Consider the following 69,963-nt stretch of genomic DNA (forward strand, 5'->3'; position numbering starts at 1 on the left):
TGGTTGGTCCACCCGCTTCAGCTTCTTTCCACAGGATCTTGTGCTCGTGATACCGTCGTCCCTGGTTCGCCCACAGCCAGATACCGTGGCGAAGGTCGGTGAAAGTCTCAGAAATTGCCCATTTAAGGATGTCGACAATGGCGATCCCCATATCTCGATGGATCCGGCCAATTGGCCACTAACCCTTTACAACAATCAAGACAGTTATGCCTTTACTCGCTGGTAGCCACGCTGTCGTTCTGACATGTCCCATCAACTGCTGAATGACGCCAGCACATCTGCGTGCGAAGTAGTAGCCAGTCGGGGCAGTTCGGACCCCTTTTTCCAGCTAATTATCAAAATTGATAATCGGTATTTAATAGTAACTAGAGATTCTGGGTGTGGAAGTTGTACCAATAATCGCCCTCGCTACATAGAGCAACATCACAAGTAATACAGCCCCATCTAGAGTACTTATGGCGCCGCCGCTGCGTGAGGGTATTCCCAGAGATCTCAACAAGAGGCTGGCGCTCCTTCATTATCGATACCTTACTACACGCCACACAGGGCGAATTAACCCTCCTCCTACCTCGTAAGTGATGATGCCACTCAAGAACCTCATTACGTTGATCTGTAGCCCTATGGGGTTGAGACTTCTGACGAGCCTCTGCCTGTGGTCCAAAGTGCTAAATTAGCTGGGTAGACAGTAGTCGGCGCCATTCGTACTGGCTCGACTCACGTCTCCAAGCCGGCTCACCCCATAGCTGCAAAAAGGAGGTATTCACAACGATCACTTCGAGCAAGGAGTTCCAAGCAGTCGCTTGCCAGCCCCCTCTTCTGATTGGTCTCTCGTATGAATAATATGACCTCATCTGGTCGCTCGTATCGACGCCGTTCATTCGGTGGTTATACTTATCGATCGCCGTGGGTATCGCGAGATCCTTCCGGGCATCGGGGCCGAAGACTTCGCGGGCGGTGCGTTTCGCGGCCAAGTCGCCGGCAGGGCGCCGGCGGCTCCGGATGATCTCGGAGGTATCCCGGAAGACGGTAGTTAGGAAGAGGACCAGGGCATTATTCTTCCAAGTGAACTGGTTAATCCATCAGAATGAAACCATAAACAGATCAGTATGAATAGCAACGGCAAAAGCTGTTTATGGGAACATACCTGCCCGTCAACTGGAGGGATCGCATGTACAGTACCCCATGGGATACCCTTGCCCTCGTCCCCCTTTTCGGCTACGAGGATATCATCCATCCCGGCGTCCCTCCGGCAAGTGCCCGAGGCGCCGATATTCTGACGCCGGAGTGCCCGGAAGAGCTTCACCGAAGCGAATAGATTATCGAGGGGTACGTGGTAAACGGCCAATGGGAGCATCACAAGTAGAGTCGTTACTACGCGTTGCGTCGGCGTCAACATCGTCTCCCGGGCCGCCGCATCGCCGGGTTTCGGCCGGGCCTATGGCACAAGTCCGTACGGGCCGTCGCCGTGCACATGCCATAGCCACCGGAGGCAGTATCCCATTTGGGCTAGGATCCATATCTTGAAGCCTTTCGGGATCGGCTTCGTCGGTATCGATGTCGTCTCGAGAGATCGGTCCGTAAACCGGACCATAGCCTCGTCGATGGTCAAGTCGGAGCTGGGCCGGTAGAAGGCATCGCCGGTTTCTTTAATATGCGCCGACCACTCATTAACTTGCCGGTAGACCTTCGGCATACAGTCCTCGCGGCCTTGGCGCCGGCCGCGTCGCGGAGGAGGTTCGGAGTCGGCGTTTTGGCGGTGTCGAAGATATGTAGACGTCGGAGGAGTAGGAGGAAGCGGTCCCTAGATATATAACGAGTAAATATGTGAATGGGGTCGTACTTCTTCTGATATATAGACCAGTATTTCTCTAATTGTAGTTCGGGATGGATTCCCATATAAATCAAAATACCTAGGAAGGGGTAGATTTCGTTGGCAGAAGTCTCGCGCCACTTTATAGTTCTGAAGTGCTCTTGTGGTGGCACTAACTTCGCCGCCATCGGCGCCTCGTTCGTCCACTCGGCCTAATGCTCAACGAGATCTCGGGGGGCGTATCGGAAGACGACATCTAACGGCCGGGCTGGCAACAGCTGGATTTCGGCGTCCCGGTGCGGCACCTCGAAGGGTAGGAAGCCTCCGGGTACGCCGTATACAACCTCCGGAGGTCCTCGGGGCCGGACGGTGGCATTATCGCACCGCTCCGGCGTACAGTCGGCAGTACACGCGGCAGCGAGGTCTTCGGGCAGTAATGCGATGATACATGACTTCGCAGAGCCCGTAGAAACGTCAGAATCGTCAGAATCCATCATATCACTGATGACAATGATAAATGTGGTTATGTAACTACTGATGTGGTGAGGGGGAAAAACGGGTTCTTTTTATGGGTCATATGTACTGGCGTCATTCAGCAGTTGATGGACCGAAAGGGAGGAAGGTGTCGGAAATCGTATATGGACATGATGTAAGGGTCCACCAATCATGTGTATTGTTCTTCTTTTTGAGACTAGTGCTCCTCCCTTGCGCTTCTTATCTCGGCATGTTCCCTGTGACTAAGCGCCTCTAGCGCGGCCCTTAGGCGCATCTAGTGCGGTCTTCGGCCGAACATTTCTCCTAGCGCCCTCCCGGCCGGCTCTACGCGTGCATCGCTACCAGCGCCTTTAGGCCTATCACCCCTTTTGACAGAAGGATTGTTTGTTTACTTCGGATCGTAAAGAATAGTGATTATTTATTAATAGGCCATTCGTTATTTTGGTATTTTCCATCAAGACCTGGTGGTCCAGTGGCATTCGTTCGGTAGTGTCAGCGAGGCAACTGTTTCTCCCTATGCCCCACCTAGCAGGTCCAGCTCTGGTGTGGTTTTTCCAAACCCATCAATCAACCCAGCAATAGGCTCTCTCGCTTCGAACGAGTCCCTACAGCAGACATGCCACCCAAAAACAACCAGAACCTCATTGTGTACGTAGAACCTTCAAGATCCGAAAGAATCAGAGTTTACCATCACCCCGATTGCCGAGCTGTCTTCTCCGAGGTTAATATTACACGGCTTCGTCGGCAGAAGGCCATCACATCTCTCGTCCACCGACGTAATCTTTGGGTCCCCGACTTCTCGACCAAACGCCTGATTACCATGACACAATCCCTCCGGAAGGATATCGTATTCGACTCTTCCTACTCCGCCCGCAGAGCCTTCCCGGAGCTCTTTACGCATCAAGAGCCCGCGCCACCGGCGCTCGACGTCGCCCCCGCCACCAAATCCCTCCCAACCCAACCCGCGATGATATCCGCTGGTTGACCATAGACAGACCTCTATGAATTCCTAGAAAGGCGATCCTCACCTTCTAGCTATCTCTCTGTTCAGTGTTGTGCCTACACTGCACTAGCCTCTACTCGACTGGAATCTACTCGGACTAACGATATCCTCTAACTCCAAATTCCGTCCACCGCGCTATCGTCTGTCCGCGGCCCGAATTCTTCGCAGCAGTAAGCCGTCATCCTCTTACCGTACGCTCTCTGCTTTCTTAGCAAAGTTGCTTGAGCTGATATAAGCACACAGGAATCTTCTAGCAGCGTCATCTCCCTTCCTGATGATGAATCATGTATTGTCGACAGAGTTACTCAAAACTTTTACCGTCTCGACTATCGACAGCCTCAAGACCGCGACCCAGAGTCACTAAAGACTAGAACGATTATGCGAAATTCCCTAGCCTCCGTCTCTATGCTAGGGTATATACACTTGTTGAAAGATATGCGATCGGCGGCCTTAAGGATCTTGCTGTAACTAAGTTTAAGGCTGCTACCATATATGCCTGGAATACGGTTGACTTTCTCGATGCTGCTAGCGAGACCTACACCTCTACTGTCGACACTGATCGGGGCTGGCGGGACGTTTTCCTCGAGGCATTTGCCGAGCACGAGGACCTGCTAGACCGTGATGAAGCAAAGCCAGTCGTGAAGAGACTTGGCCCACTTGTCTATGATCTTGTTTATTTCCATTAGGAAGAGAAACTTTGGTATTAGTATAAGACGCTTGCCAGCTGATGTCTATGTTAGATCGCTTTCTAGGCCTTGATGGTCGAGTGCATAACGACAGTATTATTCACGGATAAGATTGATATTAGACAATAATATTGATATTCAGATGACTCTATTCTTTCCAAACTGTACGCACACGCACCCCTTCTCAGATTTCTCATGCAAACCCTTTGATGCCTTTATTCCAGCTTTCTCTCACGAATTGCAACGTCACACACTCGTCGTCCGAATGCTAAACCTCACTTCCCGGTCGGGTGGGACATGAGCATGTAATTCAATGTTGATCTTCCATATACCCACTGTCTGCGTCTGCTGTACATCAGCCGTTGTTTCATCCCCCACCGTCATGCTCCCATTGTTTCCTCCGCTCATGTTCTCATCAATGATCATAGGATCGCCCTCTTCAACCTCGTGATCCGTTGCCGCTAGCTCCCAAACCGTCGTCTCTTCCGGGTTTGTCCAATTCCAGACCATCTCTTCTCCCTGCATCATGAACTCGGACATCAAAGTAATCAATATTCTGTACCCTGTTATTTGACTTGAATTATCTCCTAATAGCGGTGTTGTTGCCTTCTCAACTGTAATAGCATCCGAAGCTGTTGAAGCAAAGATATGGGTCCTGCTTTCAGTGTGCCAGGCTCCTGCCAATTTATGTCTCCAACAGGTCGCATCCGCTCCCTCCCCCGCTCTCTCATCGCGGGTCCCCCAGCTTACGCAATCACTCCGTCCCACTCATCCCTCCACAGTCGCTCTGGTCGCCAAGGCTCCCGTCGCTGCAACCAAAGGGGAAGTGTCGCTAACGCTCCACGGCATCCTCATTAGAACTTACTAAAGACCGGCCACTCAGCAGTTATTCCAGAGCTTCCTGTGGGCCACCAGTCCCCACGATACCAGCCCAGGATGTTTTACTTACCCATAACACTAAGTAAGTAGATGAATGCGCTCCGTAAATTCTGCAGCAGGCTATAATTATTCCTACAGCTTATTTTTAATAGCTTAGGTTATATAATTTAGGACCTTAGGATACCTCTATTATATAAAATATCCCATTGACTGCCGCATGACGTCAGTACAAAACTGTTACGGTCAGCTATCCGACAGTAGGGTCTGCTAACAGAAGTTGGGGATTGACACTTTATAACAGTACACTGGGTCGTGGTCTAGTCGTAGGTCGTAGGCTGGTAGTAGATCGGTCTTCAGAGACTAAGGTGATCAGTCTTAGACTCAACAATGATTCGCAGTGAAGGTAAGCTGAGAGTATCCGTGAGGATGAATACTAAGTTGATTGCTGAAGAGCTATGGAAGTCTGACCATGAGCCAGGCTCAGGGTCATACTATATACAAGTCTTACATGAACAGTCCTGCTTGTTCATGAGCGCTGTATCCCTTGTCACTATGAGCGCTCATTCTAGAGTGGGATGAGCGCTCATTCTGGTATCCACTGAGCGCTGATTGTGGGTCCCTTATCTATGCCTATTCCTTATCATCACGTGACTTGTACCATAGTTCTTCCGTTCCGAGTGAGTCCCTGTCGTTCCCGTGATCCTGCAGTACAAATGTCTTGTCCTAGCTGCCCGACGCCCGAGTGGGTCGGTCAACTGTTATCCATGCATAACGGGTCGTAACAAAAACAACCCAACTTTTCTCTAAATTCGCCCTTTTCGAAATTTTTGACTGGTGGGAACAGACCGGAGACCCAGTTTTCTCCGCATATCAATGTTCCGACGTTATGCAGCAGTCGATGGGATAAACGGACAACAACAACTATCTAAGTAACTTTATCACTAATAGGGGTGTTTTTCACTCTTGCGCTGCTTAATGTCACGGTCAGCTATCCGACAGTAGGGTGTGCTAACAGAAGTTGGGGATTGACGCTATAGATCAGACATCGTATCGTGGTTCTGGATCGTAGGTCGCAGGCTGTAGTAGATCAAGTCTTCAGAGGCTAAGGTGATCAGTTGTTACGAGCAGGTCAGGGCAACCAACTGTGGCACAAAGCAAAAGCTTCGGTAATGACAAATCCGCTGTCATTATCCCCTGTTCTGCATTATATAGTTACAATCCTACAGTGACCAACTGTAGCGGTCGTACCATCAGTGTTAGGCTCAACAAGGTATTCGCAGTGAAGGTAAGCTGAAAGTATTCCGAAGAATGTTTACAAAGTTGATTGCTGAAGATCTATGGAAGTTTGACCTTGAGCCAGGCTCAGGTCATACTATATACAAGTCCTGAAGAGTACCTTCGTCCTGGGGCCGCTGTTCTCCGGTCGGTCCCCGGGGGTGGACCGCCGTAGCCAGGTCGGTCCATCGCCCGGGACCACTTATCGTTTGTCGGTCCTCTTATCATCATGTGATTTGCACCATAATTCTTCCGTTTTCGAGTGAGTCCCTGTCGTGCCCGTGATCCCGCAGTACAAATGTCCTGTTCTAACCGCCCGACGCCCAAGTGGGTCGGTCAGTTGTGTTAGTCCCTGTAGGTGTGTAGCTATATAGTTCAGAACAGGGGATAATGATGCCATTACCGAAGCTTTTGCTTTGTGCCACAGTTGGTTGCCCTAACCCGCTCGTGACACACACGTCAGCCAGCACGTGCTAATTGCCTGCAGCTGCATCACGTGGAAAGGCACGCGTGGGTGTGAAGGCATTTTTAAGTTCCTACTGAATATCGTTATCCACTACCGACATGCTCACGACGCAAGGCCGAGTGGGCTCTTCTCCTCTGGTCTCCGCCTGGTGGGTAGGCCAACGGCTCTCTAGATCTTCTACTAAGTCAACACTAGCACTCAGTCTCCCGTTCCGGCGACCATCCGAGCGTATCCATCATCCCCGAACCGACCGAATCGTGCCCTGGTCATACCCCTGGGTGACAAGCAGAAGAAGGCCATTCCATCCGAGTTAAGGAACAAATGCATCAGGCCTGGGACGGGCTTCGGCGGAACAATGACATACCAGCTCAACTCGGCATCTCCACTGCGTTGGGCAAAAGTGGAGTGGTGAAATAAGTCGGACGTCTTTGTCCGCTGCCCCAACTGTGAGGAGATCCATCTCCACCATTTCAATCGCCTATATGAGACCCCCCTACAACGACAGTCGCACTGTGTGACACCAGGCCGAGAAAACGACAGGTGCGACTACAGAATTATCTTTCCCTTCGATGAGGTCTCAGGTCATGCTGGCTACGAAATCGACAAACAGAGAGCCATATTCGTCTCTGGGACGGCCGATCCAACTGAATATTACAGAGCCAGGGAGGACGACCATGTAGGACCTACGGCTGGGACTTCCCTCCTACATACAATCCCGCCGGCACCCACTGTTAGTGCCGTGCTGGGTCTGCAACCTGAACACTAACACCACCAAATCAACCCCCTAACAACCGGAACCCTCGCCCGCGATGGCCTCACAGCCGGCCGCGGGCCCCTCGCAGGCCCCTAGGGGCCTCTCATCCTCTATGCATAGTCTCCCCCAGACCCCTCCCCCCCCTACCTCCCTACCTCCACGACCGAGGGGCCTCACGCCCCCCCCTATCCGGCCCTTGGGAAGGGGGCCACGATCGGCCACCGCCGCCCTCCAGCAGGCTCGAGAGGGTCAAGCCCTCCGAGATGAGGCCCTGAACCTCCTCGCCAGAGGCCTAGATGCCCTCATTGGGACGGCCCCAGCACGACTGAAGGCTACAGCCCAGGGCCTCATCGATACCTTTACCCGGTTTGCAACCGCAGAAATCTCTGGACCCACCCCTGGCCCCGGCAGTGGAAAAACGTATGCCCAGGCAGCTAGTAGCTCTACCGCTAGCGGCCCCGGCCCCAGCCCCAGCTCCAGCCCCAGGTTGAACCCAGCAGCAGGCCGGCGGGCCACCAGCCGCACACGCCAGCCTAAGCAGACCCAGGACCTCCGCCTACTAGTTCGGCTCCCTGCAGAACACATCCCTACCTCCAGAACCCTAGCCCCTCACTCAGTTAAGATGGTGGTAACAAAAGAGCTTAACTTACAGCCGCAAGACCTAGTTGAGGTCCGCCATACTGCTACAGGCTTCTCACTTCAGCCCCAGAACAAGGAGATCCAAGCTTTACTTCTCCAGAGAGCCCCTGAGATCAAAAGCTGCCTTACAGCTGAGAAGGTTGAGGTGCCCACTAAGTGGCATCAGTATATCGTCCCATTCTGCCCCCTCTACTTTACTAGCCTCGATGGTAGTAAGGTTGGCATAGAATCTGAAATAGAGGAAGAGGTCTTCCTAAAGACAAAGCAAAGACTTATCTCCTGGCGCCCAACCCGGGATAGCCCTGATCTAGCTACAGCTACGCAAAGCCTGGTTATCGCCCTCCCTCAATGGGTTAAGGAAGGCTTCCGCCTGTTTGGACAGTCAGGTCCTGCTCGTCTGCTCCCCCCAAGGAAGCATATCCCTAAACGACACTCTCCTGGCTGCCAAGGCTTTCACTCAAACCGCTACTGCACCCGGAAACCCCTCTGCGAGAACTGTAGCAAACCCTTAGATACTCATAAGGCTGGGATCTGCTTAGTTAGGCCTAAGTGTGCTAACTGTCATGGGCCCTTCCCAGCAAGCCATGCAGACTGCCCAGCTAGGCCCCTACTGGTTAACAGAAACCTTACTATTCCAAGCCGGAAAGAACTGCGAGGGATCCAGAAGGTTGGAGAGAAGGCGTCAAACGACCTTCTAGCAAACCAGGCTAGCTCCCTAGGAAGCAGCACACAGCAAGCTGAGGCTAGGCTAAGCGCTACTTCTAAGCGCCCTCGACCCCTCACACCTACGCAAGACTCAATTATTACTGCTAGTATAGCTGGGAGCAGCAGTATGGATGAGGATGAGGCTGAAGACTCTGAAACCCTCCCCCCCCTAACTAACCGCCCTATCCATCCACTCCCAAGCAGCAGCAGGAGCCAGAGGGTAGCCCAGAAGCCTGACTATAACGTTGTTAATGCCTACACCCACCTCGACCTCGACTCAGAGCTATAGGCTCAGGCCAGCTACCCCACAGGTACTACGAGTTGCCCAGTGTAATGTGGGGAAGAGGAGCCCGGCCCATACAGCTCTCTTAGAGCTCTGCTGGGCAGATCAGATCGACATAGTTTTGGTCCAGGAACCCTGGATAGGCTATAGAGATAAGATGCAGATTAATACACACCCAGGCTTTAACTCCTATGTACCAGTTGACTTCTGGAACAACAGAGACACAAGGCCTAGGGTTATGACCTACACACGCAAAGGTCTAAGGCTGCAAATACAGCAACAAAGACCTACCCAATCAAGAGATATCTTATGGGTGAAAGCTGGCGACCTCACTATTATGAACATATATAGGCCGCCAGATGAGCCTATAAACCAAGCAACCAGCCTCCTTCTAGATTATCAACCGCCAGAGAGAGCCCTTATCGCTGGGGACCTTAATGCCCGCCACTCCTCTTGGGAACCTGGGTCCCCTAGCCGGAATCGAGGAGACGATATTGCAGAATGGGCGGAAGGCTACAATCTTCTGTTTATTGGGGAGTTTGGGGCCCCTACCCATACCCACGGGCATACCCTCGACCTAACCCTCTCAAATATTCCCTTTACTGAGGCTTATATCAGCCCACACCTACACCCAGGGGCTGACCACGAAGCCATCACAACAACTATCCCTATGAGTAGGGCCCAGGAACAGGGACGCCAGGATAACCAGCTCTCAGTCCCGGAGTCAGCCCTACCACGGCTGATCGACCTAGTAAAGGCTGGGGCTACAGCCTTACCTACTCTAGGGGAACTGCCCAGCCCAGCAGAGCTGGACACCCTAGCTGCCCAACTGGTCAGCCTCTTCCATACAGCTATTCAAGCTGTAGGCAAGAGACGGACTAATCAGGGTAGGGGAGCCCCCTGGTGGACAGAAGAATGCTCAGTAGCCCACCAAGCTGCTATTAAGGCTAGGCGCCAACAGGCCCAAGAACCTGGGCTGGTCATACCTCCCCCTATCCTAGAGGAGCAAAAAGTCTTCCTAACAACTGTGAGAAGGGCGAAACGCACCTACTGGACTGCTAAGATCGAAGAGGCTAAGACAGACCAAGACCTATATAAAATTATAGGCTGGCGGAAGTCTAGCCTAGCAGTTAAAGCTCCGCCTCTAATAGTGGAAGGGCAGACGATCAGCAATACCCACGATAAAGCCCAAGCCTTGCGAAAGGCTCTACTAGAGCGATTTAGTGCTACAGACGACCTATCTGGGAACCCTTTTAGTACCCCAGTGGTTGTAAGTCGTATTATACCCTGGCAGAATACAGTTAGCATAGAGGAAGTACGCCAGGCCACTCTGACAAAAGCTACAACCCCTGGGACTGATAGGATTACTACAAAGTTGCTACAATGCACCTGGGGATTAGTAGCCAAGCCTATACAACAGCTCTTCCAGGCCTGCGTTCAAGTAGGCTATTTTCCTAGACCCTTCCGCAATGCGGAAATTGTCATGACCCAGAAGCCAGGGAAAACAGATTTCTCTAAGACTGGGTCTTGGCGCCCAATATCCCTGCTGTCCTGCTTAGGCAAAGGCTTAGAGCGGCTGATAGCAAAGAGGATGGCCTACCTTACTATCCTAGAAGGGGTTGCCAGCCCACAGCAGGTTGGAGCCCTACCAGGGAGGGCTGCAGTCGACCTGACAACCTGTCTAACCCATGAGATTGAGAGGGCTCTAGATACAGGGCTTACTGCGACGCTAGCAACAATGGACGTCAAGGGGGCGTTTGATTCCGTCTTACGAAACCGACTTATTGTCAGGCTACGACAGCAGGGCTGGCCTAGTAGCCTGATCAGACTGATCTACACCTTCACCTCTAGCCGAACAGCCTGCGTCAGGCTAGAGGATACTACTACAGAGGACTTCCCTCTATCCTGTGGACTACCGCAAGGCTCTCCACTATCCCCTATCCTCTTCCTGCTCTATATAGCTGATATCCTAGCTGATGATCGGAAGCTACGGTTTGGCTATGCAGATGATATAGGCTTAGTAGCTACTAGCCCCTCGCTAGAAGAGAACGCTACAGCCCTAGGCCAGGAGATCAGTAGTATCCTCAGCTGGGGAACAGAAAATAAAGTCGCCTTTGACCCAGCTAAGTGTGAGGCAATCCACTTCAGCAGAAAACATCAACAGACAACAGACCTACCAGATATCCAAGCCAGAGGCCTAACTATCAAGGCCTCAATAAAGCCTATAAGATGGTTAGGGGTCTGGTTTGATAGGAGACTCACCTTCCAACACCATGTAGGAATAAAAGTAGCAGCAGCAAAGAAGGTAGCCTATTTCCTACAGCACCTTACAAACACAAAAGGGGGGCTCCCAGCAGCTGCAGTTCGAAAAGCAGCTATTGCTTGCGCCCTCCCAATAGCCCTATATGGAGCTGAGACCTGGTATGCAGGCTTGACCAGACCAGCCCTGAACAGCAGCACCAGTATAGTCGGCACAGGACAGAAGGGTTTAGCCTGTAGAGTCGGAAGAGTTATTACAGCAGCAGCAAGGGCTATCCTACCTGTCTGGAGGACCACACCAACCAGTGCCCTCATCCGAGATGCTGGCCTACCAACAGCAGAGGTGGCCCTTGAGGCAGCGCGACTACGCTTCGCTACACGCCTACAGAAGGTTGACCAACAACATCCCTTGGTCCCAAGGCTTCTACAGCCAGGGCGGCAGCAGACCAGGCTCCAAAGAACAGCTGGCCTCTTACCTAGGTGCCCAAGGCCAGCACTCCTACAGCCGCAATACCCCCTAGGGTCTCACCACCCTATAGTCACACAGACGAAGGAAGCAGCAGCAAGGATCTTCCAGGCCTGGCTTAAGACTGTGCCAGATAAGCATACTATTATCTACTCAGACGGCTCTAAGGCCCCTGATGGCGCTACAGGGTTTGGCTTTGTTATATACCGTAAGAACAAACGTATAGCCCAGGGCTGCGGCCGCCTCAGCTTAGCAGAAGTGTTTGATGGGGAGGCTGAGGGGGCGAGGGCAGGGCTCCGACGGGCCCTCCTTACCTCCCAGGGCCAGCCTATACATATCTGTATCGATAATACCAGCGTTATCCAGGGGATCCGAGGCAGGGTCCCAGACTCCTCACAAGCGGCCTTCCTTGGGATCCAAGAGGCAGCTAGGACGTATGACATACGAACCCATTGGTCCCCAGGGCATGAAGGCATCAAAGGGAACGAGGAAGCAGACAGCCTAGCCAAGGAGGGCACAACCATGCCAGCCCCTAGGAGCCAACTAGCCACCCTGTCAGGGATCAAACGGCTAGCTAGAGAACGTATATGCCGCCAGTATAGAAAATGGTGGAAGCAAGATGCAACACCCCGCTATACCCAACTAGGGCTTAAGGCTTCCCTTGCCTGCCCCCCTGAACTAGCCCTGCCACGGGCTATACTCCATCATCTCCTAGCAGCCCGGTCAGGCCATGGAGACTTCGAACAATACCATCAACGCTTTAACCATACAGAAGCACTGCTTACCTGCTCCTGTGGGGAGGCAAAGGAGGCAGACCACCTAGTCTACTGCCGAAAGACCTTAGCGAGGAGGCTTCAGTGGCCCACCCTCCACCCCTCTAGTCCACAGGAGCCTATAGGACCAATAGGATCTCTGGATCGATACTACAAGGGGCTAATCACTGATCATGAAGGCTTCCAGGCCTTTCTCTGCGTGACAGATTTCTTCCGGAAGATTTGCCCGCGGTACTAGGGCCTAGGTCTGAACCTAGGCCTTAGTAACGAAACCCCCCCCCCTCGTAGAGGAACTGACGAGTATAACGGAACCAGGGAACCAGCGGGAACTAGGGACGGATAGAACACATAGTAGCCTATGGGCAAGATTTGGAGGACGTTAGGAAGAGGCGTGTACTGTAGAGTATATAGCTTGAGCCTGCGGCCCTCCACGCCATATACCCCTCGGGAGGTCGGCCGCAAGGGCGGCTGCGCCCTTGCCGCCACGGCGTTAAATACAACAACAACAACAACCTACGGCTGATGATTTTAGAGACAGAAAAAAGTGGACTGAAGCAACCGAGAAGGTCCATATCAGCGAGGCCGATTCAGGACTTCCTGGTGGCTACACTATCGAAAGGATTATCGACGTTGTGAGCGCCTTAGTTCAGGGAAGGGTAGGAGAAGTACGCAATTATTTAGAATCATCCAAGGACGCGGATATACTTCTCCATGGCGTCGAGGCACACTCTGTCCCTCAGCTTGATGGTTCCGACTCTTCTAGCGACGGCAGTACTGATGGCACCAAACCGCTGGATGATGAGATTGTCCAAGTAACTGGCAATACGGCGCTTCATTTCGCTGCATGTGAGGCGTCATACGAGATGGTTCGGCTTCTTTTGCAGAAGGGAGCGAACCCAGACGCGGTTAACATGGACGGACGAGATCCGCTGATGGAAGCTGCTCTCTGGGGACGGTTGACGAACGTCGAACTTCTCTTGGAATACGGTGCCAATAGAAAAATCGATTGCGCTTGTCACGGTCAACGCTTGCGGGCCGTGGACTTCGCTAGACCGCTACGGAACAACAGTAAGGAACGGTATTGCCGGACTAGAGGGGTCTACAAAGAAGACGCATACCAGAGAGACTTGGATCGGGAAAGGATTGTTCGTCTGCTGAGCGAAAGCCTCGGAGAGCGGCTACCAATCCTGTCCAGTTTTGCATTTACTCGGTCACCAGAGGACGAAAACTTACTTACATTAATCTCCAACTTTGATATCCCAAACAAGTGGAAGACTGTGGCGGTATTATATCGGGGCAGTCAACTTCCTACAGCGGCTGCCATGAGCGGTTGGGCCCACGTAGAGGACTCCGATGTCCAATTCGGAGGCAGGGAGTGGACAATGGAGGTCCGTCAGCTCTGCGACTTCATTGGATACCCACTTACGCCACATCAAAGAGATCAGGGGGAGCCCGGACGGTATCATGCTTGCCATGCAGAGAAACAGCTGGTCGCATTTTTCGTCAACAAGCATCTCTTCCTGTCCAAAGAAGTGGAGGAAGAGGTAGACATAGCAAGACTAAGACTGCATGAGCCGTCTGACGAGGAATACGAGCAGCAGGAGATTGAAAGGCGTCACAGGGAGAAGCTTTCAAGCCTCAGGGAAGTTGAGCCTCCAGTCACCATTAATAAGGGAAAGATTCTGGTGTGCCGACCTGTTTGTGAAGATTGCCGCAGTTTTCTGAAGCATGTTAAATCCACGCTTCATTTAGAGCTTACGCTATTCCACCGCTGCCTCGACAATGGATGTAAGGCATGTCGGTCATAGTCTACTTTCCAAACTGTGCAACTGAGCGATATCTCCCTAAGGAGTTGAAATGGTTATCTAAACAGACATTATCTACCACCAGGAGTAGTAATATGGTCCATATGTAGAATGACATTTACTAGGAAATGACCAGAGAATTTTAACTTACGCATCTTCGTGATATACTACATCGACCCAGCCGGGTGAAATTTGCATACCGGCTACCTGGCTGTTGTTCCTAATGACAGGTCGAACACATCTCTAGTAAAGCATGGTCAAACGCAAGTCGAACGATGGACGGAACATACACCGAATATGTCGGAATAACACGTCGGAGTCTAGCTGTGGCAAGTGGTGTGGCGGTCCGTGGCTGACGGCCATAACCTGGCCTCACTTCACCCGTTTGAGACTCTTCCCTTCTACACACATCAAGCCAACCAATCCATACAGTTATTCGTCAAAGTACGCGATATCGCTGTATTCACCCTGCGAAACCAACAGAATAACAGATAGGCCAGTAATGTCGCTCTTGTTTCTTAGTCTATCGCACTGCAATACATATGTGCGTGGTTCCCTCCCACGTAATAGACTATCGATCGGGTGGGTTTCCTGGCCCCAATAAGACGCCGTGTCCCCAAGCTGCCAATGGCTGCCGTGTCCATGTCCCGCGGGCTTCCTCGTCCTTCATGCCATGTACACTTCTCGTGTGTTCTCCCCTGTCCCGTTACCTCGTCAACTTCATGACTGTGAGGTTGTGCGTTCACCTTGCGTGCCCTGCATTCATGTAGCCTGGATCTAACGGACGAGACTCGATGGGTCCGTGTTGTGGCTACTGGCTGGGACTATTGCTGCGATGTTGGGGAGCTCAGGTAAACCTCCCTGAGGACAGTGGGAGACTTGGGCCACACGGGCTGGTCATTCGAGAGGATGCCTGGGGGGGGGGGGGGGGTATTGCCAGTCCGCGGTTTATGCTTTAAGTGGTCCCCACCGTAGATATGGTGAGGGATGACGTTTAGGTTCCTATCCTTTCTGGAGGTGAGTACAGCAACCCGTGGGGGAAGTGATTGTTAATGGCGCCGATCCGGGTGGGAGGGGGCCCATGAGATGCCGCCGCGTGGCTGTTAGGCATGGGCTTGATGGGCGTGGCAGAGTACTTTGACTAGCGCGGATAGTCCTCAAACATGCGGTCCGTCGTCAGGATCAAGGTGCGGTATAGATAATGGTATAGATACCGGGCGGGTATCACACATGACGTGTAGAAAGACGTTAATCAATATTTACCTTTGGGTTGGTGCGGGGGAGGCATCCACACCAGCCGTAGAGGGACAACTTCCGGATATCAACTGGATGGTGAAAGCTGGGCTTCTTGGAACTTGGAAGCGCAGGGCTCATGCAAGGGAAACCAGATGTAGATCTAGAGGTTGGCGGCCTTGGTGAAGTTGGGCTGTTTGTTGCTGCGGAAAACAGCGTTGTATAGGCGGGCGAGGTCGGCCAGGCCAGTGAACTGTTATAAATTTAGGAGCTGGCATTTGGCGGGTTGCTGAACACAAAGGTGTTACAAACTGCCCTGGAAGGAGAGACCTTCAGACGTTGCTCCTTCTCAGTAGCGGTGGTGTTGAGGAGATTAATGAAGGTTTCGAGGGTGCTGTGGCCGGGATCACTATGGGGAAGGATGCCAGGCTTGACCAGTATAGGGCGGACAGAACAGAGTCTTGTCTCTTCGAGCGGGGTTTGATCAGCTGAGAGCTTGTGATTTGCGGGAGTAGTTGTAGACATCTTCCCCGAGAGGCGGTTGAAGATTGCTGAGGAAGCTGTTCCTTTGGATGCTCCCCTAGCGGTCGGGGGCGGTCAGTCGTCGCCTGTAAAGGAGGGATCAGCTGGTTTGGCTGGGGAATGAAGATAGTTTTGCGGAATGGAAGGAAAGGTCGGCAGTCTTCTCCTGCTGGTGACGTAGGGCCTCTAGAGGGTATGAATAGGAATCAGACATTCATGAGGAAATCAACAGGATCGCATACCCAAATATAGAGGAAGGTGAGACATTCACACGACAACAGTCAAAGAAAAAATAAACCAGCATCTTATAATACATATGAGTCATAGAAAAGTCCCCTTAGACCAAAGAAATCGTACCCTAAGTCATAGGTAATATCAACCATAAACTGGTCCAACTCATGCAGCAACATGAACCAGAACGCCTGAAAACATAACCCATCCATATAATCATAATGGGAAAGACGCCTCATCTGAAGGAGAATATCCACAACCTCCTTCTTAGATCTCCACACAGCCCGCATAAATGGGCTAAACCCATCGTGGTCTCTAATATTAATATCAGCATCATTGGCGTTGGCGAGTAACAACACCACCCCACATGCCCTTTGATAGAAGCCCAGGATAGTGCGGTCCAGCCAGTAATATCGCTAGAGTTAATATCTGCCCTCCCTATATCAATGAGCATTTTGATAATAGCCTTATTACCAAATGAAGCTACCCACAATAGTGGTGTTTAGCCGGAGATATCTTTCGAGTTGATATCGACCTTGGCTGTGTTGAGGAGTATCTTGACCACGGCCTCATGACCATACTCAGCTGCCCAAGATAGTGATGTTCAGCCGGAGGTATCTTTTGAGTCGACTTCTGCTCTGTTGTTGAAAAGCATCTGGACGATCTCTTGGTGGCCTCCCTCTGAAGCGGCTTGGAGAGCGTTGCCATAGTGGCCACCCTGAGCGTTGATATCTGCTCCGTTGCTGAGGAGCATCTGGGCGGTCTCTTGGTGGCCTTCTGCTGAAGCGGCTTGGAGAGCGTTGCCGTACTTACCACCCTGAGCGTTGATATCTGCTCCGTTGTTCAGGAGCATCTGGACGATCTCTTGGTGGCCTTCTGCTGAAGCAGCTTGGAGAGCGTTGCCATACTCACCACCCTGAGCGTTAATATTTGCTCTGTTGTTCAGGAGCATCTGGGTGGTCTCTTGGTCGCCTCTTGCTGAAGCAGCTTGGAGAGCGTTGCCATAGAAGCCACCCTGAGCGTTAACATTTGCTCTGTTGTTCAGGAGCATCTGGACGATCTTTTGGTCGCCTCTTGCTGAAGCAGCTTGGAGAGCGTTGCCATACTCACCACCCTGAGCGTTGATATCTGCTCCGTTGTTCAGGAGCATCTGGACGATCTTTTGGTCGCCTCCCCATGAAGCAGCTTGGAGAGCGTTGCCATAGTGGCCACCCTGAGCGTTGACATCTGCTCCGTTCCTGAGGAGCATCCGGGTGGTCTCTTGGTCGCCTCTTGCTGAAGCGGCTTGGAGAGCGTTGCCATAGAAGCCACCCTGAGCGTTAACATTTGCTCTGTTGTTCAGGAGCATCTGGGTGGTCTCTTGGTCGCCTCTTGCTGAAGCAGCTTGGAGAGCGTTGCCATACTCACCACCCTGAGCGTTGATATCTGCTCCGTTGTTCAGGAGCATCTGGACGATCTTTTGGTCGCCTCCCCATGAAGCAGCTTGGAGAGCGTTGCCATACTTACCACCCTGAGCGTTGACATCTGCTCCGTTGCTGAGGAGCATCTGGACGATCTTTTGGTCGCCTCCCCATGAAGCAGCTTGGAGAGCGTTGCCATACTCACCACCCTGAGCGTTGATATCTGCTCCGTTGTTCAGGAGCATCTGGACGATCTTTTGGTCGCCTCCCCATGAAGCAGCTTGGAGAGCGTTGCCATACTCACCACCCTGAGCGTTAATATTTGCTCTGTTGTTCAGGAGCATCTGGGTGGTCTCTTGGTCGCCTCTTGCTGAAGCGGCTTGGAGAGCGTTGCCATAGAAGCCACCCTGAGCGTTAACATTTGCTCTGTTGTTCAGGAGCATCTGGGTGGTCTCTTGGTCGCCTCTTGCTGAAGCGGCTTGGAGAGCGTTGCCATAGAAGCCACCCTGAGCGTTAACATTTGCTCTGTTGTTCAGGAGCATCTGGGTGGTCTCTTGGTCGCCTCTTGCTGAAGCAGCTTGGAGAGCGTTGCCATACTCACCACCCTGAGCGTTGATATCTGCTCCGTTGTTCAGGAGCATCTGGACGATCTTTTGGTCGCCTCCCCATGAAGCAGCTTGGAGAGCGTTGCCATACTTACCACCCTGAGCGTTGACATCTGCTCCGTTGCTGAGGAGCATCTGGGCGGTCTCTTGGTGGCCTTCTGCTGAAGCAGCTTGGAGAGCGTTGCCATACTCACCACCCTGAGCGTTGACATCTGCTCCGTTGCTGAGGAGCATCTGGGCGGTCTCTTGGTGGCCTTCTGCTGAAGCGGCTTGGAGAGCGTTGCCATAGAGGCCAGCCTGAGCGTTGACATCTGCTCCGTTGCTGAGGAGCATCTGGGCGGTCTCTTGGTGGCCTTTTGCTGAAGCGGCTTGGAGAGCGTTGCCATACTCACCAGCCTGAGCGTTAATATCTGCTCCGTTGTTCAGGAGTATCTGGGCGGTCTCTTGGTCGCCTTCTGCTGAAGCGGCTTGGAGAGCGTTGCCATAGTGGCCACCCTGAGCGTTAATATCTGCTCCGTTGCTGAGGAGCATCTGGATGATCTCTTGGTGGCCTTCTGCTGAAGCGGCTTGGAGAGCGTTGCTATAGAGGCCACCCTGAGCGTTGACATCTGCTCCGTTGCTGAGGAGCATCTGGGCGGTCTCTTGGTGGCCTTCTGCTGAAGCGGCTTGGAGAGCGTTGCCATAGAGGCCAGCCTGAGCGTTGACATCTGCTCCGTTGTTCAGGAGTATCTGGGCGGTCTCTTGGTGGCCTTTTGCTGAAGCGGCTTGGAGAGCGTTGCCATACTCACCAGCCTGAGCGTTAATATCTGCTCCGTTGTTCAGGAGTATCTGGGCGGTCTCTTGGTGGCCTTCTGCTGAAGCAGCTTGGAGAGCGTTGCCATACTTACCACCCTGAGCGTTGATATCTGCTCCGTTGTTCAGGAGCATCTGGATGATCTCTTGGTGGCCTTCTGCTGAAGCGGCTTGGAGAGCGTTGCCATAGTGGCCACCCTGAGCGTTAATATCTGCTCCGTTGCTGAGGAGCATCTGGATGATCTCTTGGTGGCCTTCTGCTGAAGCAGCTTGGAGAGCGTTGCCATAGAAGCCACCCTGAGCGTTGACATCTGCTCCGTTGCTGAGGAGCATCTGGGCGGTCTCTTGGTGGCCTTCTGCTGAAGCGGCTTGGAGAGCGTTGCCGTACCAGCCACCCTGAGCGTTAACATCTGCTCCGCTCTTTAATAGGTCTTCTACTGCAGACATAATCCCTCCACACGCTATATAGTATAGTACTTCAGTCTTATCTCTCTGAGAACCTTCATGTCCTTTTTCCCATGGTTTGTCTGGCTTATAGAGCCGGTAGGACATTTGTGGAGAGTCCTCATCTAAACAAAACTCTCTAATAAGCTCATGGACCCTGCCCTTCTCGGCTTGAATAGCATGGCTCATCCAGTATCGTGCAGCATATTGTGCAAGTGGGTATAATATTCTGACCCATTCTGACGAAAAGCTGTGGTCCAGCTCCAAAAGGTATGCAAGGCAGACCTCTGTAATAGAGGCTCTAGCCTGTGCCGCCGTGAAGGTCCTGGAGATATCCTGCTGTAGTCGGTTGGATATGAGGTATTCCTTCACCGAGAAATGCGCGAGCTGAAGCTCCTTCACTCCATTATCTCCGCTTTCACCTTGAGTAACAACAGCTACTAGACTTGAGCAGTAGATGGAGATTTCGTCCGGTTGTGGCATTCTGTTTTTGGCGTCAAACCGGGGCGTTTTTTCGGTGTCTACAGCAATTACGTCGACAGCTTCTTCAACCCGTAGTGGCCGTTCGGAAAAGGCAAGAAACTGCAAAAGTCGCATCGCCTCCAGTATGTATTGATCTGGAATCCCATTTAGGACCCTCTCATACGTTTCGTCTAGCGTTCTTGGCAGCGAGTGCAGTGTTCGGCTAAGGCTTTGCTGACTGGGACATTTTTCGAGAGCTTCGAGTTGGCATGAAACCCAGCGAAACCTATCTAACTTAGCAATAGGAGTTAAGGGTGTTGGTCTTATCTCACATTCCGTTAGCTTTCTCCATCAGATGGCTTTCGATCTCGTATTGAACTTCTTCATTTGATCGCCATCTTTTAAACCCTTCATAGTTTCTCACTGTTCCGTGAACATACGCACGTATATCTTCCGTGACAAGGTCGCTCTGGAGAATGATTTGATCGTCCACAAATCTTTCTAATGCTGATTTAATATCGTGTTCAGGGCGACTTGTGATAAGAAGGTGGATGTTTAACTGTGGTGAGTGTAAAACGCGTTCAATCCAATGTAGTAATCCTTCGTTCCTTGGGCCTGTCCTCGTCTGGCATTCGTCGAGTGCATCCAGGACGATCCATACTTCGCCGATCTGTTGAACCATGGCCTCAAAGGTTGTGCTCAGTATGTCGATACTCGGCTGTCGTGATGGACTTTTGCAAGAGGAGTACAGTGAGTCCAGAGGCGCTTGAACATTCTGGCTGTTGCAGTACAGCTGAGCGATCAGTGACCGAATTGCCTTTTCAAGCGACTGCTTGCTAGTGTCGGTGAAGTCGAAATAGAAGTAGAGAAAGCTTTCAGCATAAGGCTCAGTGTTACGGAGGTCCTTGACGACGATGGAACTCATGATTGTCTTCCCACAGCCGGGGATACCGTAAAGCCACAGAGAGGACTTTTGCGTTGTTTTCCATTTTGAGTATTCTTGGCTATCAAGGAACCATTGACCTGTGCCTTCATGGCGTTGTTGCAAGGCCTTGTTGTCATTTGTTGATGGATCCGGCGGGGACAGCCAATTCATGATTTCCTGGAAATGTAGGTCCTGTTGCATTTCTTTTGTGGCTAATCGGATTTGGAAAACATCCTCACGTACTGTAAGGAATATAAGTAATGAAGCTTTCAATGTGATTATGAAATACTAACACTGCATGATTTCATCGGCTCTTAAGGATCCTTCTACATCATCGCCGTCGATCACTTCCAGTAGTTCCTTTGCGAAAGCGGCGGCTGTTGCTGCGGAATAGTTCTGCCAGCGATCGTTCTTGTGGGTGTCTGCATAGTCGCAGATTCCTCTGATCACAAGGCAGGGGAAATTATCCATCAGACCAGCTGCCTCCATCTCAAAGCAAATGCACTTGTCTCCAAGTCGTCGTACTATGTCGTCCCGAGAAACACCGTCCTTTACGACCGAGTTGCCGGAAGCAATGAGGCCATAGTGAACTACGGGATCGGTGGATCGTCGTTGTCGTCGGCCTATTTCCTTCCCAGGATCGCAATGCTCACAGGCTCTCGTCTGGCCGAGCTCTTGAAGGGTTGCATCTGATGGTGGGATTGTCCTCGTAATGTTGGATGTGGCCGGGGTTCTCACAGAGGCGAAGACCAGCCAGAAGAATGACCAAACCCAGGCCAGCGCCAACTGAAAATAAAGCTTATTGACATCACGCGGAACTGTTCCCGCCGAAGACACTGCGCTTTGCCGGTCCGGGTTTTGAACATGTACTGAGGATGCTTCGAATAGCCGGTCGTTTTGCGCCCCTTGGTGAACAAACGCAGCGTCATCTGGTTCTGCTTCTGCCAACAGGGGATGGCGTTGGAGCATATCATCTAGGATGCCGCGTACTCGAGGTCCTCCGAGTCTTCGTTTGGCCTTGAGTGTTGCCAATCCTTTGAGAAGGACCTCAGGCGGAGGAGCAAGAGAACCGACACGCTTGAAATGGCCGTCGCTTTCCAACTTCCCTACATCGTACTGCACGACTCCCGGGCTTGCCCCAGTCGGCTGGCTGACGACAACGTCGCCGAGGCGGATGTCGATGTTGTCGGCTAGCCTGGGAATGCCGGCGCCAATACCGACCATGAGGCCGAACCGAAGGTGTGGAAGAGAGCTGATCATGCTCCATGCGGTCGTGGCTGCGGACACGGTGCCGTACTTTCCAGCAGCTAGCGAGGCGATGACGATGTTGTGGTCTCCGATCCGGCCCCAGATATAGTTGTTTGTGTCTTTTGGGTGTTTTCTGAAGTTTTCCGGCTTTTGGTGCTCTTCATCAAGCACAGCCTGCGCTGCGGTGAGCTCCTTGTCAAGAGCGGTGATCCACCCGATGGTGTACATCTGAGGGTTCGGAAGTCGCTTCAAGGATGCCATTATGCTCTCGTGGAAGGGGAGCACTTTGATGGTAGCTGAGGCTTGATGAATGGCGATACTGGTCTCAAAAGATGTTTTCAGGACGTCCTCTATGTGGGCACTAGGGCACAGCCTTACCCTTGATCTCAGAGCAGCAGGCTTTGGTAAGGCGTTTTATCGCCAATGCTGACGTGTGATAGCGGTTATGCGCGTCGCGGAGAACAGCAGCTAGTGGCGTCGCCAAGGCAGAGACCACACGCCGTTTGACACGCCCCCTCTTCAGGGAGGAAACAAGCCTGGCAGCCCTGCTCAAACTAGTTTACAGCTACCATTTTTCCATTACCATTTCACAGACCTTAGCATCTCATTATAAGGTCCTCGCTGGGGAGCTGCAGTACGAGATGACTTGAGAATGAATTGCTGCTGCAGGCTCTGTAGTCCACCTGCTGAGATGGCGGCCGTCGTGTTCACTGCAGAGCCTTGACAACACCAGCTAACAACGGATCCTCGATGTGGGTGGGGAAGGGTGTGCAACCACTGCTAACGCTCGGCGGCGCTCCACAAAAGAGTTGAGTGGGTCTTCTGGAGACCGCCCACTGGCAAGTCTCTCCAAACAGGGCGGCTATGGTGCTGTCAGCCCACAGGTCACTCTACACAGAAGCCAGTCATCATCGCACAAACTGCGCTAATGCAAGCTGTCGTCGAGACATGCATTATAGTTAAGCCAGTTAAGCTGAACAGTGGCTGATAAGTAATTAGATGCTATATATTCAGGTAACAATGCATATGCCGGTGAGACTTCTAGGCAAAATTCACCTATCCCAGCTCTTGAGTAAATTTTGGATGGTGAAGACTCGCTCACCGAAGGAGGGCACCAATTGCACTGCTTCTCCGACACCCCAAGAGAAGATCTGCCTTGCTGCTTCGCATCCTCGTCAGCCACTCTTTGCCAGTTGGCAGGCTGTTCTCGACGGTCCCCCCAAGACCCCAGTAAGAAGCTCTTTGGATGGTTTTCCAAGGCGAAATGGCCCGTACTACTGCGGAGGGGTAATAGCCTGCATCTGCACCCAATCGCCTTCGGGTCCTGCCACCACTTTCAGCGATCGCATTAAGCGCCGTCCATTGCAGCATATGCACCATTGCCAGTGAGGCCGGGTTATGGCCGTCAGCCACGGACCGCCACACCACTTGCCACAGCTAGATTTCGACGTCGACGTGTTATTCCGACACTTTTTTGACGTAGTTGAGTTGGCAAAAAAGGCCGATAATATCAGAAAAAAACCATGTATTTTTTACTACTAGTAAACGCCTGAGAATCACGGCTTGCCGCGTCGACGTCTCCCGAGCCTACCTCACGAGGGGAGGAGATGGCCTCTCCGAGTCGACTAATCCCCCGCTCGATACGCCCACCGAATTTGTCGAACTGGTGACTCCTCTCCTCGCCCTGCCTCGTCAAGCAGCGGCGTACTGGCTCTGCCGATGAGGCTACGTCGGGTGCGGTGTCACTCGCGATAGGATTTTCGTTGGGGTCGGTGCGATTCGACCGCTTCCTCTTCTGGCGTCTAGAGGGCTCGCCGATGGCCACCCCAACTTCATCCGCCTCATCCTCGTCGTTAGAGGTGATCTCGATGGCGTTGGCACCGCTTGCCTCGACGATATACTGGCCCGTCGACACCTCATCCGGCCACAAGACTCTCATCTCGTCGATAAACGGGAAGCCCTTCTCTCTGATGGCCCGCAGGTAAGGGTTCTTGGCGATCAAGTCCTGCCAGCAATCTTCTGACGTATATATCATACCAGAGTCGTTGTCGTAGCCTACGTCCGAGCGGAGGAGGCACTTGACCTTGCGCCAATCACACGACAATGACTTGTACTTGTTGGCGAGAGTCTTGAAGTGTATCCCGGCGGCTCTGGAAACTCTGCCTGCATCTGCGGCAGTATATTACCCATCGCTCGATTGAGGTTCGAGCCTCGATTATTAGGAAATACACCCTCGTTGACCTGCTCCTGAACCAAGATCAGGAACAGCCGCAAGGCCTCGCGTGGCCAGGCGACCCTCGACGACGACGACGAGGGTCCCTGTTGACTTGAGCGGGGGGCGCGGCGTCGAAACGGCGGCGGCGGGGGCATCCCTGCATCTACATCCCCTGCGGCGTTGCGAATACCATAGCCATCGTCGTCAACTTCTGTGTTCGTCCAGAGCTCTAATGACCACACCTGGACGTCCATAGTCGAATGTATCGGCGCTGACGGCAGCCATCTCTCGCCCCTGGTCATCTTCAAGGGCAAGACGATTCAGCATCAATGGTTCCCCGAGGATCTCTCAGAATTCGACCCATGGCACTTCGTATCGACTGTGAATGGTCGGACGTCCAACAGCATCGGCGTCGACTGGCTGGAGAACATATTCATACCGGAGACGGCAGCAGCGGCGAAGAGACTGCGTTCCAAGCGTCTACTCATCATAGACGGCCATTGAAGCCACGTCAGCGACGACTTCATGTGGTAATGTCACATTAATGACATATACTTAGCCTGCCTACCTGCCCATTCATCTCACATCACGCAGCCCCTCGATGTGTTGGTGTTTGCGCCTCTTAAGTGGTCCTATAGGACCTATCTCACAGAACGGAACTACCTCCTCAACTCTGCGCCGATCAGCAAGCAGAACTTCTTGCGATGCTATTCGCATGCGCGTCGGCATGCCCTGCAACCACATGCCATCAAATCAGGATGGAAGGCAACGGGGATGTGGCCTGTCAACGTCCCGAAGCCTCTCATGAGCCAGTTCATCTATACCCCCGCCCCAACCGACGTTCCGCGCGTCCCGGCATGGCATTCAAGACCTACGAACGATAAACAGACCCCAGAAGGCATCACAATCAAAACACTGAAGAAATCAGCTAATTTGCACCAGATGCGATGGCTTTTCGGTGACAGGTTGAGGTCGACGGCATGGGGAGATCGTCCCGTCGACCCCACGGTGCGGATCCTCTTCTTCAAGAAGCTGGGGAAGACCCTAGACCTCAATAATATGGCTGCAGCAGATGACCAGCAAGTCATCCAATCTCTGGAGGCCCAGCTAGAGAAATACAAGCCTATCAAACGTGGCAAGGTCAAGCCGAAGCCAAATGCACGCTTCGTGGCAATCGAAGACATTCAGAAGAAGAAATGGGAAGTGCAAAAATGTCCCACCAAGTCAAAAATAGTATCAATCGATAGCGAATCTTCTGATGATGAGGGAGGCATATCATCATGCATCATCCTTGCGAAGCCATGGAGAAATTCCATAGAACGTAAAAATATAATCATGGCGTTAGGGGGTCAAAAGCATGCAAAAGTGGTGATCCGAGGTGGGGAGTGATCCATCACTTGGGTGGGGTTCTTACTTCTACATACCCGACGTAAGCCCGATCATCCAGTTCATTTGCCTCTTCAAGACGCCCTTGCTTCTGGACGAGGTAAACTAGGCAATAAACGCTTGTGAGGGTGTTGGGATGCTCTTTGCCTAGAACCTTCTCATAGCCGTCTAGTGCCTATCGATTCATCTGCTCTGCCTCTTCGTACTTTCCCTGGTATCGTAGCACTAAAGCAAGATTGCTGACGCTTGTGAGGGTGTCGGGATGCTCTTTGCCTAGAGCCTTCTCATAGCCGTCTAGTGCCTGTCGATTCATCTGCTCTGCCTCTTCGTACTTTCCCTGGTATTGTAGCACGCTAGCAAGAATGGCGATACTCAAAAGCGTGTCCGTACCCTGGACGCCGAGAACCTTCTGCCTTACTTCAACCGCCTCTTGTAGCGCTCTGTTTGCCACTTCATACAGACCAATACTCCATTTATACCATCCTACACTTGTGAGCAAGTGAGCCCAATCCTTAGCGTCTTCCTCGTTTTTAGGCTTCTTCTTGATCAGCAGCTCGACATGCGGGTCTAGCTCTCGACACTTGGCCCAGTTTTCGTAATTCCCACTCGGGAACTCTCTTGACATGACCTGCAGGAACTTCCGCCTCCATATCCGTGTGTCAGACGATGAAAGCGAGTTTCTCGTGCAGAACTGTACGAGTGCGTGTATCTCCAACACGCCCTTGTGTGCAGTTACTGTCACCAGGGAGAACTTGCGGAGCATGCTGAGATCATCGTCAAACTCATCATCCTCGCTATCATCGTTACCACTATTACTGTTAGTGTCCTGACCACTTCGGAACTTATCCTTAAAATTGGCCTCCTTATTTTCCCTTCCGCGCTGGTAACTCCTGATTACCCAGTCTGGAATTCCCTGTGGATTAAAGAAGCTCATAAATACCAACAAGTCGGCCGCCGATTGCCTCTCCTGACGAATCTTGTCAAACGTGATCCGCCATGTCGTAATAATCGAGTTAGAGGCGCTTAGGTCGCGTCGATCATCACCCATATCTCTATTGAGGAGACCAGCCTTCTTCTTCTCGCTCCTCTGAAACTCAGTTAAGTATGTAGACAGAGACACAAGAGGCGCTTCTCGGAGAATATACGCTGCTGCCTGTGTGATGGCCAGAGGCATATACTCGAGCGCTTGAACCAAGTAAGGCGCAACGTCTCCATTATAATGCTCCCGCAGTTTGTGTTGGAGCAGCTGCAGTGCCTCAGATTCGTCCATTGCCTGAATTGATGAGATACTCCACTGACTGCCCACCAGTCGTGCAGCCACTTCCTTGCTCCGCGATGTAACGAGAATCATCCCGTTGCTGCTTTGTGGTAGGAAGGAGATGGGCGGCCGTTGTGCTGTGGGGTTGATGGGCGTACTTTGACCGCGGTCGGGTGTCGAATAGAAGATACTTATGTCATCGGCATTATCGACAACTATCAGCCATGGTCCGTTCTCCTCGGTGCTCAGCCAGCGGTACACCAGCTGCATCACATCGACATTGGGATCAGAGCGGCCAGGAAGCTGCAGCCTCTCCGCGATATCACGATATGCCTCCTCGAATCGCGCATTGGTGCTCGCATGCACCCAAAATACGTATGTGTTTGGCGAGCGTTGCCGTATTTCGTGCGCGTAGTGAATGGCCAGCTGTGATTTCCTGCGGTTATTAGAGGAGATGACATGACATAGACGCACAGAGGAGCACGTACCCGATGCCGCCCAGCCCTACGAGGGCGGCCCGACTTGCTGGTTGAGCACATTTACCGCGCAGCCAGGCGGTGATGGCAGGCCGTTCGACGAAGTCAGGGTCCAGTCGAAAGGGGACGGTCGAGAACGGCTGGCGGGGTTTCGATTGACCATTATCAGCGAAATAGAAGTTGTTCGTCCCACAGTGCGCCGCGTGCGGGGCGGCTACAACGTTTCGTCCGTGGATCTCTCCGTTGAAGATGGATTCAGCCATGACACTGGTGTACGTCGGTTGCGGATCGTTCTGATAGATGGTGATGAGTAGGAAATGTTGTTTCTGGTGACTATTCGCACACAGGTTGCGGGGAAAACAGTCGCATAATGCTGAGGCCTCCGAGACCCACACAAGGCTTACCTGCAGCAGTGTCACAAGAGTGTGTATGAGGCAGTCAACATAGAGGATTATTGAATGAGCGTGTATATTGATCAATCCATGATGATAATGATGATGATAAAAGAAGGAAAAGTCGGTGTGTTCTCGCTGGAATCCGACATCGGAATATTCGGAGATATAGGTGTTATATGCATACCTTGGATATGCAATCCTTGTGCCTGACATATCCATATTCGGATAGCCTTATCTGACAAGCAGGCTGTATCATACGCCGACTCCCATTCGGTTGATTGATGTTGCGCTGCCTGATTGCCCGGATTTGGCTGTGCAGCTGTGTCTTCTCCAATAGGTCTAATCAACGGTGCATTCAGCGAGATCTACTAGTGTTACATACTATAGTAGGGCAGAATAATAACTTTATCTATATTCTTTATAGAAAACGTAAGAGTAGATGTAGTTAAGAAAAGCTTATGTTCGCTGTGCCCCCTGAGGTGGACATCCCCGCAATTACATTATGCCCGGAAATCGGCCCATTAAAAACAGGACCTCCCTGTCCTGGCGCTGGGACAGGTGGGCTTGTAGATGGCATAGTCCTCGGGAGAATCTCTGACAGGACAGCCTTTGCATACGCAGCCGCCATCGCGGCGGCATACGGCTGCCATTCCTTATTCTTGTGCTCATCTCCGTAATCACAAACGCCGCGAATAACGCCAACAGGAATGCGGTTCATGGTGCCGGCCGCCTCCATTTCGAGCCCAATGACGTTATACATGTCCCTCAGCTCGTTCCTCTTCCGGGCGTTCTTCACCAGCTTCTCCCCGGAGCCTATTGGACCGTACCACACTCGAGTGCGCCGGGAATCTGGCCGCTGCCGCCGCTCTACTCGCCTCTCCCCGCCATGCTCGTCGGCCTCGTAGAGCGTGTCATAGTCCTGGCCGGGGTCGGCAAACGTACCCGTGGCGTGTTCCTGGTCCTTCACGTTCTGGTAGTAGGGGAGAAAGATGTCGGCGTCGTTCGGCGCGTTGAGCTTGATGCTGCCAATGGCAGACCTGACGACGGTCTCTGTGGTAGCTAGCACGTGTCCGAAGCGAAGGAGCTGGAAGCCGTCTGGCCCCGTTTCCTTGCCCAAGTCGTAGGCCACCAGCCCGGCGCTGTCGCCGTCGGGGAGAGCGACCAGAACGTCGCCAAGACGAATATCGCGCGGCGGGGTCCGCGAGAGATTCGGAAGGCCGGCGGCGACCCCGACCAGCAGCCCAAACCACAGGCTGGGGAAGAACTTCTTGACCTGACTGGCGAGCGCAGCGGCTGAGCCAGTGCCGTATTCCTGGCCGGCAGGCAGAGTTGCGATGACAATGCTATGCCCGCACATGTCGCCAGCGTGGAACACGTAGTCGTCGCCGCGACATAGGGGAAATCGGCCGCGGTGTCGTCGGTCAAGCATGCGCAAGGCCGCCTGGGCCTCGATCTCGAGAGGGGCGATCCATACCACAGAGTAGATGTCGGGATCCAGCTCGGTCATTGGGCGAAGTTGGTTTATGGTCGGTTATCTGTTGTTTTGGGTGGAAGGCGTTGCGAGGCCGGCATCATCTGACCGAGCGGCGGCAGAGAAGTTGACCAAGATGCAAGCGACTCTGCTAGGCTGTAACTTCTGCATAACGCTTTCTATCCGATTGTGCGGGATCGCATACTATAGGTGTCAGATAAGACTATCCGAATATGGATATGTCAGGCACAAGGATTGCATATCCAGAGTATGCATATAACACCTATATCTCCGAATATTCCGATGTCGGATTCCAGGAAGAACACAAGAACTTTTCTTTCTACCAACATCACCATCATCATCATCATCATGGATTGATCAATATATACGCTCATTCAATTATCCTCTATTTTGACTGCCTCATACACACTCTTGTGACAATAGGTGTGCGAGAGGTTAGTGATAGTAGAATGTGTCATTCCAGGTACCTTTGTTCTCTCTAGTTATGTAAGAATAGCACTTAGGCTGTTGGCGCTAACTCATGCTTATGGTTAAAAGACGTTGCCCCGAGCTGAAGAGCGGGGTGATTTGGAGATTATAGCCGGCGGAGTTAGACGGTGAGATCCTGAGAGCTGTACATCGCAGTAATGAATATTATGCTGTAGGTTTTTCTGGTGTTGTTAAAAGAGCTGACCAGGCGGGCGTCTCGTCGCCTAAATCAAGCTAAACAGAGCGTGTAAGCATGCCTGCCTCTGCTAGTTGACAGCGTAAGTGTACAAATGAGCATATACAGTACTATTGCTTTTTTATTGATTATTGATCGTTGCTGCGTGATGCGTCCCGCCCCTGTCTATCGCTGTGCGAGGCCTCATACAGAAGCTGTCGATGAGGCATAGTGCAGATGCAGGACACACTACATGAAAATGCAGCCGGCGGCTGAGCTGTGCTGCCATCATTACTGGGCGCCACAACAGTGACTGCATTGTGGCTCACATGGTCCTGAGGCTACCGGAGCGGCAAACCTGAGTTTGTTAGGTACCATAAGGCTGAAGGGTCGTGGTCTCACCCTTCTTTTTCCTTCTTCTACCCAGCTTTATTGCAACGCCAAAGTGTGATGCCCCTGCCAATGTCGGCCTCGTTCAGGGCCCTAACCTGCTTCGCACGCTATGACAGGCGCTAGAACCAGTCCCAACTTAATCTATCTAGACCCACGGGGGGCTCATACGACTGACTGCATTGCCCGTGGCGATGCGATGCTGGATGCTGCTTCGTGGTCGACACCCTCCTAAAATACTCCGGGGCTGTTAGCGTTGGCGGGCGTTCTAAACAGGGCTCGGTACGGATCGCCTGCTAGCTTCCTCCGCAGGTATCTTCCTCGTGCCCGAGCGCGTAGAGGCCACACTGGCCACCCCTGCACATAAGCAAGGCGCCAGGCAGGCAAGACGCAAGTTTGCGTCGCTTCCTGGCTTCTCAACGAGGCGCACAAAGATGTGTACCGCCGCCCGTGGCTGCCGTGATTTCTCCATCGTCACCATAGGCCTATCTACAACCTGAGCAAAGCGGCATGTATGTATCTGCTATACCGCCGTGATGGTGTCTCTCATAATCATGACCTGGCCGTCGTGGACTCTGTGGTTAGCTGCAACTGTCCTACTGCGCTTCAAACCGCAACGGAACCACCTAACTTGAAATCTCGCGGACGCGTTTTGCTTCAACCAAATATGCAAGGCGTTTGGCATCTCGGCACATTTAAAGCGTCTTTTCCAGATGGCCGTATACCATCACTGGCCGGCCAGGTAGACTGGGAAACAGATGGGCTAAATGAATACGCTCGGACAAGGGATGGTAGACTGTGGCGAGTGGCACTTGAAGTGAACCCTTAGCGACTCTTGTGTTTTCCGAATAACGGGTTGCTTTTGTATTTTCAGAAGGTATAACACCAATAGATCTCCTTTTGTTATTCATAACGTGAAAGACTTGTGCATGATTTCTGCGTCGTAAACCATGAGTGTCCTAAGCCATAACTGTCGTTCGTCGCTACGGCTACAGCTTGGCTGGTGAGTTGCTGGCTGCGCCAGTGCCCCACTCAAAAATTTGGGGCCAATCGATAAGCGTCGATAAGCGGAAGTACATGCGGCCCGAGCTTATTCCCAGCGTCTTAGACCCCCGGGTTTAAGAGTAGCCCGCTAGAGTCCCCTACCCTACAGGGGCCGCCTTTCTAAAGCCACTTACACGGGGCGTATTAATAGGCTACGCTTAGTAACTAATGTCACTTTGTGGGTTTGTGGGACTGAAGTGTGAGCCATTTCTCTCTCGCACCTAAAGGGATAACGTCGATCTGGCGTGCTCCCGGTCGGAGGCGGAATTGGGCAGCAGGCCACCAACGTCGGTGACGAGAGTAATCGGATGGCGGAACTCGAAGCCGGAGTACACAAACCAGACAGCAGATGTCAGGTTTTCGGAATCCCCTCAAGGCTTGGGGCGCAACGCCAGACGACAACACTATATTATCCGTCTCTCACTGCCTGCCCACCACACCTCTCCAATCTCCATCATCAACCTCCACTTCGCGGCCAATGGAGAACAAGACTGCCATTACCATTGTCGTCACTCCCCCCTCCCCCGTTGCGGATCAAGTGATTTCGCCAGAGAAAGATGCCCTCGTCCGTAGCCGACAGCCTGAGCAGTGAGCTCTCTGACGAGACGTACACATGGGCTGGATCGCCGTCGGATTCTTCGCCGCCAGCGTACAGCTCTAGCCTGACGCTCAATCGTGACCCTGGAGACCGTAGCCCCGACCCAGAGCCGGAGGCTCTCGAGCGTGTTGTGCGAGCCATCGTGCATGGAGACACCACCATGGCCCTCGGCCTCATGGAAAGCGGCATCCCCATCTCAGGATCTCTCCTAATTGAGCAGCTGCGAGCCCCCGGGTCAGATCTCAACAAGGGGATGGACCGCGGTAGTGACAATGTTCTGCATTTCCTTCTACGTGCCACTACAGACCAGTTTCCTGACAAGGTGGAGACGGTGAAATTTCTGCTCCACAGCGGGATGGATCCCCTCGTGCAGGGTGCTCTAGGCGACACAGCGCTCCACCTCCTGTCCGGCGCGCCCAGATTTCCTGAGCCTCTGGAAGAGACGAGCCAGCTGGCGGTTCTGAAGTATCTCCTTCGCAACGACGAGGAAGCGCTGAGGCTTCCTGGGCCGCTGGCATCTGCCTGCACCTATGCCGAGAATGTCAACCTTCGTAATGAGTACGGGAACACGCCACTGTCCATCGCCGTTTTGTACGGCTATCAAGACTGCGTCAAGCTGCTCCTGGAGAGCGGCGCCGACCCAGACGTAAGGGGAGAAAATGACCGTAAGCCTCTATCTTGGGCTTTGGAGCGAGGCAACGTGAGTATCATGAACATGCTCTTGGATTACGGCGCTCGTTTCGACCAGCAGATTCTCAGAGAGGCTTGCATCGCAACGATGGACAGGGCTGTGCAGGAATTTTGTGCAAATTGGACCACAGAGTAAGATCGCAACGGATACAGTAAGTGAATGCTAGTTAGTTACCGCGGGAGTAGGTGTAGAGCTTCAGTCGCTTGCCAGCTGCCACAAGATTGTGTATGAGGCAGTCAAGATAGAGGACACTTGAATGAGCGTATGTATTGATCAATCTATCATCATGACGATGCTGGTGTTGGTTCTTGTTGTTGATTGTTGAAGGAAAAGTCGGTGTGTTCTTCCTGGAATCCGACATCGGAATATTCGAAGAAATAGGTGTTATATGCATACTCTGAATATGCAATCCTTGTGTCTGACGTATCCATATTCGGATAGTCTTATCTGACACCAGCGTGGAAATGCTGGCTCCATCCTCGCAACTGTCTCTAAACTGTCGCCCTTGAAAATCATTGTGTGATCTTATCTTCGGACCGGTCGTTAGGAACCGACATAAGGATTGTTGTCGCGCTGGTCTCGTAGCGGTTTTTTTTTTTTTTTTTCAGGCAACAACCTCTTAAGGTCGATTTCCACTGCATCATGTAAAGCATCCGACGTAGGGGCTGTTCATCGTATGACTGGCCTGGAGCCCATCTGCGGTGGTAATTGGCTCCTAATTCGACCACAGATGCCCACATGCCTCACGCCCAAGACCTGTGTCTAAGAGGCAGCCAGCATACACAACGAATCAAATTCACAGACGGCTCAGCCTGCTGCATCCTGCTGCATGGAGGCGCTCATAACCTTGTCACACAGCCAGAGCCTGATCTCACGCGGGCAGTAGGTGAAAAGACGGGTAATCCTGACCTCCCACCTTCTGACTTGTCTTGTCCTTGCTCTTGCCATCGTTCTTCCCATTCGCTTGCCTTCTAATCTTACCTAACGGACGCGCTCGTATTTTATCAACAATCACAGCTTTGCTTTTTACTAGTGATTAAGCTTCAGTCATGGCAGACGCCACAAAATACACAGTCGGCTGGATATGCGCTATTCCCACTGAATTCGACGCAGCACAGATCTTCCTCGACGAAGAACACGAAGACCAGCCCCCGGTCGCTCAAAGAGACAACAACAACTATGCCCTGGGTCGAATCGGCAGTCATAATGTCGTGATCGCTGTTTTGCCTGATGGAGAATACGGCACAAATGCCGCAGCAGCCGTGGCGCGGGACATGCTGCACACCTTTCCGAATGTGCGCATCGGGCTCATGGTCGGTATCGGCGGCGGCGCGCCCAGTCCGAAGCATGACGTCCGGCTTGGAGACATCGTTGTTAGCAGTCGGGACGGGGGCAAAGGCGGCGTCTTCCAGTACGACTTCGGAAAGGCTGTTCAGGACCGGGACATCTCCTTCCAACACACCGACTTTTTGGACCAGCCACCTACAGTATTGCGAACGGCCGTTAACGCGCTCAAGAGTCGGTACAAAAGAAAAGGACATCAGCTGAATACTGCTGTAGAAACGGCGTTGGAACGATGGCCTAGACTGAAAGCGGAGTACTCAAGGCCTCCCACTGAGAGCGACAGGCTCCACCGATCCGAAGTCATCCATCAGGACGCATCAGACGGATGCGACAGCTTATGTGGTGGCGACCCGACACATTTGATCGACCGGCCAAAACGAGGTCAATATGACGACAACCCTGCAATTCACTATGGTCTGATTGCGAGCGCGAACCAGCTGATGAAAGATGCTAGAATTAGGGATAAATTATCGGAAAAATATGGTGTCCTTTGCTTTGAGATGGAGGCTGCTGGTCTGATGAACCATTTCCCATGTCTGGTAATCCGCGGAATCTGCGACTACTCTGACTCGCACAAGAACAAGAAATGGCAAGGGTTCGCGGCCATGACGGCGGCTGCTTATGCGACGGACCTCTTGCGTCAGATACCACTGAACAAGGTCGAGGCCGAGAAGCCACTAGGGGAGGTGTTGGGCCGACGTTAGTATGGGAACCTGAGTTCTATTATCACTATCTAATTCAATATAGTCGAAACAAATCTCAGCTCTATACATGACGTCGCGAATCAAACGAAGACCGCTATGATAGCCTCCAGACACAATCAGCATGTTGAGAAGCTTAGTCGCTGGCTATCAGCTGCAGATCCGTCAACCAATGCGACGAGAGCGAGAGAACTCCGGCACGCTGGCACTGGAGTCTGGCTATTGGGAAATGATGCATTTCTTGAGTGGGAGGCTGGAAAACGCCAGCACTTATGGCTATATGGTCTTGCGGGATGTGGCAAGACGGTTCTGAGCACAACAGTTCTTGATCATCTCGACAAAACAGGAGCATACCTTACCCTAAGGTTCTTTTTCGATTTCACCGACACAAGGAAGCAAACACTAGAGGACTTGTTACGCTCATTGGCCTTTCAACTGCATCACACGGGGATAGAGGCCACAAACATACTCAATAGACTGTTCATGTCTAGCGACGATGGCCGCCGGCAACCAGACGTCAGCGCTCTTTCGGCCTGTGTTGAGTCGATGTTACGGAGCTCCCCCAGAACCGCCATCGTCCTAGACGCTTTGGATGAATGCACAACCAAAGATGAGCTACTTTCCTGGGTTGGGCGACTTTCCGGTAGCTCGAACACAAAGAAACCCCAGCTCATTGTGACTGGGCGGCCGGAAGCAGAGTTTCAGCACGAGATTCCTCGGCTTTTCGGCAAAGACAACTGCAAGATGCTCAGCAAGGAGGCTGTGAACGCTGACATACGTTCCTATGTCGATCACGAGCTTCATCAGCGGTTTGACTTCACGAGGAAGAAAATACCTGAAGATGTTGCAGACCAAATTCGCAGTCGGGTTGGAGATGGAGCTGATGGAATGTAAGTGCGCAGGATATGTTATAAGGTACTGCCAATCTCTAACTTTTAGTCCAGGTTTCGATGGGCGGCGTGTCAGCTGGACAGCCTTGCCAAATGTCTCAACGCTTATGACACCCAGCAAGCTTTAGATAATTTACCTGGGGACCTCAACGAGACATACCGACGTATGCTCCATACCATACCGCCGAACCTTGAACGAGCCGCATTTCGTCTTCTACAATTTCTTGTCCATGCCAAACGACCTTTGACGATCTCTGAAGCCGTGGAGGTGATTGCTACCCTGATAGACAAAGAACCTCCAGAGTTCAACAAGGGATGCAGGCTTTACTGTGACGATGATATACTGCGTTACTGTCCCAGTTTGATATCAATTGCTGAGGTTACGCGAGGCAAAGCAACTATATGGGAAGTCCGGCTTGCCCACTTTTCGGTACAAGAGTACCTGGCGAACCAAAGCGAGTTCGACACTGAAATGGCCGGCATTGCAATCTCGAGGACTTGCTTCACCTATATGAAAGGCATTGATTGTAGCTTCCGAGCCATGAGATCGACCTTCCCTCTGGCACGATATGCTGCGGAAATAGCAATGGAACATGCCCGGTTAGCAGAATCGTCCAATGAAACTTATAACGCTACAGCAACCTTTTTCCAAGCAGAGACTACTTTCAAACGATGGGCTTACCTCTATCAGCCCGACATGCCTTGGAGGGATGATCCTGGGTTCCCCAAAGCAAGATGCCTGTATTATACTTGTCTCTGTGGACTCTTAAGGGTATCCAGATTCCTCCTCAACGAAGGCGCAGACGTCAACGCTCAGGGCGGGAGGTATAGCAACGCTCTCCAGGCTGCCTCTTCTAAAGGCCATCAAGAGATTGTGCAGCTTCTCCTCAACAAAGGCGCAGACGTCAACGCTCAGGGCGGCGAGTTTGGCAACGCTCTCCAGGCTGCCTCTTCTAAAGGCTATCAAGAGATTGTGCAGCTTCTCCTCAACAAAGGCGCAGACGTCAACGCTCAGGGCGGGAGGTATGGCAACGCTCTCTACGCTGCCTCTTCTAAAGGCCATCAAGAGATTGTGCAGCTTCTCCTTAACAAAGGCGCAGACGTCAACGCTCAGGGCGGGAGGTATAGCAACGCTCTCCACGCTGCCTCTTCTGGAGGCCATCAAGAGATTGTGCAGCTTCTCCTCAACAAAGGCGCAGACGTCAACGCTCAGGGCAGGAGGTATGGCAACGCTCTCCAGGCTGCCTCTTCTGAAGGCTATCAAGAGATTGTGCAGCTTCTCCTTAACAAAGGCGCAGACGTCAACGCTCAGGGCGGCGAGTTTGGCAACGCTCTCCAGGCTGCCTCTTCTGAAGGCTATCAAGAGATTGTGCAGCTTCTCCTCAACAAAGGCGCAGACGTCAACGCTCAGGGCGGCGAGTTTGGCAACGCTCTCCAGGCTGCCTCTTCTAAAGGCTATCAAGAGATTGTGCAGCTTCTCCTTAACAAAGGCGCAGACGTCAACGCTCAGGGCAGGAGGTATGGCAACGCTCTCTACGCTGCCTGTTCTGGAGGCCATCAAGAGATTGTGCAGCTTCTCCTTAACAAAGGCGCAGACGTCAACGCTCAGGGCGGCGAGTTTGGCAACGCTCTCCAGGCTGCCTCTTCTGAAGGCTATCAAGAGATTGTGCAGCTTCTCCTCAACAAAGGCGCAGACGTCAACGCTCAGGGCGGCGAGTTTGGCAACGCTCTCCAGGCTGCCTCTTCTAAAGGCTATCAAGAGATTGTGCAGCTTCTCCTTAACAAAGGCGCAGACGTCAACGCTCAGGGCAGGAGGTATGGCAACGCTCTCTACGCTGCCTGTTCTGGAGGCCATCAAGAGATTGTGCAGCTTCTCCTTAACAAAGGCGCAGACGTCAACGCTCAGGGCGGGAGGTATAGCAACGCTCTCTACGCTGCCTCTTCTGGAGGCCATCAAGAGATTGTGCAGCTTCTCCTCAACAAAGGCGCAGACGTCAACGCTCAGGGCGGCGAGTTTGGCAACGCTCTCCAGGCTGCCTCTTCTGGAGGCTATCAAGAGATTGTGCAGCTTCTCCTTAACAAAGGCGCAGACGTCAACGCTCAGGGCGGCTTCTATGGCAACGCTCTCCAGGCTGCCTCTTCTGGAGGCTATCAAGAGATTGTGCAGCTTCTCCTTAACAAAGGCGCAGAGATCAACACTCAGGGCGGCGAGTTTGGCAACGCTCTCCAGGCTGCCTCTTCTAAAGGCTATCAAGAGATTGTGCAGCTTCTCCTCAACAAAGGCGCAGACGTCAACGCTCAGGGCGGCGAGTTTGGCAACGCTCTCCAGGCTGCCTCTTCTAAAGGCTATCAAGAGATTGTGCAGCTTCTCCTTAATAAAGGCGCAGACGTCAACGCTCAGGGCGGCTACTATGGCAACGCTCTCCAGGCTGCCTCTTTTGAAGGCCATCAAGAGATTGTGCAGCTTCTCCTCAACAAAGGCGCAGACGTCAACGCTCAGGGCAGGAGGTATGGCAACGCTCTCCAGGCTGCCTCTTCTGAAGGCTATCAAGAGATTGTGCAGCTTCTCCTTAACAAAGGCGCAGACGTCAACGCTCAGGGCGGGAGGTATGGCAACGCTCTCCAGGCTGCCTCTTCTGAAGGCTATCAAGAGATTGTGCAGCTTCTCCTTAACAAAAGCGCAGACGTCAACGCTCAGGGCGGGAGGTATGGCAACGCTCTCCAGGCTGCCTCTTCTGGAGGCCATCAAGAGATTGTGCAGCTTCTCCTCAACAAAGGCGCAGACGTCAACGCTCAGGGCGGCGAGTTTGGCAACGCTCTCCAGGCTGCCTCTTCTAAAGGCTATCAAGAGATTGTGCAGCTTCTCCTCAACAAAGGCGCAGACGTCAACGCTCAGGGCGGCGAGTTTGGCAACGCTCTCCAGGCTGCCTCTTCTAAAGGCTATCAAGAGATTGTGCAGCTTCTCCTCAACAAAGGCGCAGACGTCAACGCTCAGGGCGGGAGGTATGGCAACACTCTCCAGGCTGCCTCTTCTGGAGGCCATCAAGAGATTGTGCAGCTTCTCCTTAATAAAGGCGCAGACGTCAACGCTCAGGGCGGCTTCTATGGCAACGCTCTCCAGGCTGCCTCTTCTAAAGGCTATCAAGAGATTGTGCAGCTTCTCCTCAACAAAGGCGCAGACGTCAACGCTCAGGGCGGCTACTATGGCAACGCTCTCCAGGCTGCCTCTTTTGAAGGCCATCAAAAGATTGTGCAGCTTCTCCTCAACAAAGGCGCAGACGTCAACGCTCAGGGCGGGAGGTATGGCAACGCTCCCCAGGCTGCCTCTTCTGGAGGCCATCAAGAGATTGTGCAGCTTCTCCTTAACAAAGGCGCAGATATGAGCAATCACTGGCAAAACTCAGATACCAGGGAATCAAACATGAGTACGGAAGACAGCAACCAGTCATGGAAACACTTTTAAGCCTGCTTTAAGGCAAATGTCAAGCCTATCATGCAGCTCTTACGATCTTAATTTTAGTACCATCCTCTCGTATTTTACGACTTAGAAGTAGAGCTCTCCCTACATATCTCCGAGAATTATTTCAATAACTTATGCAAAACGCTCAATCATCCTCACATAGTCACGTTGGACTACAGGCAAAAGAGCAGGTCTGTTACAGCCCAACCAGTTGGGGTCCTGGCCGACGTAGCTATATAGTGCAGAACAGGGGATAATGATACCAGAGGTGTCATCAGCGAAGCTTTTGCTTTGCGCTACAGTTGGTTTCCTTTACCCGCTCGTAACAACTTCTAGCGAAGCATACACTCCTTCTAATCATATTAAGGGACTCTAGCGGGTAAGGCATAGGCTTCGTTCCTAGCAGCCTATTCACTTGACGACGATTGTACTGTGTAAGGGGCTGGCCCCTAGGCTTGTTCAACGTAGAGGTGCCGTCGATTGACTATTCTAAGCCGAAGAAGGAAGAACGGGCTTTACAAGAGTAGGCACCTGACAGATCATCAGTATGGCCAATAGCAGCATAATGAATGTGGGATAAAGTTGGTTGTATTGCTTAGTGTAATCTGCTGGTCCTGCAGTAGATCTATATAAACGATTGGCGTTTATCCCTTGTAAGGCAATCCTGGCCTGAATATGTCGTTGACTGAGTAATGACTGTAACCGGTTAGTTTCACCTAAGCGAGGGGATCCCTAGTTCTGACAGCACCTAACAGCTGTGAAGCAAACCGGGTTAGGCGGTGTACTGCGGCAGAATTGTGGGTCCAACGGATCCGGATCTCGGTAACTGCTCCGGCAAAGCCGGAGATATCAATCCGGGCTCTAGCCCGTGACATACTGCGGCTCAGCGTCAGCAGAATGGTTCCCATAAAAGCCTGTTCATTCAGGCTGTAGTTGACGTTCATAGGAGATAGCACAGACTAGGCGAGAACGAGAAGCTGGAGGCGGAATCGGTTCCCTAAATAATCTTGGGCGGAAGAGGAGCCCGTCTAGAATTGCGGACAGCTAACGAAGCTCCAGATGTTTGCCGAGCGAAGCAGACGCGTACCTTTTCGCCAACCACACTGTTACAAGGCTCCATTAAAGGCGCCACTGAGCATATCAGGCAGACGGCTCATCGGGGCTGGGCTCTCCATTATTCGCCTTCTCTCCATGCCTTCTGAGAGAGCTACGTGAGAGGATATAGGCAAAGATGGTTACTGCGCCTCTCAAAGCCATGCATGTTCTTCGGTACCATCGATGTGTTGGATTTCGCTTGGTTGAGTGTAACGTCGCCTTCGACTTTACGTTAATTCAGGCTGACCAAGCCCTGGATATCATACAGCAACCCTGAGGCAGACGTACTGCTGTTCATTGAATTCGTTTCAGCCGCCAAATATATACTATGGTAGGATCGCTGTTCCTGCGTTTTTCTTGGCGATACTCTAGCAATGCTTGCGTCGGCTGCTGACAGATCATCAGTATGGCCACTAGCAGCATAGTTAATGAATGTGGGATAAAGTTGGCTATAGTTATTGGTCACACACACAACTACTCTCTCAGTAATGAGTCCAAGCGTGAAAGTCGCCGATGTCTCATTCAGGTGGAGGATCCTGCCCGTCTTGTTATATTCCTACTCTCAATAAGACGTGCTCGCATAAGGTAAATGAGAAAGGCACACTAGTATGCTTTCATCGGCCAGCTGAATTTCACAGCCTCTTCCTCCCTACATCAACCAGATCTTAGCTTACAGTAGTTCTGGGTCCCCTGGCTTCATAGAAACATAGGCAGCATGCTATTTTGGCCGCAGACGACTTCCTCTGTCATATCAAGCACCTTGAGCAAACATGTTTCGCGGCAACTCAATGCATACTTTGCTGACACATTCGGCCATGGCAAAAAGCTTATTTTAAATTCACTATGAACGTTGCAACAGATGCTGTCCCTCCTTAGCCTGATTTGCAGCTACAGTCATTCTTGTGCGAAGCTCTCTGGTGTGAACACCTTTGGAATAGGGTAAGTCCTGTCCTGAGTACTTGTCAATAATGCATCAGGCATGACTGGGAAGAGAAACAAACGAGATGGGTTGGCGAACGCCAGCTAGAGTCGTCGGACGAGTCAAAAATCAGGTACTTCCCTGCAGTTCTCACGATAAGGAAGACGTCTGCGTTGAAGTCTTGCTGGAAATCGCGATGGAATTCGTGAGCCTTCTTAGCCAGGTTGAGTTTCCGACGGCGCAGTCTCTCCATCTGTCTAGCTCTGGCTGCTCGACCTGAGCTCCGAGTCGTCCGCAGGATCACTTTGCAAGGCTTTATGCCTATATTCTCGGTGTCGTGGTCAGGAGTGATAGTGGCTCTAGTGTCAACGGAATCTTGAACGGGCAAGAGCTCTTGCTCAGGCGTGGGTTCGCGACAGAATTGTTGGGTTTCCATGTTTTCGCCCGTGTGCTTCACGAACTTGCCCATGTCTGAGAGACATTCTACTTACATCTCAGGATGCCTTTTGGTGTATATATTGTTGGTATCTGTGTGATATGAACAGAGAGAAAGCAGAAACCTGGAATATTGAAGTTGGGCTGTCGTTGGCCGGCAGCTTGTCCCGGAATAGAACAGCGTTGCTTAAATTAGAAACCCCTAAGCGCCGGATCTCTGAAGGAGAGGATGGCGAATAAATTCTTGTTATATCAATGTTGACAACTGCATTTGAAAACACGATTCTTGTCCCAGGCTAGAACGACAATGCAGAACCAACACCTTTATCGTCAGAGCTGCGCTCAGCAAAAGTCTTACTACGTCTGTAGCAAGAATGGGTTTCGTGGCTGCTGTGCAGTCGATCCTTGTGATTTGCCTGATTGTCCTGACAACCACGCCGTCACGTCATTCTCAATTTCTTCATTTGCGTCGGCTACTACAACCTTTTCTTCCACAACGAGGCTCAGTACTACTACCACCCCAAGTACTTCTGCCACCTCTATTGCGACTATCGTGACTGCCGTCACACCTACCGCGTCGATGACGGATTCTAAGGCCGACAGACCCATGATACAGGGCGTACCACTCTTCATAATTATTCTAGCCATCGCAATTTCTATCCCCGTGTTGGCCTTCTCATGCTTTCTCTGGTTGCATTCCAGAGACCGGGAGAATGCAGAGGAACAGGTCTCTGCTGAACAGTCTGGATCATTGCCTTGTAGGTTACCACACTGCATACTTACGAAACCTCTAACCTCATTTAGATAATGTTTCGGAACCCCAAACCTACCGGATGGGTGATATTGGGCTTGCAACTACGGCACCTTTCTCATCCGCAATAGAAACTGCCATAGCTGAGTTGCCTGATAAGGAATGGTTTGCTGGGAGGAATGATGGCAGCACTTCCAACGAGCAGGACTCGCCTCATCCAAGGCCAAATCTGGATGCCACGCCTGCCGAGGTCACGCAGCGGAAGTATGTGACCAGCTGGTCTAACTTCAACTAGACTGCTCTCTAGTAAGCGGATTAGTGGCCGGCCTCCGCCGCATGGATTTGATTGTAAGATAGTGTAGCACTGGGTTCTACTCTCTAAGTATAAATAAAGATTAAGCTTTCGCTCGGTCCTTTGGATTCTTTACTTTCAACTTCTTGATTACTGCGTTGTGGCACAATGGCTAGTAAACCGGATGCTGAGCCGGAGTTTTCCTACTTCTGCGCCTGGTGCTATCGCCCTTTGACGGAGCGTGTTCTCCTGACTGCGTGTTCTTGCGTGGGTGCATCCTATACCTGCGCCGTTAGGCTCATGCTAACAACAACCAAGGTCATATGTTCAACATGCTGTAGAAACTACCAAGACTACGACTCGTCCGGCAGTCTAATTTGCTCCAAGTACAGTCATCATATCAGAGGCCCGCAAGACACTTGGGTGCTTTATGGCGTGGAGTGTGTGATCTGTCACGATAACTGCGAAAGGCACCTCGTGGCAATTCGTTGCGGTAGCCTACACTGTTTCTCTTTCAAGAATGGCCCCTGACGAGTCCTAGGTCATGTTTTTCACAGTGAATGTCTGCAAGAAGCAGGGCCTCAATTTCTCAACAAATGTCCTTACTGCCAGACAGAGGGTTCAGGAAAGCAGCTGCGGGTGAATCCAACTTATTCGGATTTGCAGAAGCACGGCAAGCCAGACGAGGTGGAAAAGACCACTAGTGAGAAAATACGGCAATTGAAGCGCGAGGAACAGCGTTGCCTGTTACGCCTGCAATTAGAGGGGGCTTTGAAGCATGAGAGGGAGCTGCGAAGGGAATGTCATCTATGGTGGACTCGAGAGCCCAAACATAAGGCCCTGTAGTTTGACTTTATCAACTCAAACTAAGTCCTAGTTGTGTTATACAGTAAAATGCTGAACTGTACTCTCCAGTCTGAGAGAGCTGAGGTGGAAGATATGGTGTCTGTATGATCCACACCGAGGACGTTCTCTCTCAGGCGGACACAGTCCTGCAGCAGTTGCATTGCATCTTTCTATCGTTTCAGATTTTTCCAAGTGAAGGCCAGATTATGCATGCTCGTCAGCGTGGAGGGATGCTCCTCTCCAAGCACCCTCTTTCTCGTCTCAATCACCCGCACAAACAACTCCTCGGCCTCCTTCCATCGGCCTTGGTTCCTGTACGTCGACGCCAGGTTGGCCATGCTCGTCAGCGTCGAGGGATGCTCCTCTCCCAATATGTTCTCCCGCAGCTTGAGGGATTGAGCTACGACTTGTTCTGCCTGTGCCCACTGACCGTAATATAGGAAATAACCCGTTATATTGAGCAAAAGGGACGCTCTTGCAAGTCGCTCTTTACGAGAAATACTCGCGCTGTGTTGGAGAACGGCATTAGCATGGGGGAGGTAATCCTGGCAAAGTTGGCGACTCTCATATCGACCATACGGATATAGGTCTGACGCTACCTCGAGAGCATCTTCTATGCAACCCGCAAGCCTGCTGTGTATATCCAACCATTTCCGTGTCACCAGCTGTATTAGCTGATGCATATCAATCGCATTATTTTTGGCTTCTGATATGAGCGAGAACGCTTTGAGAGTACCTAGGGCCTTGAACATTTTGCTAGTGCTGATTTGTTGTCCCCGTATTTTCCTCTGGTCGCAGAAACCAACTACAAGGTTTTCGGGAATGCCTTGGCGGTCTAGGAGACAAGCAAAGGATAGAAGATCGCTTGCCAGGGGATCTTGTTGCCGATTCTGATTAAACGAGACGATCCATATAGCTGTGAGTGCGTGTGGTGTCTCAGAGTCTCTCCCTATTGCTTCAAATGGCTCGCTTAGTTGATCCACCAGGCTGTCGTTACTTTCCTCCAAGAGTTGAAGATACCTGTCAATTGACATGCTGTTCTCTTGGATGAATGCAGCAGCTTGTGCAAGAGCGAGCGGTAGATGCTCCAGCTGAGTGGAGAGCATAGATGCCTCCTCAGTGAGAAGTTCGTCGTTGAGAATTTGATGCAGCAGCTGGTATGATTTATTCTCGCTCATGTCTCCAACTTTGATGATTGCTTTCCCCCGCATAAGCCTCGATGCAGTCTGTTTGTTCCTTGTGGTGACTAAAATGCAGCCGTGCCTGCACTCGGGAATATAGCGGCCAAGGCCATCTTGTGTGTTGGCTGACAGATATGTATTGGTGATGCTGTCATTGGATAGCGACGGGAAGAACAGCTGTGTGTCGTCGGCGTTGTCGATAACCATCAGCCACCGGCCTCGAACGCCGTTTTCCAGCCAAGTCTTAACAAGCATGAGCATGTCAGCTTTGGGATCATCATACCCAGGGATGCCACATTCTTGGGCGATGGTGGAAAAGGCTTGGCGAAATCGGTCTGCATTGCTCGCATGAACCCAAAATACAGAAACGTCTGGGTAGGCATGTTGCACCCAGAAGACGTAGGCAAGCGCAATTTGTGTTTTCCTATGTGAGGTTAGACAGTACAGAGGCTCGGAGGAGGCAATAGCATTACCCAACAACTCCAAGACCATAAAGCGCGATTCTCGGCCGCGGTCCTGCAGCCTGGTCGACGTGCGGCTCGTGCCCGAAAAGCCGTTTAATCTGAAGCAGAGTTTCAGATCGGCCAACGAAGTCTGGATTTGCATTATACGGAACAAGAACTAAAGCACATTAGCAGAGCTCACCTAAGTAATTGCTGCAGTTTCTTACACCATGTGCGGGAAGCCAACGGTGTGTCCACATGCATATGATGCTCGAGAAGTGCCATTGTCGTTGAAGCAGCTTGAGCATTTCCACAGGCATTTGACTCGTTACAGCCACATTGGGAAGAGTTGCGGTGCCTGTGAAGATAGTCTGACTCAAAAAGGCGATCTTCTGTTGCGGCAGGACGTCTGTATAGGGTCTGATGCCCCTCGTCGGTTGACCTTCGCTAGACCTGCTCTAGGATCTAGCTAGCTCGACGCTGCAGAGCACTGCGGCCATGGATTGTCTGAAAGGTGGCGACGAGAGAACGGACCTCCTTGCTGGGCCTTCCAAGAGTGTCTTCAATAGTGTCTTTTGGTTCAAAATGGCTGGGATATTTTCGACCCAAGTCGTACTGGACGATGCTTTTGCTGATAACAACGTCCCCCAGGAAGACCTCGTTGGTCGTCCCGGCTCCAGGCACACCACCGCAAATGCCGGTTAAGATGGCAAGCCTGATACCATGGTAGCTTGATCGCAGGCTGGCCGCTGCACTCGCCGCGCTAACCTTTCCCATATTGGGGAGGAGAAGCAGAACAATGTCATGGCCTCCCATCCGACCGGTCGCGTACGTGTTGTAGTCCCCAGGTGCATTCCCCAGCTGGGTTTCACGGTTTCACCTTTGTCCCAAACCTCTTCGCAGGCAAAGACGGCGGCATCGTACTCGAGAGGTAAGGCGCATACAACGGCGACCTGGAAGTCCTCACGGCGGCGAGGTCGAGAACAGCTAGCCATGACAAGTCGTTGAGGCTTTATATCGTTCGTGGTGAGCGTTTTCAATGAGTAGCGGTTGGAGATTCGAGGATGATTGATGCTAGTTGGCGATGGTCGATAGCGTCCAATTGTGAATTTGACCCGACATCAGGCAGAGAGAGTCTCACGTAAGACAAGGCTAGCGCTTCATCAGACATGCCGATTGGTTGATGTGATCTGCGCCAAGCTCATATTTTTCTCCTTGGCGGTTCTGGCGGCATTGCGTGTTGCTTTTCCGATTACGGGTTGTCGAATTTCCATGCTGCAGGGGCAATCAGGCTACCAGTAAGCCGTTTCTAGGTGTACTCATGATTTACTCTGTCCATTTCTGGCTCGCTTGGATTCCGGCTCTGTTAACGCTCGCGCTGTGAGTACTTGCTCGCCACCGCCGTCAGCTGCTAAGTGTCAGGGCGACAGCGTGGCTACCAGCGAGTAACGGCATAACTGTCTTCATTGAGTTGACTATGTTGTTGTAAAGGGTAACTGGCCAGTTGGCCAGATCCATCGAGATGTGCTACACTACATGAAACAGATGCAAATAAGCCATATTTGGGTTAGGAAACAATAGCCGATGCATAGTCGAGATGCTTGACTCGGTTATGCAATGTGGGCCTGACACTAAGCCACATGAGCTGTGGCTCCACACCACCACCATTAAACATGTTCAGTAGGAAATCCCGCGATATTTAATATGCTTTTTACTGTACACTAATTCTTCTTGAAGAAACAGGAGGAAAAGCGATATGTTCTGTATCTCCTGTGTTCTCTTATAACCTTGTTATTGGCCTTGTCGATATTCCTGGAACCTTCTCGCGAATGCGCCAGTGGATTGTGGCTGAGGGTCTTGCCGAAGGCTGAACACCGGTCTTCACTATGTAGACTGTGACACCCCTTGCCCTACTCCAAGCTCGCCGAATTGCTGCACCTTCCCGGCTCGTTATCAACCGAAACAGTTGCCTAAGATGGGAAAACGATACCACCTTTCCTAGACTTCTGTATCTGTATAATTTTAGGTCTCCAGACTGCTGTGTTTGACGCATGGAAGGCGGTGGTGATGACAAACCTGTGGCATGGCTGGGCCTTTCATCTTAGCTATGTTAGGTAAAGGGATAGATTGTAGGTGGTTGGACTTACCTTGCTATTAGCGTCGCTGTTCTCCTGGGCCCACTGAAAGATGTTGTCTGTTGAAACAAAACGCATGTACTGCACATGCTCGCGCAAGTTGACTGAGAGCATCCTCGCCTTAGTGTCGTCAACGTTATAGATGTAGTAGATGACAAGGCAGTTGTGGGGTTCATCCATTGCAGCGCTGTTATCTTTTCGAAGACTTCGAGGAACTTTTTGGAAGGAACTGCCCAGACTGATGGCCAGGGGTGGCCTCCTGCGTTGGCAGATTTCAAGGCCGTTTCAAGGTCGTCGAAGTACACCATCGTCTCCTTTAGGACCCCTTATGGCATACTGCGCTGCAGGAGGTGCCATTTCGGCGATTGGTGGAGCAGGAGGACTGTCATCTTAGGTTGTGTGGTTGCTTCTGACTGTGTAGCGTAGTGTTATGCAAAGAGTGGTCAGCCTAGGAAGGCACAGCCAAGCTTGTTGTGAGGGTGAGAGGTTTATTGATGTGATGTGAATGTGGGAGAAAAGAACCAGCTTTAGGATGGAGAAGAGCTGTTGATTTATAGGCGTGAGAGACTTGTTGACAATCGTCTGCTGAAGCAGTTGTAACTTCAGATGGCAGGAACGATGGTTGTCCTCTACGGCAGGCGCCAACCTGAGCACCACGCGAGGAGGCAGGCGTAGTGAATCATTGAGGGCAGTTGCGATCCAATCTACGCAACAGCCTCATCACACAACCCTTTTTTAGAAGGTGGACGATAGGACCAGCCCCAGCCTACAAACTTCCCTTCCTACATCACCACCAGCAACCACCTCAGCCTCTCAAGCATCATCAACTACCCAGGCCGAGGCCAAGAGCATCACACATCAAACCCAAACGGAAAGTATGTTGCACATGGATCTCTAGCGCCATTTCCAATCACATGATGCTAATAGGTGCCTAGGGTCCCCAGAGTGACACTTGCAACGATGGCTTCGCAGCGCACGCTCAACGACACCTTGGATTTCATCCGCACAAACCTCACTACCCGGCAGGCTGCCGAGTCAATGGGCGAGGAGGCTCTTCGGAACAAGCCAACGGACGCAGACATCCGGCGCCTTTTCCAAGAGATCATCCTCACAAGGGAGCCGTTCACATCCACCCACCAAGTCATGTTCTGCACCGTCCCACTTGCTGCTAAGGTCGTCACATTTGCGTTCGAGGAGCTGCTGTACTCGCCGCGCAGAGCCCGCACGACGAAGCTATCGATCATCATGACTGGAGGCATCAAGATTGGAAGGGAGTGGAATGAGGATGCGTTTGAGAAGCGCGGCCGCATGAGATTCTTCAAGAATAGCGACGAGGAGGTCCCGGGAGCGCTGCTGTGGGAGGCCGAGGTCGGCTTGGATGCCTCGGGCCGTAAGGAGCTGAAGAACAATACCATTCACGTTTGGGTCCCCCACAAGCCTGGCGTCGGCAACGAGGACGAAGAGGCCCACCTGGGCTGGCACTACGTCGAGTGGTTTAAGGAGTGCCTGGAGGTCGGCAACAAGAAGCCTCGCCAGCTCTCGTTCAGGTACTTCAAAGACGTCCCGTTCAGCGACGAGCCGAGGGTCTGGAATACCTCCGACAACCAGGTCAACAGCATTGCCATGGCGATGATGCACCTCTTGGGCCTCCGCATCGCCAAAGTCTATCCTTCCGATGATAAAGAGACCAGTCTTCAGAAGCTGCTGCAGGATGATATTGTAAAGGGCTACTGTATTGCATAGTGGAAGGTTACCGATGGGGATAAGCCCCCGTTCTTCTCGATGGGGCTGCTGTTCTGGGCCATCACTTGTCCTGCAGAGCTGGCGGCCAAGATCATGGGATAGGTGGTATGCTGGGGCGATAGGGAAGGCTGGGCTTCTGGCTGGAAGGATAAGGTAGGGTATACAGTTTCGCGAGGCATGAGGGTTGATCTTAAGTTTGAGAATGATAAAAGTGATGCTGCGTATAAGTGATGAGTATGAAATGGGATACTGAATATCTTTTGCAAACGACGTTCAATCGTAACAATATTTATACCATTCGATTTATCGCGAGTTTGAAGAAGATTGGACGCCAACTGGTATTATAAGGGCGTTCTGAAAAGCTTCATCAGTGTTACAAGCGGGTCAGGGCAACCAACTGTGGCACAAAGCAAAAGCTTCCATAATGAAAATTCCGTTGTCATTGTCCCCTGTTCTGCACTATATAGTTACAAACCTACAGGGCCCAACTGTAGCGGTCGTAACAATCAGAATATATGGTGATCGAGGGGTTGGCAATAGTTGTATGTTTCAGTGGCTGTGTCACAAGAGTGTGTATGAGGCAGTCAACATAGAGGATAATTGAACGAGCGTATATATTGATCAATCCATGATGATGATGATTTTTTGTTGATGTTGATGATGATACAGAAGGAAAAGTCGGTGTCGAATCCGACATCGGAATATTCGGAGATATAGGCATTGTATGCATACTCTGGATTTGCAATCCTTGTGCCTGATATATCCATATTCGGATAGCCTTATCTGACAGATGGCCTCAATTTGACTAGTTGGGTTAAATAGTTTGTCAATCCGATTGCACTTGCGGAGACGCTGGAGAGAAAGTTGAGGGAAGGGGGAGAAAGACGAGGAAACAAGGGAAGAGTCAAGAGGAAGTCGGGACAACCATTACTCAGAGGGAATTCCTTTTCTCTAGGCGCCCCTCTAGGTGCCGGCTTTACTGAGTGGAGAGGAAGAGAGTCGAGCGAGAGGGAAAGGGGCAAGAGCGCTTCCGAACAGACCCCCCACCCCTGCTGTCAGTCGAAGAGGGAGAGGAAGAGTCGGGGGGTCAAGGGCAGAGCGCTGGGAGAGGTGGCAGAGAAGGGATAGAGGAGACAGAATGGCCAGAAGACGAGGGCGCTTACCCATGACCAACCAGTTTTTCCAAGTCGAAAATTGAGGAGTATCGAAAGAGCCCCTCACAGACATAGGTATACCTCTGAGGGGGTCAATTGCCTTTCGCAAGTCGGTAGGTGGTGGTTGAGAGGGAATGAATCAGAGGTCGTCATTAGATGACATCTATGAATTCGAAGATACCTTGGCTGATGTGCCTTGCTATCTCACATCCGAATATGGGGTATGCCGTGCGCAATTACCAGGCTGGATCGCGCCGCAAGAAATCAACTTCAACGTTGGTAAGCCTATGTGTGATAGGAGGCCTGTATGAGCCTCAGGGTTGATCAATACTGGCTTATAGACGACGCGCGCATGACGAGTTGTCATAGCCCCTTTCGCCTTGCTGTCAAACCAAGGCCAGCTGTTCTCAAATTCCTTTGTCTTCCTGCTTAGTCTTCGTTAGTGATTGCCATCGTATACAGTTCTCTCCTCAAACCCTCCTTCTTCAGTATGACTTAATTCGTGACATGCTACCAAGAAAGGCTGCACTAATGCGGAATTTGCAACAGCTGCGAGATGTAGTACCCGTGCCGTGCGACGTATTTGTCAAGGGCTAGACTGCGATGGAGCGACGAGAGCCCCTCTGAATGGCGCCGGCTGACTCAGAAACATCACCTCGCCTATGTTCAATGCGTCATGCGAGCGGCTGATAGAAAACTCGGACATGTATTTGGAAGAGATGGTGCTGTTTCTGTTCGACAAGTTTGATACCTGCGTGGCTGCGTCTACCATTTCGTAGGACTTTGAGGAGGGCTGGCAGGATGAAGAAAGCCGCGCGACGCCACCAGCAGTTAGCCATAATTTGAAAGGCGCTCTTTTGCTTCCCACGTTGGACATGCATAGCCGTTCCACGTAACGGCGTATAGGACTTTGCCGCCACCAGTCTCATAGCAGCCTACGATGCACTGAAGATGGGATATCCAAGCAGTAGTACTTGGTCGAGGTCGCCTACACATTCTTGCCAAGTCTTCATCTTCAAGACCCCACAAAGGTTGACGATCGTCCAGCCAATCCCATGCGAGGGGGTCACGGATCTCTACGATCATGCCATGAAACACACGGTCGCAAGTTGTGGCGGTGCAGATAACTTCAACTGCCTCAAGACATGAGGACCAAGCTGCATGGACTATTATGTTCCGCTGCATGGCCATCTCAACTTTCTTTGTCTTGTGAATAGGCGACAGGCGTAAGGGGCTGGCCCTCAGGCTTTTTCAACATAGAGAAGCCGTCGATTGACTATTCTAAGCTGAAGAAGGAAGAAAGGGCTTTATAAGAGTGGGCGCCTAACAGCGGTGAAGCAGACCGGGTTAGGCGGTGTACCGCGGCAACGTAGTGGGTCCAACGGAGCTGGATCTCGGTGACAACTGCTCCGGCAAAGCCGGAGATATCAATCCGGGCTCTAGCCCGTGACAACAAGATCTCCCTGAGGATGCGTCAGCGTTGACCCTCGCTAGGCAGATTGTATTATGAGAGCGGGATGAGACCTTCCGCCGATGTACTGGGCACTTCGGGCCCCTGCAGCTATAAATCATAGAACGGGCAGGCAAACATACCAAAACGATAGAAAGCGGACGTCCATGTGCCAAACTCAGCAGCTGTCAGTTACCTCTGGTTATCGGTCACTTTAGGTGCACAGTTGCGTATCTTCTACCTACTTTCTTGTCCTCCCGCTTCCCAGTCAGTTTCAGTGTGTATGTGTTTGTGATGCTAAGATGCAGCAGTCTGTTGGCTCACTGTGTGTCAGCTTTCTGGCTGCTGCCATCTGAAGCAACAAATCCATTTCAAACATTTGTAATAAAATCCATAGTATGCTTGTTCACCAGTTATAAATTGCCGACATTGCAAAGGAAATCACCGTCCCCATGGAACGTTTGCTGTTTGTCTCAATTTCCCTATGACTAATAAACAAACCTAAAAACTTGTCACCCTCAGTCAGTCTTATAATACTCCTTCTTTTTAAATGCTTTTAGGTGTCGCCCAAAACATCTATATAATAGCATAGCTCGATGTTTTGAACAATTCATACTATTCAGTTCCCTCTTAAGAAAACAGACTAGAAAGAAATCCAGTGCCTTCATTAGCACCATCATAGCGAACCACACACTCTAATTACGATGCATTGGGTATTCCAAACCCTCTTTCTTCTTCTCCTTGCCCTTCATTCCTTCATCCTCCATTTCCAGTCCCAGCAGACTTCGGTTAAGGATAAGATCAGACAGAACAGAGGGATAGCTAGCTTTGACATTTTCCATGCAAACTCACTTCGCAACCGCCTACAACTCCGCGCAGGCCCCAACGCCCGCCTTGTCACGACGTTCGGCATCCAAAACTCCTTTACAACTACGGATGTGGCCCAACATAAGGAGTTCCTCCGACGCGCTGTCCAAACCATCAACAGCGCCGATGAAGCCACATGGTGCAGAGTCTGGACACTGGGCAACGAAACGACGAGCGCGTTGCTACGTATCAGCGAGAACACAGTCAGTGTTGAACGCATCGCCCGCATCTTATGTTTTGATGCCGTGCTAGAGCTTCTTTTTAAGCATACGCGTCTCAAGCCATACGACATTGACCACGCGGACCGCGCTACAGAACTCATCAACATTCTTTGGCAACAGTCTAAGAAGGGGTTGAGTGAGCAGACGCCGATCACAAAAGAGCACACATTGGATGCTTTGCACGAAGCACTACGTAAGCTGGTGTCTGGCGGAGAGGATTCAAATCTGGCACTCATAATGCCAGCTTATGAGACGCTATGGCGGGTCGTCCTATTAACATACATTCATGTCGCCTTCCGCTACATGGATACCGCCTCAACGAATCTGGTTGAAGAAGTTGTAGAGATTGTGTCTCTTAATCGCGGGGCAAGAGAGCAACTGCATCCGACTGTTGGGCATTTTGCTGAGGTTTGTGATTTGCCTATTATCGCTCTCGCGGCGTCTCAGCAGGTTTTAAAGAGCATCAAATGTTCGGATCATAACAATAAGCGGTTTGAGCTAATAATCAGACATATTAGGAAGCTCTTCGATTGTATCCGCCTACAAAGCGCATTTACCGGGCGTCTGCCGTTGGTGCAGTAGCAGCTGATGTTGAGTCTATGCATCATGACTTTCGAATCTGGGGTCATGATGCTCTCAATTTCCGTCCTAGCCGCTTCAGTAAATTGACACAGGACCAGAAGGACGCGTACATGCCCTTCGGCGTAGGTAGGAATGTTTGTCCCGCTATCAACGGTTTCGGCAGGAAGATGATTTCGTCCTTGGTGGTTGTGCTTCTTACACGGCTCGGTACGAGAGCTTCAGGGGCGCAAGTCTGGTTTAGCGACGACAAGTTGGATCAAGACAGTACAGCCCCATTGCCAACTGGGCGAAATGACGCGGTGAAGTGGGTTGTAAGTCCAGGTGGTGCCAGCTAAGGACTTTTGCAGAAGGCTGCGGTAGCCCACTGATATTTCGTACAATGACAAACTTATGGTTCGAAAGCAAAAGGCAGTGGAGGTTATCATGATTTCGGCAGCATATTGGAAAGCTCTACTTGTTGCACCTAGAAAAGTGTAAAGACGAGGACTAGTTTATTTGTATTCACAGGGCAAGCTTGTATCACACGGCCGAGCTCTAGATTGGTTTGATAATTTGTAGTCTTCGATTATATGGTGCAGTGTTAAGTAGATAATACTTCCTGGAATAATTATGGTGTCTCGTAGCCCTCTGTGGTAGCTTCCAGCGCGTCCGAAGAATAAGTATCCACTGTCCTTCACCTATGTATCGATCGCGTTGAATATGATATGGCTGGTTTAGAGCTTCAGCAATTCAGAATATAGGATTCGTCAATACAACTTTTAACAGCTGTAGTTATATGTGTTATGAAAGCTAGCTGGACCCCTGTAATACCTGTCCCTGTGACTTGTGCTAACGCAGGCTTCAATACAGGAAGCTTCCAATGGCGTAATTACCCTTCCCGAAGACGCGCCTTGTGTTATCGACATAATGATCCAATACTTCTACCGTCTCGATTATCGACAATCCCTCAGCTCCGAGAACCTTTCACAGTCGCCAGAGCAACAGCAGAACGACTCCGCAGACGTCTCCTGTCTACTTCTCCACGCTAAGGTCTACGCAGTTGCAGAGAAGTATGCTGTTAGCGGTCTCAAGGACCTTGCTGTAGCCAAGTTCAGAACTGCTGTGACACAATCTTGGGATACGGCTGATTTTCTCGACGCTGCTAGCGAGGCCTACACCTCCACTATCGACAGTGATCGGGGCTTCCGAGACGTTGTCATCGAGGCATTCGCTGAGCACAAGGGCATACTCGATCATGAAGAAGTCAAGGCGGTCATCAAGGGACTTGGATCACTTGCCTATGATCTCCTTATTTACTTCCACCACAACGGGAAACTTCGGTGTTGATGGCAGGATGCTCACCAGGCAACAACATTCTTAACAAATTTCAGCAACACGAGATAATGATGATGTTCGCTGTCTCTATTCTTTGCAAACTATTTGTGTGCTCCTATTAAGCAACCCTTGTCCCATCTTTCTCACGCGAAACACAGGCAGTGGTTATCCAAATCTTAGGCCTCACTTTCTGGTCGGGCGAAACATTAGGTTGATAGTCCAATGGTGATATTTGTCCTAAGAACCGGAATGTATGTCAAGCAAGCTTTGGTCTCATGCCTTCGTGCTCTCTCCTGCGCTCGTACTCTTATCAAGATCCACAGGATCGACCTCGTCTCCCATGGTCACTGGCTCCGACACCTTCGTCTCCTGCACGCTCGTCGGCACCCAGTTCATCTCATCTCCGCGCATGTTCATCACATCTCGGGTGCTAGTATCGGGAGTCAATTTATGAGCAATAATATCATACTTGACACTACTCTCTGTTCCTTGGAGCAGGCTATTCGTATCCTTCAGTGTGGGCTGGCAGTCCGTCATTAAGGTATCTCCCTCTACATCCACTACGGCCACCCCCTTCTCCACCTGCGTCTCGTCCGTAATAACTTGTGGCTGGTAATCAGGCATCAAGATATCTCCCCTTGCATCCCAAATTCCCACATCTTTATCCATCTTTGTCTTGTACGCAGTACCCTGGGCATCATCATCAATCTCCATATGTTCAGGATAGACCATCTGAGCTGACGACTGCAAAGATCATCGTCCTCGTTCCATCGTGGGCTAAAGTTAGATTAGGGTCGGTTCCTACTTCTGAATAGTCAGCTTATGCTAGGGCGGCCTTGTCATGGTCGCTGCGATACCAACTCACTAGTTCCCTTGATCAAGTCCAGCGATGATTGAAGTGTGTTAAAACAAGATAACTCGCAGCGAATGCATGCTTAGTAAGTTAGGTGGCCTCCACCAATGACAAGTATCTCAAGTTAGGCCATCGCGTCGCGAGATACATGCCCAGTGTCTTTCCGCGTCTGCGGGCGCCATTTTCACAAGTGTCGGGGCCGGTTCTGACCCCACTTGTACGCTCGGCGAATAGAAAGTGGCTACAGACCTAGGCTCCCTTGCTCTAATGTGATAATACAGCGCAATCAACGCGTCGACGCGTCTTTTTATTTTATTTTTATGGAAGCAAATAGTCCGTGCATATGGGGCCTCCTCAGGAAACCTCAAGGTAATAGCGGTCGTGCAAGTTGGAGCCTTCTAACATGCTCCAACTTTTTCGTATGCAAGTGTAATGAGCGAGTTTTCTTAATTTCAGCTGGACCAAGCTTTCCGACTGCAACAATGACGGTACACAGGATAGATCCCGAGGGCGACGTCATACTAGTCCTCCAGACTAGAAACGAACCATTTGCCCCGTGGGAAGAGCTCACAACTACCTTCCCAACACGAGAGACGGGGGAATGCAGCCATTTGACGCGTTGCTTCCGTACGCTCGACCCTAGCTACGTTTTTGTCACTACCGAAAAATGTACCACTAGCGAGATCTCAACTGATGCGGCGCCTGCAACGACCGATGCTGCCGAGGTTTTGGCTGATGAAGCGCCCCCAACTGCCGACACTACCGAGACACAAGTTGAGAACAACGAAGTAGCAACACAGCCTCACGATGCCACAGAGGAACACATGGTTACAGGCGTTCTTCCGCTGGAACATGAAGAAGTTCGGCTGCTAGTCTCTTCCAGACATCTAAGACTAGCTTCTGAGTACTTCCTCAAGCTTTTAGCGGGCTCTTGGAAAGAAACATCCCTGCCTAACGCTCTTCCGATCATTGAAGCACAGGATTGGGATGTGGACGCCTTTCTAATCTTGATGAAAGTCATACACGGACGGTTGGACGACGTTCCAACGGTTATAAGCCTTGAGATGGTGGCCCAGGTTGCAGTTCTTGTCGACTACTACCAATGCCACGAAACCATGAAGTTCGCTTCGAAGCTTTGGTTGGAGAGGTTGAGCAAACAAGTGTTGAACGCTTGTTCTAGGCGCCTAGTTCTAAAGATATTTGTTGCCTGGGTCTTCGATCATCAAAGATTGTTCGCAAAGGCTACAAAGATGGCCATTTTGACCTGCCAGGGAGTTCTTCCGACGCTGGGCCTTCCAATTCCGGACGCCATCATTAGTAAGTTTTTCCAAAATGCACACCTATTACTAGCACAAGGCTCACAAGCAACAGAAGAGATAGAGCGACAGAGACAAAAAAGCTTGCGCGAGATTGCCGACACCTTGCACAGTCTCCATGCATATTTAAAGGGGAGAGCAGGATGCTCAGAAGCATGTTCCTACATCCTATGCGGTGCCCTCGCCGATGCTATGTATACCTCCGGTTTCCTAGCGTTGGAATCAACAGACTTTCCCGGCCAGAGCGTGGTGTCTTTATCCAAGGTTTCACGAGAGATCGAGACACCTCAGTGGCATCTGAGTAACACTAGCGATAAAAAGGCCTGCGCCCTATCAACTTTTCTTCGTCCATGTATGGATCGCATTGAATATGATCAGGTTGGCCTAGAGCTTCAGCAGTTCAAAAGATAGGGTTCGTCAATACAATTTGAACAGCTGCAGTTGTCTATGAGGATGACCTGAGCCTAGGTTGAGTGAGCCGTTCCAACCTAGCCAGAGCCACAGTCACAGAAGGTCTGCCACACCCAACGAGGCACAAATGGCTCCGCTTCAACTCAAGTTTCATCTTATTCTTCTAATCTTAGAGCTAACAAAGATAAAGACGGCGGCTACCTGAATCAACGACACTCCCACTAAAATCTTAACCTTAAGAAGATGGTACTCTTTGATGTCTTCCCGTTAATGAAGGAGTCTGTATCATTCTGATTAAATGTGTCTCAAAGAGCAAAGGCAGATATTAAGCCTTATCTCTTATTTGCTAATGCAAAGCTTTCTACTACATTGCAGGAAGCCTGCAGGTTTGGTGCGTCTTTCCTTTGTGTTAAATGTTTAAGCCATCTTATTCAGTGAATCCATACCAGATTCACGCTTTGTTACGTTTAATATCTACAACGAAGAAGGCACTTCCAGTATTCACTAGTGTGTTCTAATGATCTAGTAGAGGAGTGTTCTGACTGCCCATCTACACAAAGGCCACGCTATCTCTTATTTAAGATTTGAAATTTCTCATACGCTAGAGCTTCGGCTATTCCTTCATCCTCTGCAAATCGGCAAGATGTCTTCAGAACACGGTACTCTGTCCCCCACAACCTCTGGCTACGATGATGTCCTTCCGCAGGCTAAGCCCCTGGACGATCTCGCTGTTCAGATGAATCACCTAGCCCTGAGCCCCCAAGAGCAGCGCCAGGACGAGGTCCTCTCCAGCCCTCTTCTGACCGTCCCCCTCATCGACAGATCGCCTCCCTCTCAATTCGGCCTCTTCGGCGCTGCCACCTCGGAAGATTCATCCTGCGTGGCAGAAGCTCGTCTCTTCCACAACGTCACATGCCCCTCGAGCGTCTTCATCTGCGGCAGCCAGGGCTCTGGGAAGAGCAACACGCTCGCGTGCCTCCTTGAGAACTGCCTCATTCCCAGTCAGCTTGGCAAGTTGCCTTATCCCCTGACGGGAATCGTCTTCCATTACGACAGCTTCGTCTCCGACTCTGGCGGATTGCCATGTGAGGCTGCGTTCATCGCATCCCACGAGAAGGTGTCAGTCAGAGTTCTCTGTGCCCCGACGAATGTCCGCACAATTCGGGTATTCCACTGTTCTGAATTTCCCATGATTTACTTTACATGATTCTAACAACTCACAGAGTATCTACAGCAGCATTCCGAATGTCAAGATCGAGCCCCTGAAGCTGAGTGACGACGACCTCAACACTCGCCGCATGAACGACCTCATGGCTGTGGGGGAAAGCGGCTCTAAGCCGTTGTATATGCAGGTGGTCAACCGCATCCTGCGAGACATGCGTTTAGAGCAGCAAAATACCGGACTCGGCTTCAGCTATGACAAGTTCAGAAAGTATTTGGCCTTAGAGGACCTGACCCCAGGCCAGCTAAACCCTTTGAACCAGCGCCTCGATACTCTTGAAAGTTTCATGGTTAAGGGAGGTGGTTTCGTAGATGATACGATTGATTGGAAGCCTAAGGTAACATCTTCTTTTTTTCTATGACAACCTTAAGGGTTAAGCTGACTATTTGAATCACAGTCGGGTCAACTGACGGTTATCGACCTCTCCTGCCCTTGCGTGACGGCAGAGCTGGCTTGCTCTCTCTTCAACATGTGCCTTTCCCTCTTCCTCGAGCAAAAGTCATCCATCGGCCGCGTCGTTGCCCTCGATGAAGCTCACAAGTATATGAAGGAGTCCGAGGAAAGCCAGACATTGACCAACTCCCTTCTTGAGACCATCCGCCTTCAGCGTCATCTCGGCGTCCGTATCCTTATCTCAACCCAAGAACCTATGGTTTCGACAAAACTCCTCGACCTATGTTCCATGACGGTCGTGCATCGTTTCACCTCTCCTGACTGGCTGCGCACACTGAAAACCCACCTGGCGGGTATCTCATCGATGTCAGTTATGATGGCTGACGAAGAGGATGAGACCCAGGCAGTGAATCCGGTCACTATCGGAGGCAAGGACCCGATGATGGAGATTTTCTCCATGATTCTTTCGCTGCAAACGGGACAAGCTCTTGTCTTTGCACCGAGTGTGGTGCTTGGCCCGCAGGAAATGGTTAAGGATGGACAGACTGTGCTTCAGCGACTGGCTCATCGAGCTCTACGAGTCAAGATTCGGTCTCGACTGACCAGGGATGGAGGAAGAACTGTGATGGCTTGAATAATTTCAGGTTGGTGGGATAACCTTATGGTTGTTTGTGGATGTGATGTTAGGCCGAGTATGAACTAGACCGAGCTGGACAAACACGGTCTGGCAATGCCGTTGATAAAAACAGCTGCAATTGGATCCACAACAAGAAGTGTGTATTGGACCAGTTTCAGTGGGTCCCAACGTGTGAATCAATTGACTGAGTGGCGTACTGCGGTACAGCGCCCAGGGGCAGTTGATGTTGGAGCAAGATGCGTCATGAGGTTCTGGCCCGTTGGGGTCGCAGTCACATCGCCGGTCGCCGCCATCCTCATCTTGCTCGCCCTACTGCTATCTCCCGTCCTAGCAACCCTCAAGATCTGCAGTGCCGTCAATGCCCTGCGCGTCATAGAGCCCAGCGAGCTGGATTCAGCACCCATACCACCAGATCTATATTTCCCACCGTTGGATGCCGACATGCTGCGCGCCCCTCTGTCAAGTTACAAGAAACAGTTTTACGGGCAGGACAAAAGGTTCGGGCGCCATTACGGGAGGCTGCTGCTCACGGGAATAAAAGATCATGGAGAATTGTTCAGGCAAGCTGAATGGTTACCGATGTACTTTTGGATAACGCCGCAAGAAACAAATTCTTATAGCAGCTACAACCAACAAATGGGTACAAGATTGGATGAGTAGCGAAGGTCAGGCCTTGGAGGCCAGCGGTGTGTGTGTGCGCGTTTTTGTTTGGCGGCTGGCTGGGAGGCGTGAGAGACAATATCTGCAAGGTTCCGCGTGAGATGGGAGGTCCAGACGGCGGCCAAGAGCACCCATTCATCTTCTGTCAACAACAACCTTCACGTCTCAGATTCAAATGTCTCGGTCTGCGCCGTCGGCCGTTTGAAGGGGCGTGATGCAACCCACCGGCGGCTTGCGGGACAGCGCGGAAACGACGGAGGTTCCTACGGGTCGAAAGCACCAGGCAACAGCGGACGAAGCGCGGTGGCCTCAGGCCAACACTGCCGCTCTACCTCCCGGGATATGTTCCGTCCGCGTATTGCAAGACCACAACGATCAAGGTGTAAACCCACAGTATGGTAGCGGGACGACAAAAGCACGCCATATTCAGGCCCCGAAGCAATCACATATAATGGGGAAGCTCAGGAGTCGTGTCATCACGGTCAAGTCCAATGAGAGTTGTTCCTTGGGCTGGCATGACAAGGACGGCCGGTTAAGCAGTTGGTAGGCCAAGGGAGGGTTCCGGGCATGGGCTACCTGTGTATCGCTATACTCGATCCGACATACGGTAATCCCTGGCAGCCTATGTATCTGCTATGCCGTCTCAGATGAAAATCCAGCCACGTATCACTGCCAATAGTAGGCGCACCGTCACTGGCGCTTGCTGACAGTTGGCTGCCGCAGTTTACCCGAAAGACAGGACGACAACGATTGTTCGGGATGCTAGAGCATCATGATCCCGGTCATCACATCATCTACCGCTTGCGAAGTAGATCTTTGTGGGTACTGCCGGCAGCTCTTTCCGAAGACTAATCAACCGCAAGCTGTTTAGGGGCCGAAGTACGCATGTGCCATCAGATCAAGTTGAGTCTAGAACCGGGCTCCTGAACAGGACTGCTGCGGGCCGGAAATACACAGGAGAGTCATCAACGGCAGACGTCCAGAGAGAACAGCGTCTTGCAGACGGTGGATTTCTCCGTTTGCTCGTGGTCACTTCAACGCGAGCACAGTGCCAGCCAGAGCGGGTAAGATTAGCGTCAATCGGCGCTGATATTCGATATTAGAGAGAGGATGTCGGCACCCGCCGCGGGGGAACGGATACGGAAGGGATGACGAGGGAAGCAGATCCAAAGCCAAGAGAAAAAAGAACGCCTAGGAGATCCTCTCGACCCAGCTCTTTTTGTCTGTTATTTTTGGGGCGGGGAGGATGGTCCTCTCTGTTGTGCCGTGGTAGCGCTGTACCCTCAAGATCTTCCTAGCGAGTTGCAGAAGCGGGTGATTGTCAATATGTGTCTCCTAATGCCCGATACCGGAGAAGGAGCACGCCAGGCCACAAAGCGGGGGCTTGCACGCCGCAACCGCCAGCACCATTCCAGAATCAATCCTCCTTGACATCTTGTCCTGAGGGAGGGTTAGAGAGAAGGAGGTGTAATTCAGCTACAGCCTCCGAAAAATTCTCTTCAAAGTGATCAAGACTTGCTTTCATCTTTCACCGATTGGCGTTATAATTGCTGGGCAGGTTCTGCTTCATGATTACGAAGTGGCTGATGATGCTGTCGCCGATATCATTCATTTGTAACTGTCTCGCAACAAAAGCCAGGCTTCGATGAGCTGCAGACGGAGTAGTCCTGGGGAGTACACATATGGGCGGCTGTGAGGGGGTCCGGGCCCGACTTCTGCCACTCAGCCGTTAACACTAATGTTTGAATTCAGCGGCTCTGCGGCCCCGGTTTACCAAAACGAGTCTCGTAAATTAAGCTCCACCGCCTCGGACAGGCCAGGGACGTTGCAGGCGGGTCAGTTCTAATTAGTGAGTCTACACCTCCTCCGGGATTTCACTTGTTAGTTTGGACAAGGTCCCACTGTTAACGTGACCAGAACATTTGCGTGCTGACATAAACAGTGGCCCCCTTGCCGAATGTTGGGCAACAGCATGGCCAGTGATCATGGTACGATCTTCGATTAATGTATATTGATGTCTTTGTTCTAACTAACTGGCCACGTTGGCGTCAATTTAAGTAGAACAAAAGAGGCCATCATGGTGCCAATTCAAATAAGCCATATTACATGTGAAAATCAATAATCCGAGTTTTCTGGTCAGTGCATACACTGGTTACGCAGTGCGGGTCTGACACCGAACTAACAATTAAAACCCCGGAGGAGGTGTACGACTACGGTAGCCTTGTCAACAAGAAAGGCGGTGCCAACCAACACCGCGGTCTGTGCAAGAGAACTCCATCCTATCCGTCTAGCCCAGCCATCATAAGAGGTACTGTCAGTGCCTTTTCTTGGCTTTGCCTTGCCGACGGGAGTACTGTGGGTCCTGGGGCCGTGTTAGTGTCAAGTTCCCGCTGGAAAAGTCGGTGGATGGCGTTGACCATGTTGATCTGTATCCCGAAAATGGTATCCAACGCACGCAGTGATGAGACGTTGTCCTTTCTATGTGGTTAGATGATAGTCATGCAGAATATTCTGTTTGTATGCCCCTAGGCAGGGAGAAACGAGACCTGGATACTTGCAGACGACCGCCGTTTATCTCGTCACAACCAGAGAACAGCGGGCTGTGAACGTGCAATCAGACAGGCCAGTACCATCCTGTTTCGGTTCGAAGTCAAACGGCCTCTCTGATGTAAGTGTCAGCTTGACTTGTGTTTTATTTCAAATATCACACATGAATAAAAGAAGATATATCACTGAGAATGTCCCCAAGCTGTCCTTTCCCCCTCACCTTGAATCAGCGTGATTCTCTTCTCTCTGCTGACTTGAGATTTCCTCCCAGTATCACCCAGCTCTCACACCTTCCACCATGCTACCCGGTGAGACTGGTTTGGGAAACCAGGCCACATTGGCTAAAATTGACAAGTTGAGGGAGCTGAACGTCGGCGCTATAATCCCGTTGCCCCAGGTAAATCAAGGGAGTACATCACTCTGCAGATTGCTAATTCTGCAATAGCTTGTCGTCGTTGGAGACCAGTCATCTGGAAAGAGTTCTGTTCTGGAGAGTCTGACGGGTTTTTCTTTCCCTCGCGCTGCTGGGCTCTGTACTCGCTATGTGACTCAGATAACGTGCCGCCGTGGGCCGGAGAAGGGCATTATCGTCTCAATCATTCCTCGTCCGGACGCAGATGAGACACTCAAGGCCAAGCTCCTTCAGTTCAAGCGTCACTTGTTAAGTATCGACGGTAGAGATCTCGCCAGCGTCTTCGAAGAGGTTTGCAACACCCCGACATATTTGGTTTTCCGTACTGATGACATTACTGCAGACCAACATTGCTATGGGCATCCGGATGGGTGCGGATGAGAAAGATGTTGGTAGTGCGGCCTTCAGTCAAGATATCCTCAAGATTGAGATCAGTGGACCTGATGTTAGTTCTTCCCCGGCCACGTGGCTCTCTACATGACTAACACCTCTTGAATAGCAACAACATCTCACTGTCATTGATGTTCCGGGCATTTTCCGTGTCTCTACACCAGGTAGGCTATAGCTAATTCACTGAGAGTGTGCACTTAGTAATTAGCGAAACACGCAGGGCTTACTACGGAAAGCGACATTGTTCTCGTCGAGAATATGGTGAAGTCATACATGGAAAATCCACGAACCATGTGAGTGTTTTAAAACTGCTGTCTGTAAACTCGTTTAGCTGACGTATAGTAGCATTCTTGCAGTCATTTCTTGCACCGTCGACATTGCCACCCAGGAGATTCTCAAGCTTGCTGAGGCTGCTGATCCTGAGAAAGTGCGAACGATGGGTATGCTCACAAAACCGGATCTCGTCACAGAGACGGCCACCAGAGGCGTCATCATTGACCTGGTTCTTGGGAGACGAAGCACCCTCAAACTTGGATACTACGTGGTCAAGAATCGCAGTGCAGATGATAACTTCTCGACACTTTCTGAGCGTGCTGCCGCCGAACAGGCATTCTTCATGGCGCCTGCTTGGTCGCCCATTAGCGATCGCTGCGGCACCACAGCCCTCAAGCTCAAAGTCCGTGAGTTGCTCATGCACATCTCCAAGCAAGAGTTTCCCCATGTCAAGGCGGACATTGAGCAGCGCCTGCGTCAATGTAGGGCTGATCTGGAGACCATGGGGCCGTCCAGAGCCGACTCGAATTCCCAGAGGATGTATTTGGGGAAACTTGCCTCGAGGTTCCTAGCCATTACTCAAGCTGCCCTGAACGGGTACTACGCCGGAGACAGCATCTTCAAGAGGCAGCCGAACCTGAAGCTGATTACGAAGATCATGAAGCTGAACGAGGTCTTTTCTAATGTTTTCTGGAAGAGAGGCCACAAACAGCACTTTGGACCTACGTGGGATGACGAGGGAGAGAGCTCGTTGGGGAGCAATGTGGACCAGCTGCCTTTCGGAATCCCTCTCAGCGAATATCCCGAGCTTAAGGCTATTATCCGCACAGATGACTACCGATGCCCTAAGCCCTCGAAGGGGCCGATTATGGGCCACATCGAGGAGGTGTTCGAGTCGAACCGCGGGCCTGAGCTTGGAACAGTAAGTTTTCCCCGCTATACATTGCTGCAGAAAGTCATTAACATGATTGATTTAGTTTGGCGGAACAATCCTTGCTACAGTCTTCGAAGAGCAGTCAGAGAAGTGGGAGCCGCTCGTATTGTCTCATGTGAGCAACACAATCGCACTTGTCCACGAGTACATCTTCCAGCTCCTCACTGAGATGTGCCCCGAGAAGCAGGTTCGAGACAACCTTTGGGATGCTCTTCTGCTCGACAAGTTGATTGATACGTACCAACGAGCGATGAGCCACACTCGCTTTCTTCTGGCCATCGAGCGTGGAGGCACGCCGAACACATTCAACCACTACTTCAATGCGAACCTCCAGAAAAAGCGTAGCGATTGTATGTCCAAGACCTTCGAAGCTATGGCAGTCTCTTCTCCTTGGGGCAACGACAACGAGCGATACGTTGCTATGAGTCAGATTGGCAAGCATGCTGTTGGCAAAGATAATGGGCAGCAGGTGTGTGAGGACATCCTTGATACGCTTATGAGTTACTACAAGGTATCCCGGAAGCGCTTCGTCGACGTCATCTGCCAGCAGGTCGTTTTTCACCTCATGCTTGAAGGCGACGGCAGCCCGCTCAAGGTCTTTAACCCGGAGCTGATCATGAACCTTGACACCGAACAGCTTGAGCAGATTGCAGGTGAGGATGCGGAGTCGAAGCATCAGCGGCACGTCTTGAAGCGGGAGATGGAGAGTCTGGAGGCGGCTTTGAAGGTCTTGCGGTCTTGATTTTGTAACGGATAGTGCAGCTAATGGGTAGTGCGGCTAATGGGTAGTGCGGCTAATGGTAGTGCAGCGGGGCTGGAGCGAAGCTGTTCAACATAGCAGAGCAGATATTCTGAGCAGCAGCATTCAACTGCATGCTGACTCATCAAAAGTGTATTTGTCGTTGTTGTATTTAGACACAGTCTTTACTTATTCACTGAAAAAAGAGCATCAGGCAGGTGAACTTTACTTGCAGTAGATCATTAGGTTGAATGGGACTGATGCTTGAATACAAGATCTGCGTGCGAGCAGCCAAAACTTGGGGTTTCCACTTGCCACGGGAAGCTAGACACTATGCAGTCAAAGATAGGCTCATTTTCGCCATTAATACAGTTTAACTTATGTATCTAAATAGCAGCTTCTCCATTCTCTTTATATATGAACCATTTAGATAATCCTAGAACTTCATCTTCTTAAAGTTCCCCAAGCCCACACACTATTAACTCTTTTATGTCTGAACGACTAAAAATAGAGTTATTACGTCATCTTCACTACTCTTTTGTCCTTGATTCTATCTTCCTGGGTATTCTCCAGCCAGTACTTCAACTTGCGCTCCTCATCCATTGTGGGGTAACCCTGAGGTAAAAACATGCGTTCATTTCCATCCTGGTCGCCCATGCGCCGGAATTCCTGCAGGTCTCCCTGAATCAGCCAAACTAGCTCCGACCGACGCATGATGGTAGGTGTATCGCGTGGAAGGGGAAGAACAACGATCAGTTAAAGAAAGGTAAGAAACTGGTATGTAAGTGGAAAGGAGAGATGCCTGACGGAGAGGAGGAAGCCGTGGTATTTATAGACACTGATCAGTCTTCGAACGCTATATAATGGTGTAGAAGGCCTACTTACAAAGCATTGCATCAATAATGAGGCTACATAGCATAGTTGATTGGACGATTTTGCGTCATGATGTATGGCAGTGTGTGGTACATATGCGGTATGGGACATGTGACTATTTGGAAGGTGAGTCACAGTTAAAACAGTCGTATTCTGGCCTATAAGATTCTGCTGTTTACTAGTTGGGCGAAGGTAATGGAAGATGGAGGGTGGGATTGGGCCTCAGTATGAACAAAGACGCGTCCTGGTGACTACGCGATTTGCCTGGTCATGAGAATGAGACACGATCTCACGTGACCGCGCGAGAATTAAGAGAACGGATGACTAATTCGATGGTATGCTGTTACTTAGGGGCCAAGAGCCAAGAGTGATTACATGAGCTTTGTGAGATTGGTTCAATTAAGGGATGTAACCTCTCTCACCCAGATGCGTTTTTAATTTCTCTGCTTTTTTATCTAAGCAGAATCAGAGAGGGAGTGCCCACCTTCTGGACACTTACCTAAGCGCTCAAGTTCTGCCTCTAGTCCATTTTGAAGCCGACCAGGACACTGAGGAGGAGCAGATTGGCAATTATGGAGTTCACTTCTACCTCTTCTTTCAGGTCCGGGCCCCTGCGATACGTAGACATGCCCAAGTAGTGACGTTAGGGAGGGGTTGAGTGCATCGCAACAGGATAGAGGAAACTATCATTATGAGCACAGCATCTTAGCGTGTCTAAATCAGAGTAAGATGTCTGAATTCATACCTGTTTCCGAACTCTTAACTAAATCGTAAAGTTTGCAGATGTCCAGCTGCTGAAGGTGAGAAATGCGAGGCTTTTAACTGGTACGACCATGCGGACATCATGCGCCCGCTTATACCCATCTGGAGGTTTCAGTGGTTACAATTCGCAAGGCAGTCAGGGTCAGAAGTGATAGGATTAAGAAGATATAGCAATATTTTCGAGGTTACATAAAGAAAAGGTTGATACTGAGGAAAAGTTTATTGATCCCGGCTGTCCTGTTGAAAACGGATCCGAAGAAGAGACGCGGGAAGAAGGAAACGTAGCAAGTTGCAGCGCAGACGAGACAGGATCTTCTGGGACGGGAAAGTGCAACTCAAGAAGGCACCGCATTTCCGTAATAACAGCGAAGTCGAGGGTTCTTTGGACGATTGGCTGCAGCTTGTTAGTGGCTTATTGCAGGCACATCATGATAGGTGGACTCTGTCCTCCTCTCCTTTAGCCTCTTGTACAACCTACCACCATTCATTCTACGTTTGTTGTTTGGTGGAAGGGAGGGATGAGGATACTGCCAGAAGGCTGCCAGAATGGGACCAGATTCGTGGGGTGGGAAGAGACATAGCGTGAGCGGGCGGCGGGCCTGCTCAGCGTATTTGCATGAGATGGGGGTAGGGACAGCTAGTTGTTGTTACGAGGATGAGAAAAAGATAATTAGGTTTGTACACAGAATGCTTACAGTATAAACCTGGAATGTGGCCTTTTGTTCAGTCCACAACAATACATCATTTTCTTGGAGCGCAAATTGGCTGGTTTTTAGCTGTATTTGTCTATGTCACGGTAATCCTATCTGCGATGCAAGTGGCGTTGCTACAGAGCGGTTTGGACAGGATATGCGCTTCTAGAAGATCTCTTACGGAGTAGCATTAATATCAATAGGATTTGTCGTAGCTAGTGCTCTTCATCTTCCCTATGGCTGCAACGGTCTGATACGACAAAAAGGCTAGCTCCTAGCACCTTACCAAATCGGATATTCAGCGGGTGCAAGATGGATGTCGGGTACTGGCCCAGCAAAAGATATGCAACGCGAGCGGTTTTGCTTGCATGCAAACCTGAGTATCATTTCATCATCTAGGCGCCCCGCCGCCTCTGTTGACACGATTCAAAGTCCTGTTTTCGTTAGCGTTTATATTATATACGTTTGGATAACATTACCTTCACAGAATCAAAGAATCTCGCAATAGCTTTACCGCCCCCGAGCTCTTCTACTCTACCACGGTTAACCCGCGCTGTGACAAGTCTTGCTACCGCTTGAACGTAGGTAGGTGCACTACGGTTAATGTCTTCGTTGGTGACGGTTGGATTCCGTACTTCTTCGATGACAATTTGCAGCCATCGTTCAACAGACGACCACAGGAGGATGTGGCCGCCAAGGGCTAGAGTTTGCTCACCACGTGCCCGGAAAACAAGGTGAATTGTGCCCGAATCAAAGAAAACCGTCTGGCCAGGCCTGAGAATAACATATCGCCACCAGCCCCCGGTATAGCCTTGAGGGTCAACCGTCCAGTCATTCCATTCTTGACGCGTTGGGCGTGACATCCAACCAAAGCCAATATATCCTTCTTGGGCGGTGATCCACGTCCCAAGACCGTGGCTGTCAATATGTGGCGCTGTGTTGTGGCCACCTTCTGATAGAAGCACCCATTCAAGAACGTCTCTCCACTCGTTCCATTGTTCCCCTGACGCAACTGCCCTCTCCGCACGTCTCCCAGTGAGCACTGTGTCTCGGACGCGAGGGAGAAGCTGACAGTTTTCCCCAGTCAAGAAGGTGGGCAAAATAGAGGGAGGGAGTGGACTGCGCAGGTCAAGAATATTCCAGGGATCATCGGTATCTAGCTTGTTCAGAAACCGGTCTCTGACCTGACTGAGTTTCCGGCTTTCGAATGACCTGAGCGAGGAACTTCGAGAGGGCACCTGCACCGAGACAGATCGGTCAAGGTCTTCCATACGGCGGAAGAGCTCCTCAATTGGCCGGTCTCGACCATTCCATCGGAACTGCTGCTGGCTTTCTGTAAAAATTGGGACGTCTGAAGATCCTGACTCAACTCGCCTTGTCGCTTCGCCCGCAGTACAGAAAATCGCATCAGCTTCGCCACAACTCTCGTCCGTTTGAGGTTGCTGGGCGTTTTGGAGAATTTTGTAGACTAGTTTGTCGGATTCTTCGCCGTGGGTGTTGAGGAATGACTTGCTTCGCGCCAACCTTTCCTGTAACCCCGCGAGCACTTGCATGCAGTAGGCCTCGTCAGCTATCTGATTGTGCAGTGGCCGGTGCCCCGTGTCTCTTGACCCGGTCCAGTGTGTGTGTGAGCCACCAAGTCGCGGTCTCTTAAGGAGAGGAACAGGCTGGTTGATATCAGGGAGGGAGGCGGTGCGTCGTCGAGGGGGTAAGGTTTGTGGGACATCAGAGGGATTGGCCAGTGGCGTTACGTTCGAGTTGTATTGATCCCCCACGGAATTGCCCGCCTTGAGATCGGGGGCTATTACGGACTTGGCGAAGAGCTGAAGATGTCGGTGACACAGTTGATCGAGGTTGGACGAGTATATCCTCGCCAGGTCCGTGGAGAAGACTAAGGGGTTGTCAAGAGCTGCAAGGAACATTGATGGCACTTCTGGCGGACAGCAGCGTTGTGGTATCCTTGGGGTAGTAGCTGATCTGGCGGTAGCGTATCTATTCCTCGACGTTGGTTTTCCACTGAACCTTTCTCGATAGGATGGCTGTGTCCGTGGCCTGAGCGTTCTCTCGGTTTGTGATGGATTCTCCTGTGTAGCTGCTGCTGCTGCCGCCACCTCCAGGTTACTGGTATTTGCTGAGGCATCGGCTGATTGTTCAGCAAGGAACTCGTCAACAAACTCGCTCAAAATGTCGCCCTCTGTGGTAGCTTCCGGCGCGTGTGAAGAATCCATATCGTCTTTGGCTGATGCGACAGCATACTCCTTTCCAACCATGAGTCCAA

General features: G+C 51.3%; 10 protein-coding genes across 10 annotated transcripts; 7 read left to right on the plus strand and 3 right to left on the minus strand.

The window, feature by feature from the left end:
- Positions 1-10,733: 10,733 nt before the first annotated feature.
- On the plus strand, positions 10,734-12,731 carry RTase-14 (putative RNA-directed DNA polymerase from transposon BS; the record flags this gene model as incomplete). The annotated part of the gene is made up of 1 exon (XM_037322128.1): positions 10,734-12,731. The coding sequence occupies one exon, from the start codon at positions 10,734-10,736 to the stop codon at positions 12,729-12,731; it is 1,998 nt and encodes a 665-aa protein (XP_037180396.1).
- A 4,157-nt stretch (positions 12,732-16,888) lies between these two features.
- On the minus strand, positions 16,889-19,528 carry ANK3-3 (Ankyrin-3; the record flags this gene model as incomplete). The annotated part of the gene is made up of 1 exon (XM_037322129.1): positions 16,889-19,528. The coding sequence occupies one exon, from the start codon at positions 19,526-19,528 to the stop codon at positions 16,889-16,891; it is 2,640 nt and encodes an 879-aa protein (XP_037179138.1).
- Positions 19,529-20,325: 797 nt separating this feature from the next.
- On the minus strand, positions 20,326-22,421 carry CGCA056_v006881 (uncharacterized protein; the record flags this gene model as incomplete). Its single annotated transcript, XM_037322130.1, has 3 exons — positions 20,326-20,329; positions 20,428-21,154; positions 21,206-22,421. 3 exons carry the CDS (start codon positions 22,419-22,421, stop codon positions 20,326-20,328), a joined length of 1,947 nt encoding a protein of 648 aa, XP_037179137.1.
- A 3,515-nt stretch (positions 22,422-25,936) lies between these two features.
- KLC-2 (Kinesin light chain) lies at positions 25,937-29,397 on the minus strand (the record flags this gene model as incomplete). Its single annotated transcript, XM_037322131.1, has 3 exons — positions 25,937-27,455; positions 27,508-27,788; positions 28,390-29,397. 3 exons carry the CDS (start codon positions 29,395-29,397, stop codon positions 25,937-25,939), a joined length of 2,808 nt encoding a protein of 935 aa, XP_037179140.1.
- A 4,400-nt stretch (positions 29,398-33,797) lies between these two features.
- Positions 33,798-34,796, plus strand: CGCA056_v006883 (uncharacterized protein; the record flags this gene model as incomplete). Its single annotated transcript, XM_037322132.1, has 1 exon — positions 33,798-34,796. One exon carries the CDS (start codon positions 33,798-33,800, stop codon positions 34,794-34,796), a length of 999 nt encoding a protein of 332 aa, XP_037179139.1.
- A 480-nt stretch (positions 34,797-35,276) lies between these two features.
- On the plus strand, positions 35,277-39,146 carry CGCA056_v006884 (Serine/threonine-protein phosphatase 6 regulatory ankyrin repeat subunit B; the record flags this gene model as incomplete). Its single annotated transcript, XM_037322133.1, has 2 exons — positions 35,277-35,683; positions 35,738-39,146. 2 exons carry the CDS (start codon positions 35,277-35,279, stop codon positions 39,144-39,146), a joined length of 3,816 nt encoding a protein of 1,271 aa, XP_037179671.1.
- Positions 39,147-48,278: 9,132 nt separating this feature from the next.
- Positions 48,279-48,983, plus strand: CGCA056_v006885 (uncharacterized protein; the record flags this gene model as incomplete). The annotated part of the gene is made up of 1 exon (XM_037322134.1): positions 48,279-48,983. One exon carries the CDS (start codon positions 48,279-48,281, stop codon positions 48,981-48,983), a length of 705 nt encoding a protein of 234 aa, XP_037179670.1.
- Positions 48,984-56,248: 7,265 nt separating this feature from the next.
- On the plus strand, positions 56,249-57,151 carry CGCA056_v006886 (uncharacterized protein; the record flags this gene model as incomplete). Its single annotated transcript, XM_037322135.1, has 1 exon — positions 56,249-57,151. The coding sequence occupies one exon, from the start codon at positions 56,249-56,251 to the stop codon at positions 57,149-57,151; it is 903 nt and encodes a 300-aa protein (XP_037179992.1).
- A 643-nt stretch (positions 57,152-57,794) lies between these two features.
- Positions 57,795-59,400, plus strand: CGCA056_v006887 (uncharacterized protein; the record flags this gene model as incomplete). The annotated part of the gene is made up of 3 exons (XM_037322136.1): positions 57,795-58,316; positions 58,375-58,710; positions 58,771-59,400. The coding sequence occupies 3 exons, from the start codon at positions 57,795-57,797 to the stop codon at positions 59,398-59,400; spliced, it is 1,488 nt and encodes a 495-aa protein (XP_037179672.1).
- A 3,508-nt stretch (positions 59,401-62,908) lies between these two features.
- Positions 62,909-65,361, plus strand: mx1-1 (Interferon-induced GTP-binding protein Mx1; the record flags this gene model as incomplete). Its single annotated transcript, XM_037322137.1, has 7 exons — positions 62,909-63,007; positions 63,056-63,313; positions 63,366-63,467; positions 63,522-63,576; positions 63,633-63,705; positions 63,758-64,607; positions 64,663-65,361. 7 exons carry the CDS (start codon positions 62,909-62,911, stop codon positions 65,359-65,361), a joined length of 2,136 nt encoding a protein of 711 aa, XP_037180319.1.
- Between the last annotated feature and the right edge of the window lie 4,602 nt (positions 65,362-69,963).

Source organism: Colletotrichum aenigma (assembly GCF_013390185.1).
Source record: "Colletotrichum aenigma strain Cg56 chromosome Unknown KSG_Cg56_contig04, whole genome shotgun sequence".
NCBI classification, from domain to species: domain Eukaryota; kingdom Fungi; phylum Ascomycota; class Sordariomycetes; order Glomerellales; family Glomerellaceae; genus Colletotrichum; species Colletotrichum aenigma.